The sequence below is a fragment of the Micromesistius poutassou genome, assembly GCF_964030765.1.
Source record: "Micromesistius poutassou genome assembly, chromosome: 11".
In the NCBI taxonomy this organism is placed as follows: domain Eukaryota; kingdom Metazoa; phylum Chordata; class Actinopteri; order Gadiformes; family Gadidae; genus Micromesistius; species Micromesistius poutassou.
Genome location: NC_140281.1, coordinates 14,241,300 through 14,313,388, shown reverse-complemented (window position 1 = coordinate 14,313,388; position 72,089 = coordinate 14,241,300). Strand labels below are relative to the sequence as shown.

At 45.7% G+C, this 72,089-nt stretch overlaps 3 protein-coding genes across 3 annotated transcripts in view; 2 read left to right on the top strand and 1 right to left on the bottom strand.

Moving 5' to 3' along the window:
• Positions 1-15,485, bottom strand: part of pou6f2 (POU class 6 homeobox 2) — a gene marked incomplete at both ends in the record, with an annotated part of 69,486 nt that extends 54,001 nt beyond the window's left edge. The window contains 2 exons of the mRNA XM_084475195.1: positions 13,622-13,762; positions 15,455-15,485. Coding sequence (XP_084331321.1) covers positions 13,622-13,762; positions 15,455-15,485 — 172 coding nt within the window. The remainder of the gene's footprint in view (positions 1-13,621; positions 13,763-15,454) is intronic.
• A 5,558-nt stretch (positions 15,486-21,043) lies between these two features.
• Positions 21,044-37,626, top strand: vps41 (VPS41 subunit of HOPS complex). Its single transcript, XM_084475268.1, has 28 exons — positions 21,044-21,221; positions 21,501-21,539; positions 23,445-23,552; positions 25,508-25,585; positions 26,249-26,323; positions 27,316-27,378; positions 27,633-27,698; positions 29,067-29,186; positions 29,375-29,521; positions 29,913-29,979; positions 30,128-30,225; positions 30,586-30,721; positions 31,401-31,516; positions 31,614-31,732; positions 31,933-32,014; positions 32,232-32,324; positions 32,548-32,675; positions 32,774-32,918; positions 33,135-33,176; positions 33,259-33,309; positions 33,973-34,110; positions 34,451-34,505; positions 34,611-34,751; positions 35,026-35,162; positions 35,746-35,845; positions 36,523-36,567; positions 36,652-36,731; positions 37,302-37,626. The coding sequence occupies exons 1-28, from the start codon at positions 21,201-21,203 to the stop codon at positions 37,380-37,382; spliced, it is 2,571 nt and encodes an 856-aa protein (XP_084331394.1). The 5' UTR covers positions 21,044-21,200; the 3' UTR covers positions 37,383-37,626.
• A 481-nt stretch (positions 37,627-38,107) lies between these two features.
• LOC311355389 (uncharacterized protein) lies at positions 38,108-52,655 on the top strand. Its single transcript, XM_084475160.1, has 10 exons — positions 38,108-38,140; positions 38,825-47,057; positions 47,238-47,343; positions 47,762-47,861; positions 48,160-48,268; positions 48,755-48,886; positions 49,215-49,304; positions 49,679-49,822; positions 50,081-50,265; positions 50,802-52,655. The coding sequence occupies exons 2-10, from the start codon at positions 38,826-38,828 to the stop codon at positions 50,968-50,970; spliced, it is 9,267 nt and encodes a 3,088-aa protein (XP_084331286.1). The 5' UTR covers positions 38,108-38,140; position 38,825; the 3' UTR covers positions 50,971-52,655.
• Positions 52,656-72,089: the final 19,434 nt, after the last annotated feature.

Here is a 72,089-nt window from a genome sequence, read left to right as displayed (position 1 = left end):
GAGTCTTTACTGCACTGCCCGCTCCTCTCCTCTCCCATCCTCTCTTTGCTCTCCTCTCCTCCTCTCATCTTCCCTACACTCCCCCTCCTCCGATTCTCTCCCTCCTCTTCCTCCTCTCCTCCTTTCTTCTCCCCCTTTCCAGTCCTCTCATCCATCCTCCCTCCTCTCCCCCTCCCCTCTTCTCACTACACTCTTCGCTGTCAGTGATGACCGCGGAGCAGAGCAGACGACCACATGTTAATCAGAGAGCTAATGACTAGCGCCAGCAGAAGGCCGCTGTCTGTGTGATAGCCTTTGGATAACTGAGCACTGAGCTGTCTTCAGACTCTCCTCGGTGGCTGGTTAACAGCAGACAGTGGACACCCTGCTGTCCTTATCACCGAACACACATGTAAGATAACATAGTACTTTATTGATCCCAGGCCTTTGTGAGTATATTATTGGTATATTAATAATAACAATATGAAATACTTTTAGTGTGTTGATAGATTTTAATATATGAAACATAAGTCTACAAAAAATAAGGGTTTAGTCGAGGATGCATGTAAAAACAATGACATGAAATTAAATAGAGTACAGTATGTATATCTATATATTATAAATATTGTACACATATACACAGTATAAATCGGTACATACACAGTAAAGTATTTCAATCTTATTCATCCATTCTGACTTGGAGAGTCACTTAAGTGCATTAGACGACATCCCAGAATGTTTAAACCTCCATCAGTGGATAAAGTATTGATACCACAGGTCCAGCAGTGAGCTCATCCGTTAATAAACGGAACAGGGTGACCTTTAAACCGAGTGCATTACTTTAATAAGGCAGGACCCTCCACCTCCGCCTCCTCCCTGCAGTAAACACGCAGGTTTCCCACGACAACGCGACACAACATAAAACCGGACGCGGGGACATCTCCCTCAGACAGAGCCATGCCCCCCCCTCTGCCAGATAAAATCATCTCTTCTTTACATAAAACCCAAATAATTGTTAAGTGGCCTGACCTAGCCAACGAGCCAGGAGCGGTTGATGGCTGTGCTGAGCGCGCCCCGGGAGGGGGTGGGGGGTGGGGGGCTGGTTAGGGAGCAGGTCGGCCTCCGCGTGTCTCCACAGAGGTCCTCATGCGCCCGCCCATCACCCAGCAAGCAGTACATGTTGTGACATGCCGCTCTCTTTTCATCCATTATTTCACCCATTATAGAGACCCCCGCCCCGCCCTGTTACACCACCGCCCCCACCCACCCCAGTGCATCGCCGCACACTGACCGCATCCACCCCCCCATCACATCGCATACATCATCGTTCACTAGAGCTATTCATATCTCATATCATCACTCTATTCATGTCTTTAGACATGGAGATATTTACATTACATATCTTCATTCAATGGTGATATTCATATTTGATATCATCACTCGGCTCATGTCTTTAGACATGGAGATATTTACATTATATATCTTCATTCACTAGTGCTATTCATATAGCATATATCATCACTCTGTTCATGTCTTTAGACATGGAGATATTTACATTACATATCTTCACTCAATAGCGCTATTCAGATCTCATTATTCTATTTTTTTGATATATTTATTTGTGTCTCTTTTGTTAATCTATTATGCCTACTACGTATTGTTTGCCTGCCAGGTCAATAAGAATTTCAATGTACAGAATGACCCTGCGTTTTCTGAACAAATGACAATAAAACACTTTGACACTTTGACACTCATATCATCCATCTCTGTTCATATTTTGTATTATACGTGAAGATATTTACATTATATATCATCATTCACGAGTGCTTTTAATATCATATATCATAACTCTGTTCCTATCTAGCCTTATCCATGAAGATTTTTTCCTTATATATCTTAATTCAGTAGCTCTACTCATATCCCTCCTCACATCTATGTTTATACTATACTATGCTATAATTAAAGTCACAATGTGTAAGATTGATCTCCTCCCAGTTAGAAGAGGGAGACTTTCAGAATTTAAACAAAAAAAAAACGTCCACTCCTTCCACTCTATCTGTCAGTGCAACTGTGTGACATGTGTAGCTCGGCTGGATGGGTGGTGTGACTGGGACAGGTTTGAGGTGTCGATACGATTATTTTAAACAAAGAGAGAGTTACGGCCTGGTCAGCATTATTTTTTTGTAGAATAGGTTGTGTTTTTATTGATACCATTATTGAAATCCATATCGGTCAGCATTGACTGCAGATGGGTCCAGGTTATTTTTAAATTTAGTTGAAATGCTTCACACTGTGACACATACATGTGATCAAATTCAATATAATATATCATAAAAGTAGTGCTCACATGGAACTATTCTTATTTAGTATCTATCCATTTAACTATCACAATTTTATTTAACTTAATAGTTTATAGTATTTGTGTATTTTATTTGATTAAAAGTCAATATAAATTGTCAATCATTGCTGGAATGTCTCTGAATACAGATTAAAAAAACACATTATTCCTCTACAGCACCAGTTCCTTATTGAGAATATAATTTCCCTAATAATGCTTTATAGAGTATAAGGACATCAGTGAGCACCAGCTGCCCTGCTCATAAATATCATAGAATTAGACACACGGCCTTCCCTTCCTGATGCATCTCTTCGCAATAACTTAGAAAGAGTGCAAATAACCATGGCGTTAACCACTTTATGGCCGCACAAGAATCAATAATCAATAACTACCCCTGGCCCTGTCTCTCCCTGTGGATCCCGGTAATTTACTTAAGTCATATTAAACAGCCGACCGGAGGAATATCCAACGAGTCCATCTCCATCTCTGCAAGTCCATCTTTTCACTTCATTTCTACCTCTTTTCTTCCCTATAACAGTAAACCTGTTTTGGCAGCGTGTGGAGACGACATAACGTGATCAGGGCAGCGTACACAAAAACCTGGGTCGGCCCGGCTTCTAGCGGGTGGGACTGCTAGACCGGGTGCCAGTGCAGCTGAAAGGATGAGGTCACAGATCAGGTGACACGCGGCCAGTGCTCCATTCTTTACCTTGATCTGGGAGCGCAGTGAGGGTTGAGGAAAGGCTTTCTGCAGGACAACCCCCTGGTTTAGCTCTGAATAGAGCAACGCTAACCTGAGTCTACGGGCTGCAGACAGCATTAGCCTGAATACGCACAGCTTCAGACTGCTTCTGCACTAAGGTAAACAATACAGTATAATACTACAGCAGTTTTAGCAACAAGACTACAGCAATACTATAGAAACACGACAATAAAATGACACAGAAATACAACGGTAATACACCGCGGCAATATTACCAACAACACCATTGTAACTCTGTGTTACATTACAACACTACTACAGTAATACTACAGCCATCATAAAGTAAACAGGGCAACAGAAAGACTATACTTTAACTTCAATTGAATTTCCCCCCCCCCCTCCTAAAGAAATAACAGGGCATAAGACAGGGTCTCATAATAGAACTCATAATAGAACTCAGTGTGTGATTCTGGCTGTGTCGGGGGCGCGGGAGACATCCGCCGATATCCACCGCAAAATAAATTCCCCGCCATCGATCGACAAAGTGGCCTCTGTAGAGCCGCTTTCAATGGAACAAGTCAAAGGCACTTTGTTTTGAGGTGTGGAGGTGTGGAGCGGAGAGGAGAGGAGGCGGGGGGGCATATTTATCTGACATCGTTCAGCGTGTCTTAATGCAGAGCGCCCCAAGGACTGAGCTAAACAATTAGCCTTGTTTCATCAGGGAACCAGCAGGCCACCCCGCTCTGTGGCGCTGGGGGGGGGGGGTGGAGAGAAGGCGATGGAGAGAGAGAGAGAGAGGTGGAGAGAGCAAGGTGGAGAGAGCAGGGTAGAGAGGCGTAGGGGGAAGGCGAGTTATTGGAGGCTTTGTGTTCACATTAGCCCTCGCCTCGCTCGCCTCGTCGCATTATGAATCAATTTCTCACTATGAAAGAAGCTTTAACACTTAAGCTATTTTAGTGGAAATGCATTATGTAAGTCATCGGACGCAGAAGGGGAGGGACAGAGACAGAGAAAGCTAGGAGAGAGATGGAGAGTGTGAGAGAGAGCGAGGGACCCGATAACCATTGGTTCCTTAGCACGACCACGAGTCATAATGTCTGTTAAGAAAGGGCCAGAGTGTCTGCTTCTTAGCCTGTGTCACTCCCTTCTCTGTAGTACTCCACTGAGACAAGGCTCTGAGGCTGTGTTTGCTTTATATACACAAAATACAACATTATGAAAATGAAAATTGACAATGAATGTCTAGTGTTTCCATTCATCTACCAATCCTTCCATCCATTCCTCCCTCCATCCCTCCTTCCCTTCCTCCCCTCTTCCTCCCTCTCATCTACCTCTCTCCCTCCATCTATCCATACCAATTTGGCTAAATGAGCGTTGCAGTTGTGTGAATTGTATTGTATTGTGTTGAGTGTTACTGCATTGATATTTCTATGATTTGCACACAGAGGTGGTGTGAGTAGGATAATGGAGGGGGCAGGATGAATGACAAGCCACCTCATACACAAGGTTTAATCCCATCAATACACTACCAATTGTCCCAGATTGGCTGCCATTGATCTGACTAATGCTGCTGGGAGAGGGGCTGGGACAACAGCCACACACACACACACACACCACTCAATGATAGAGAGAGAGAGAGAGAGAGAGAGAGAGAGAGAGCAGGAGAAAGAGATGGAGACAGAGAGGTAGGCTGATGGAGAACGAGAAAGAGAGAGAGAGAGAGAGAGAGAGAGAGAGAGAGAGAGAGAGAGAGATGGAGAGAGAAAGAGAGTGTGAGAGAGAGAGAGGAACAGAGAGAGAGGGAGGGAGAGAGAACAAGAGTGAGGGAGATAGAAAAAACTTTAGACGGAGAGGGAGGAAGTAAGAAAACCAGAAAGAGAGAGAACGAGAGAGAGGGAGACATCCCTAATATGTTGCCTATCTCCCAGGCTGCCCTCAGCCCAGTCACCCCGTGGGACCAGGACAGACACAGCACACAAACCCCGGCTGACTGGGCCTGGGTATCAGGGCCTTGGGTATAAGCAGGCCCCTACCCCCACCCTGGGTGGTGTTTGAGGCCGCTGAAGATGAGCCACCAGTAGTGCATGGGGCCCAGTGCCCCTGAGAGTCTGGCTGTAATGCGATTAGCTGCATAACGCGTGGGGCGGGAGTCAGCGCTGCAGCCTGAGAGCTGTCGTTTAGTTAATGAAGAGCCGCCGCGTGGGGGGACGGCTCTCTGGGGCCGCCGGCGTTAAACGCTTATTTGAGGCCATGGACCTTACAGGCATAAAATACCCTACTCATTCATTAGTCCAGTGGTAAGTAGAATTAACAGGGCAGGGAGGGAGGGAGGGAGAGAGAGCTCTGGAGCCACTAAGAGAGGAGGGCAGAGAGACAGGTCCCCCAGGTATTCCTGAGAGATCATCAAGAAAGTGTTCTCAGACAACAGGGGGAAGGAAAAGTGGTTCACTAGACTGTAGAGGATAACCTGTATGTAAATGATGTGCTCCAGGGGGGAGGACGAGGGCTTTATTGCTTGCTCTCTCTGTCTCTATCTCTCTCTCTCCCTCTCTTTCTTCGTTGCATATGGAGTGTGATTTTTATCTGCCTCTGCGCATGGAGGTGAAGAGGGGATGGAACTGAGGGAGAGAAAAGAGAGGAGAGAGGGAGAAAGAAGTAGAGAGAGAAAGAGAGGGAAGAGGAGAGCGAAGAGAAGAATAGTAGGGAGATAGAGGAGAGGAGCAGGGTGATTTGGTGAGGTGATTTCAGTGTCTGCTTCAAAGGTCAAGAAGGAGAGAGGGCATGATGGAGAGACAAGGAGAGAGAAAAAAGTTATGTGAGAGGGTGAAATAAAAAGAAAGACAAAGACAAAATAAGAAAGACAGCAAGAGCAGGAGAGCATCACAACTCTCGGCATTTAAAGCTCATCTTGGGAGCCATCCTCCTGCCCCTCTCTCCTACTCCTCCTCCCCCACCTCCTCCCCCCCTCCTGCTCCTCCTCCCCCTCCTCCCACCCCCCTCCTAATCACCCCCCCCCCCTCCTCCACCCCCTCTTTCCACTATCCTCCTCCTGCACCTACCCTCCTCCTCCTCCTCCTCCTCCTCCTCCCCCTCCTCCCCTCCCCCCCCCCCCCCCACTACCTCCTCAGACCTCCTCCTCCTCCTCCCCAGACCAATGTCAACCTGATTATGTCCTGACAGTGGGAGAGGAGGAGAATGGTCCCGAGGACTCCTCATCCTGTTAGACTTCAGAGAGCAGTAAGCCTTTTAGAGGGCTCCTCCCCTTGGATCACTTAAATCATAGTTAGCAGTAAATAGGATTCGGCCCACACTCCTGCATCCCTGTCCTGCAGGAGGACCTGAAGGAGGACCATGCTTCTACCCCCCCCAATTTTCGCCCCAGTGTGTCTTCAACGCAAGGCTGATGTGATTTGATTTCAAACAAAGGGAACGGCATCTGTACCAGCTTTAATTGTTTCAAATGAAAACAGTACCTTTTATTGTGGCATTTCATTCCAAGGGTGAAATAAAACCAGCGGGGTTAACATTGTGGAGTCCAAAGGGCTCTTCATGACAAAGAACAAGAGAAAGTCCTTTCACATTCAAAGACTTCCATGGAGAAGGACCATCAGCCTGAGACGTATCTATCCGAACAATGAGCGTAACGTGCGTGTGCGTGTGTGTCTGTCTGTGTGTGTGTGTGTTGGTCGAGGGGGGTCAGACAACCACATGTCACGGCTGACACATCAAGCTGAGCCCCCGGGGGGATCTGGCTTTAATGCTTCTCATGGCCCACTTTACACCACCATGCACCCCTACACCCCTGTCCTACCCAGCACCCTTCAGACCACCCCACCATCACCTCTACACTACCGCTACGTCCAACTCCACCACCACGACCACCACCGCTACAATACGCTTTTTCATTTATTGTTTGGACCTCAGAACCAGGGAACGGTGTTCTGCTGGTATTCAGTGTCCCAACCAGTCCTGAGCACCTGATCAGACGTATAGAGGTTATTAGGACATTGCATGTCAGCTCTTGTTCATCTATATTCATTAAGGAAATGCTGAATGTGGAAAATGTTACGATATAGGACTGAGATAAACCGTGGCAGGTTTTACGTAGCAGGTTTGGAATTCAAACACGTTGTAGTTTAATTTTTCTAAGGTATATTCTGAAGCTCATCTGCACTCATAGAGGCTTAACATACACACACACACACACACACACACACACACACACACACACACACACACACACACACACACACACACACACACACACAGCATTACTTTGAAGCCAGCGACTCCATTTCAGAGACAGAACGCATCACAGTGTTTTTCCACAACCGCCAGATATCAAGGTAGAAAAAAAAACATAATAACTTTGAGATAACATGACTCTCCAGACCCCCCCCTCGCAACCCCCCCCCACCCCCTCCACCCCCCCCCCCACACACACCAACACACACACACCCCCAGCTGGCCCAGCCCCCCCCCCCCCCCCCCGGCCGGGTCTGGGGTTTCAAAGGGAAGCGTGCGGCGGCTGAAGGACAGAAGGTGAAGCATTAGTCCTGGTCATTGCTCAAAGAGCGCTGCTGATAAATAATACAGTCTGCTGGGAGATGCAGGGGGGCCCCGTGGAGGGGGGCCCCGCGGAAGGGGGACCCCGCGGAGGGGGGGCCCGGGGTCTGCGCCACACAAGTCAAAGACAAGATTGTAATTTCAACTCCCGATAAAAAAAAAGAAGAAAAACCTACGACCCTTCCCGCGCCTTCAATTACCGCCGCGGCGAGCGTGGCGGGCATGGCGCGGCAGATGTGGCCGCCTGCTCTTTCCCTCCGTCGGTCTCTCCTCTGGCGGACATGAAAGCTGTCTTGATATTGCTCAGTGAGGCCGCGCCAGACTGCAGCAGGCTGCCGCCGCTCTCGTTCTCGTCTCTTTCTTATGAGGGGGGATGGGGGGGGGGGGGAGACGGTCCCCAAACTTAAAACAGGACCAGGTGATGGAGGCGTAATGAAAACAAGTAGAAATTGATGTTCATGTTAACTCCCTGTTCCGGTTCACGGCGTCACCCACGCCTACCGCTAGAGTCTTACAACTTCTTGATACAATCTCGATTTAATCCAAATAATACAAAACAAAATTGTTTGAATCACAATCTGTCCGTCGGTTGTGGATCGTGCTGTCTGTTTGTGATTGATACGCACCCTGACCCAACCACGTCTACTTCCTGTGTGTCTCATCATGTCTCATCACGTTGGCCACAGAGTGTTCAGAGTTCTGTATATTCTGCTTAATACCGCTGAATAGAAGCTGTCTTGGGCGAAACAGGGCGCTGTGATTGGCCGATTTAAAACAAGTCGGCTGTCTCCACGCCAGGTGCTGCGGTGGGCCGTGGGACCTGCATGGTCGCATTACTGAGTGCATTACACCTGCTTTATAGGGACACATTAAGCCCCTTTCCCAGCGGCAGGACACATGTGAAAAGCCCATAATGAGATCTGGCTCCTGGAGGGGGGCTGCTGCCACTCAGGTCCTCTTTATCTAGTCTTATTTACCCAGCATGCCCTATCCAGCGCTGCTCTGTGACTTAACCCCGTGCACAGCATTAACGACCGCTTTGCATGGCCAGGCATTCTGTTCCATCATGCAGCGTGCACGCTAAGCTCATTACACACGCATAATAACAAGACCTCCAGGGGTGTGTGCGTGTGTGTGCGTGTGTGTGTGTGTGTGTGTGTGTGTGTGTGTGTGTGTGTGTGTGTGTGTGCGTGTGTGCGTGTGTGTGTGTGTGTGTGTGTGTGTGTGTGTGTGTGTGTGTGTGCATACGTCTATTCATGGATGGGGGCTGAGAGAGAGAAAATTAAAGAAACAGAAAGAGTCACGACAACTTGGACTAACAAATGAAAGTTTAAAGGGAAGTTATTCAGAATGAGTTTGGAGACACCGAGTTTAACAGCGAGCTGATGTCAAAACGTAAGACTGAAATTAGACACAATTACTCATTCCTTATATGTCGACTACTTATAATGAGACAAAGTATTTAGTTCTTTGTAAAAAATTTCAACATGATTTGAGCGCTGAAAAGTGAAGAAAGTGTGCAGGTTTTTACCGGCAGAATGGCCCTGCTTTGCCTGTGCCCACGGTGGCGAGAATCAATCCAACATTCATTTTATTCTCTTTTTGGGGAGAAGGTCTGGGGGTGACCTTTGTGGAAAACATCTTCCACCATTTTGGCAGGAGCCGTGTAAGTGCAGACCATTTGAAGAAGACAGTAAGTGTACAAAATGAGGGCTCCCGTCTCTCCGGGAGCAGCTCCCTCTGACAGCCTGATGATAGAAGCGTCACATCCACGAGAGAGCAAATGCAAACTGACAACAGATGAGCTTTTGAATGCTGAATATAATATGGAATTGTGCAGGCGAGTGTCTTATTATCTTGTCTGTTGGCGTCTGGGAGCGGGAGATTTGTGTTCACGGTGGGAGATTGGGAGGAGGAGAAGACAGGAAAACTGTACACATCTAAAATGGCTGGACCCCTTGGTAACCGGCGCTTTTTCCACCTAATGTCCACTTCTCCTTGGAATAAATAGGAGTGGGCAGGGAGCGGTGGAGGGGCACGGCGTAGCCCCCTGTTAGCTGGAGTGGAAGACTTGTCTGCACAGGCAAGCTTTTAGTAGGACAACAAGCCCTCTCACCCCGCTGGAAACAGGAGGTGGGCAGAGAGGGGGGAGAGGGGGAGAGAGAAGGAGTGGGGGAGAGGAAGAGATAGAGAGAGAGGGAGAGAGAGGAAGAAAGTGATGTGGACTAACATTACGGTTGTTTTGTCTTGGGGACGTCTCCCTGTGGTCATGTCAATGTCCCTGCAGTGTGTGTGTGTGTGTGTGTGTGTGTGTGTGTGTGTGTGTGTGTGTGTGTGTGTGAGGGGGGGGGGGGGGGGGGGTGTTGTGGCCATGGTAATGGTGAAAGGTCTCGACATGCGCAGCTCATCGTATGTGGCGGTAAAACATTTTATGGTTAACGTTTTCCAAAAAATTGTGCGAAAAGCTTTTACATTTTACTTCCTGCTTTTTTATGTAGAACACAAGCTTTTATATGTTGTGTATTCTGCATTAAAGTAATTGGGTTTCTTTGTTTGCATTCAAAATGTCTTTAATAAAAAAATAATAACATTAAAAACATATCATTATATTTTGTTGCACGTATGCATTGCAATTGTACAGCTACGTGAGATGGCCTGCATGTCTCTTTCTGTACCTGCGTGTGTGTCTGCCACTGTCTTTTAATTGTCTTATCCGTTTAAAGAGTTAAAAAGTGATGTGAACTATGTTGATGCTTGATTGGTCCTTTACTTATATCAATTTTATTTATTTTATTTGCTTTTACACATCATTTTATTGGTTAAAAGAAAGAAAAAAGAAAGAAAAAGAAAGAAATTTTAAATGTTTTTTCGTTTCTCTGTATAGCTGATAGAACGTCGTAGAAGAACAACTTTGTTATGATCACAGCTTGTCACAAAAACATTTTCTCAAGATAAGCAAAGTGCTCCTGAACTGCTCCTGAGTCTCGCCTTCCTTTCACAATAAAAGCCCACAGGGGAGAGGTACACCATGAACACTTTATCTAATAGATGATGTTGATGTCTTTGCCTGCACTGTTCCATTGCTGTTATAACCAGTTAAACACTCATCCCAACGTTAACATTGGATCTAAAACTTGCATGTGTTTATAATGCCATGATTTTTAACACATTTCAGACCAAACACAATCTTGACTGTTCTGAGATAAACCTACATTTGGTCCAGAGAAGGAAATTCTTTTTTTTTTGTTCAATTGAACTAATACAAAAAATAAATGTGCAAAAAATAAATAAGAATGTATTGGGTCAAATAAAAACATCATGAGTGGATTGTGGACTGTACTTACTAAATAACAGAAAGGAGTCTAGATGATTGATGAGGACAATAGCCTCTTTTAAACTCCTACTTTTAATCTCCTAAACTCTTCTTCTACGCCTGTAAAATTCTCTCTTCGCTTGCTCGCTTTCTCTCCCCACCACACACACGCTGACCCCCTAGGTGACCCCCCCCCCCCCTCTCTTCGGTTCCCGCAGTGACGGAAGGGTCCTCTGGAGCGAAGCGGGCACAGCAGGGGTACACACAACTCAGACCAACCAATAAGAATGGACATTCCACAAGTAAAACACACTCAACATTTAACACAGTTTCCCTTCATGTGTTCATTGATAAGTTGTTGCTCTCCTCTACAGAAACCCTATTAAATAATAATCATTGTATTAAAATAAATTGTTGTTAACAGTTATAATATGTGTGTGTGTGTGTGTGTGTGTGGGGGGGGGGGGTCCAAAAGATGAGAAATGGGTATAGATAAAGCGAGAAAGAGAAACAGATAAAGAGAGAGACTTGATGTTAATTGACGTAAATGGGTAGAAAGGAGAAGCATAAAGCACGCCTACTTCAGAGGAGCCTGATGATGCAGAAGATACAGCATGACTCCTCCACCCCTCATTCATCCCTCCCTCAATCTCTCCTCCATCCCTCCCTCCACCCCTTCTCCATCCAACCTCCACCCCTCTCCATCCCTCCTTCACCCCTCCTCCCCTCATACAACCCTCCTCCACCCCTCCCTCTATCCCTCCTCCATCCCTCCTCCACCCCTCCCACCCCTCTCCTCCATCCCTCCCTCCACCCATTCTCCATCCATCCTCCACCCCTCTCCATCCCTCCTTCACCCCTCATCAATCCATCCTCCACCCTTCCTCCATCACTCCCTCCACCCCTTCGCCATCCCTCCCTCCACCCCTTCTCCATCCATCCTCCCCCCCTCTCCATCCCTCCTTCACCCCTCATCAATCCATCCTTCACCCCTCTCCATCCCTCCCTCCACCCTTTCTCCAACCCTCCCTCTATCGTTCCTCCATTCCTCCTCAACCCCTCCCTCCATCCCTCCTCCATCCCTTCTCCCTCCATCCCTCCTCCACCCATCCTCCACCCCTCCTCCATCACTCCCTCCATCAGTCCTCTTACTTACATCAAGGAGACAATATATGACGTGATCATGCTTTGGGCAGGGAGTTAACTTTAGCATGATTCACAGTGTCTCACACACACACACACACACACACACACACACACACACACACACACACACACATACACAGATGCACGCATGCATGCTCACATTTATTGTTATTATTACTAGAATTATTGAGTCATTGAGTGATTAACAATGTAAGGGTTTGTTTGTGATAATGTTGATTCTTATGGTAATTAAGTGATTAATAATGTTAGGGTTAGTTTGAAATAATGTTTAGTATGATGGTTATTTGGTGATTAATTATGCTATGGTTAAAGTTAACTTTCAAACATTGCTAATATATATAAGGAGGTCATCTTCCATCTACAAGAACCTAATTGATCCACACCATCCAGATCTGCTCTGCAAAATGTACTCTACAAGCAGATCAAGAGATTATTTTTCTAAAAATATTAAGATAATTTAAATTATAATGCATGTAATAAATAAATGCATCTAATAAATTACAATAAATAAATTGAATAAAGTGTATTAATTTTCCGGATTATACATGTTAACTACATTTGTTTTTCAGCAAATTGCATCTTGATCATTTTAATAAAAATGATCGAAGGAAATTATTATTTAAAGTACAATGTGATTGCATTTATGAGAAAACATCTCACCTCTCGTAGAAAACATCTTTTGAATAAAATTAAAGCACCTCTTCATTTCATCTTGAGGCTATTCAAGTGCAGTTAGAAAATGAAGTGGATGTAATTGATGCAGTGCATTATGGGATCACAGTAAGTGACTGCGAAGAGGTTGTTAATATGAGGAGGATAATGAGCCAGGTCTCGTTAAACAACACCACACATTAACAAGGTGCCAGAATGATCACACACACACACACACTCTCTCTCACACCCACACACACACACACACACACACACACACACTCTTGAAGCAGGAGAAAAACAAGAACATTTAGTAAGCACACGGGCGTACATGGATATAGTGAAGAAGAAGTCCAGGTTGGAGATGTAACTTCAATAAAGCTAAAGGGAAGAGGCTTGTTCGAGCTCTGCTTTTATCCTTAAACAATTGTTTCCGTGGATTATAACTGCTCAAAAGCACTTTGGTAGCCTCAGTATGAAATGTTCTAGTCACATTGTGAATACTATAATTTTTTAAGGTTTTGCATCGCAAAGCATCATAGAAACAACAAAAGCAACCGATTCATCTCTTGAATTGCAGAAAACATCAAATAAAAAGGAGAGGAGGAATAAAAACAAACAGCAAGGCAGCGTGACTTCCCATACTGTGTCGGCACGACCCCAACCCCACCATCTCCCCCCCTAATGCCATCAGAGAAGCAGCCCCGCTGCCTCAGCCAATCACGCACCAGCGCAACTTAGTTTGATGTGCTCTGATGACATCGTGGTGACACCAGTGACACCTGCTCCCCCCTCTTCGCTCACTTCACCCTCACAATAGAGAGAGAGAGTGAGAGAGTGAAGCTTACACTCCCCCAGGGCTAGAGACAAGAGGAGAGGGAGAGAGAGAGAGAGCTGGACTCACCGTAGAGCGCTCCGGGGCTGTGCTCCTCAAGGAGGGCTGGGGAGGAGGAGAGAAGCAGGGGCTTGTCCATCAGGTCCTGTGTGTCGGGGCTGTGGGGCTCCCCCGAGCCTCGCAGGGAGACCAGGGGCTTGCTCAGCTGCCCTGTAAGCATCAGATCCAGGAGGGGAGGCTGCTGGGAGAGAACACACACGCGACACGCAGTCCGGTCAAACCCACATCTGGATACAATTCACGCTCTCCGCCGCTCTCCCTTGCACTCTGGCTCGCTCGACCGCTGCCACTCTCTCCCTCTCCCTCTCTGTCTCTCTCCCTCGCTCTGTATCTCTCCCGCTGGGCTCCTTCATCAGAGGGCTGCTGCTGCTGCTGGAGTGAGTCTGTTACGGATCGTACAGCGCTGCCAAAGAACAGCCCTCCCCACATACACACCTCCACATGCTCCTATACCATGCCTGTTCTCCATAATAATAACATTCATAATATTAGGAACAGTCTATTGGCTATAAACGAGTCACATCTATATGCCCATAAACCATGCCACTGCACCATTAACAATAATCTATAGGCTCATGACCATGGCACTATAATACTTAATACTTAATAATAATAATAATAATTATTATTATTATTATTATTATTATTATTAAAATACATTTATGATAATAATTATAATTATTTCAATAATTATAATACATTTAAGGATCTTATGAATATGAATAATCACAATATAGGCTCTTAACCACACCAGTGTCTGTATTAACTAATTATAATAGTAAGATTATTATCATTATTATTATGAATAATAATAATAATAATAATAATAATAAATGATAAACAATAATATGCATGTGATTAAAGTACGACTTAAACTTTTTGGAATTAACATAATGAATGACGTAATAATAATGAAAATATATTGCATTGTCTTATTATTATTGATGTTGTTATTAATACTGTAATAATAATTATTGTTATAATAAATAAATAATAATTATCATGAAAGAATTTACATTTGTAAGCACAATTATCAATCAAAGTATATATTTATTTCAACAAAATGGCCACTTCCTAGATATAACACGCATCAAACAATTTCCAATAAATTACTAATATAGTTAAAAAGAAATCATGCGTAAATTGATTAGTGATTAAGAATGTTTAAAATAAGGCTAAATAAAAACTGAAAACCAAACTCAACAATATATATATATTATATTTAAAGCTGAGAAATCAGGAAGGAAACAAAATGAATAAACAAATATGCTAAATAAAATAAAACAACCAATCATCGCTCCTCTCGTTAATCTATACAACAGCTTATAGCTTTTCTTACTTTACACAAACGCTGCAAACACAATGTGCATACAAACACAAATAGAACAATCCTTAAGCTCTTAGCTTACCAACACTGCACTCCAGAAAAACCAAAGCTTGAGAGTAGTTTAGAAAATAAAAGCGTGTGTTCAGCAGGACGGAAGCTAGGGTAGTCCCAGGTACAGGAAGTAGCAGGCAGGACGAGAGGAAGCAGTGTGTTCTCCTGCCCCATGAGTCTCAGCAGCCACTGGAGGAGCCAGCTGGAGGAGGCTTCCCAAGACACTACTAGACGTCAGCTCCTCCTCCCTCCTCCTGCCCTACGCCCCCCCCCCCTCATACTCTCTCCCCCTCTCTCCCCTAATGTCGCTCTCCCTCTTGCTCCCAATGTCCCCCTCCATACTCTCTCTTCCCTAATGTCATGCTCCCTCTCCCCCTCTTTCTCCTAATGTCACTCTCCCTCTCTCTGTCTCTTTCTCTCTCTTCTGTACTCTGTCTCTCTCTCTCTTCTATATTCTCTCTCACTTTCTCGTGTCTCTTCCTCCTTGCGTCTCATGACCGGAGAGTCCCTGCGACAGCGTTGACCCCCCTCCCACACACACACACACACACACACACACACACACACACCCCATCAGTGTGTGTGTGTGTGTGTGTGTGTTTGCTGGCCAACACCCCCTCCTCCACCCCTCGGGTGAGGAGAGCAGGCCGTGGAGGACCACAGGAGGTCAGGAGGACTGTGTCATCCTTCCCCATTTCCTTATTTATGAAACAGGTGTGGCACAAATGTCGGATGCCTCCATCTCTGGGGCCAAAACACAGAGAGAAGCAGGGTGACCCCTGCATCCAGTCCTGTGTGTGCGTGTGTGTGTGTTCCTACCCTGAGGGGGCTCTTTAATGTGCTTGTCAGAGGACCTCGGCCCACTGTGATATGACACATGATAATCTATGGAAATGTTAATCAATAGAAATAGTTGAGGCTGACGTTAAGAGCTGTGGGCGGGCCGTTCGATACTCATGTCCCTGGTAACAATGCTGTCCTCCGGCCCCAGGGCGGGTGGGCGGGAGGGGGAGGTGAGGGACTTAAATATGGGACAGTGCACATCAATGCTCCTCTTCTGCAGTCAAGTAAACACCCCCAGCCACCCCCACCCCCCCCCAACAGTCTGAGCCCCGACACCGTGGGTCTGAGTGGGGCCTGCCCCCTTCTCCCCTGCCCGGCTCCTTTGAGTGGCTTGATAGGTCCACTGGAGGGCAAAATTAATACCTAATTGAATCTTGCAGTCATCAAAATAATCAATAGTTCTTTATTATTTATTCTTCACAGTCTGTTAACTGTTTGAATGGCTCAGAGGAGCCGGCAGCACGGGGCCCGCGAAGGCAGTGCGGAAATGTTCACACTTTTTATTTTTCCTGTGAATGAAATTTTCACCGGGGGCATGTGAGCATGTGCAACGCCTATAAAGATGAGAGCTTTTGTGTTTGTGTGCGTGTGTGTATGTTTTGTGTGTGGGATGGGGTTTAAAAAGACAGAAAATAGAAACCCTTGCCCTGAAATACTTAAATGAAAGAACAAAGAAAACAGTGACAGCTAAAGACAGGATCTGTCCATCCCTCTCTCTCTGCCCCTCACTCTCTCTCTCGCTCCTTCACTTCACCCTTTCTCTACTCCTCACTCTCGATCTCTCTTTTTCCTTCACTTCATTCTCTCTCACTCTCCTTCAACTCAGCCTCTCTCTACTCCCCACTCTCTCTCCTTCACCTCACCCTTTCTCTACTCCTCTCTCTCTCTCTCCTTCACCTCACCCACTCTCTCTTTCTCTCTCTCCTTCAGCTCAGCCTCTCTCTACTCCTCACTCGCTCTCCTTCACCACGCCCTTTCTGTGCCCCTCACTCTCTTTCACCTCACCCTCTCTCAACCTCACTCTCTCTCTCTCCCTCACCTTACCCACTCTCTACCCCTCACTCTCTCTCTCTCTTCCTTCACCTCACCCTCTCTAGCCCTCACTCTCTATCCTTCACCTCACCCTCTCTCAACCCCTCACTCTCTCTTTCTCCTTCACCTCACTCTCTCTTCTCCACCTCACCTTCTCTACCCCTCACCTTCTCTCACCTTCACCTCACCATCTCTGCCCCTCACTGTCTCTCCTTCACCCCTCCCTAGTTCAACCCTGCATTTTCTCCTCCTTCCCTTCAACCTCTCTTTACCCCTTACTCCCTCTCCACCGACATCCTTCCATCTCTCCTTCACCTCTGTCTCCATCTCTCTCCATCTGTGTGTCTCTCTCTCTGTGTTGAATCATAAAAGAGACGTGGGGACAGACACAGAACTCAAACTAGAACCAGACCAGGGATGAATAAGATCACAGTAGGTGTAATGTTCCTTTGGACCAGGGAGCCTTGCGACCCGTGGACCTATGGCACACCACCCCAGGCTGCGCTGCGCCATACCGCTCCAGGGACGCTATGTTAATAAGCTGTTCTAGCCGTGGCCAGCTTTAGAACCTAGAAAAACACAACATACTGTGATTGGTTGTTTAATCTCAGCTATGTGTATGTGTAGTTACAGTTAGGTTTTTTTTATTATTATTTCAACCAGCTCATTATGTTTTTATAATTCTTTTGTAAAATATTAGTTGTATGTATTTAATCCACATAAGAACATGAATTGCTACAACTACATGTTAAGGTGACTGATGCGTGTAGCGTTGTTTTTGCTGCGAGTGTGTGTGTAAGAGGGAGCTGGTGCCCAGGAGTGTCAGAGGAGAGTAGACTTTGGGTTAGCTGGCAGAAAACAGGGAAAAGCACTCGGCTCTGTCCTCCGCGGCTCCTCAGGGCCACACATGAAGGGCCGCAGGTCACCAGATGCTCAAGCACTCATTAGCCAACACGCTAGTAGCCATTAGGCTAGCAGCCATCATGCACATAGCCAACACACTACTCATATTACACTAGTAGGCAACCAAATAGTAGCCAGGCTCATAGCATCCCCGCTAGTAGCAACTCAGTTGTTCGACTTGTAGCCTTTAAGCTAGTAGCCAACATGCTGGTAGCCAACATGCTCTTCCATACAAGAAAACACTATTCATGAGGCATGATCATAAATACAAGTCCATCGATTCTGGTTCAATTAGATATAAATGTGACTTTACTGGCTGGTTTTGAATGATGATCCAAAATGGATTATATCACTAAATAGATATATTTTGGTGATCAAAAAATTATCCCAGTGGACTGCATTGATCAAGGTGATTTATCACTCAAATGTTGTTACACAAGTACATACCTCATTTCATTGTTTCATAATTAATTAATGTTTTAACTGGAAATTTGAAAATGTTGCTAATGTGAAAGATGTTATTGTTATAGACGTTACAAATATATTTAATCATCATATATGATATAGTCTATGATATTAATTAAAAATGTGAGAAAATTGACTCGTCATGAAATCTAAATATGGAAAGTGGATATTTTATTAATGTTAAAAAGTAAGTTGAAAAGTAAAAGTATTTAAAAAACGAATATAATGAACATAATATCTAATAAATTACAATTTCCTTTACATGTTTCTGATAAAAAATAATAATAATATGAAAAATCTTCAGTTTCCTTTGTTATAGGTGGATAATAAAGTGTAATGAAAGAAGAGGAGAATCAATATCCCTCCGCTGTATTTGCCTATATTCTCTCCAGACCGCGAGGATACGTGGGAACATGGGAACATGGGAATTTGTCGCCCCCTTAGGCTCATGTAACGTACTGTTTCTCTTCTGCAACGTCCCAGCTCTAGGTAAGTACCAATTGACCTTCATTATTTACAACTAAGCTTCCAAAAATCGTATTTGATAGAAATTAATTTAATTCAGTCTAATATCAATATAACAATACTAATATCACATATGATTACACATAATACCCTTCTTTTGGGGTGCATCAAAACCTTAGTAAGTTGAAATGTACTTCTGATTTCAAAGGCTCCTCTTTTTTTTGGTATTTATTGGTTATTATCTGTATTTCTGTTTTGACTCTACTCTGCAGCATGTCAGCAGGATCCACTGAGGGGTACTGAGGGGGGCAGGGGTGGTGGGGGGGGCTATCAAAGCGCCGTATTAAGAGGAACTCTTTGAAGCCTGTAAAGTATGGGGGCCCAGGTACGTCTGGTCAGGTGTGTGTGTGATGTGCATGTGTATGTGTACGGGCATCAGATTGTATGTGTATTTGAGTGTGAGGGTGTGTTTGTGCGTGTGTCTGCTTGTGCATGTGGGTGTTCGTGAGTGTGTGTTTGTGTGTTTGTGTGTGTGTGTGTGTGTGTGTGTGTGTGTGTGTGGGGGGGGGGGGGGTGGGTGTTTGTGTGTGTGTGTGTGTGTGTGTGTGTGTGTGTGTGTGTGATCCACAGGGATGACATTCAGGAGCATCAAAGCTTTCAGGAGGACGTAATGCCAGCTTGTTGATTTTATTTGATTTTTTTTATAATATTTGATTTTTTCCCCTCTGTGAAATGCTTTTTTCCTCCTCTTTTTGGGAGTGAGGGTACGAGACCAGACTGATCATCTGACTTTTAAAGGCTTTGAGGGCGAGAGAGAGAGAGAGAGAGAGAGAGAGAGAGAGAGAGAGAGAGAGAGAGAGAGAGAGAGAGAGAGAGAGAGAGAGAGAGAGAGAGAGAGAGAGGGACGGGGGGGGAGGCATCTTGAGTTGAAGGATTGACACTGTTTATATCAATAAATAATGTAAGAGGGGGGGAGAGAAGTGGGTAGCTGAGAGAGAAGGAGAGAAAGAGGGAGAGCGCGAGAGTGAGAGATGGCGAGAGAGCTAGACAGTGAGAGTGAGAGAATGAGAAGGAGAGGGAGAAGTAGAGAGAGATTGAGAGAGAGAGAGAGAGAGAGAGAGAGAGAGAGAGAGAGAGAGAGAGAGAGAGAAAGAGAGAGAGAGAGAGCAATAGAGAGAATGAGAGGGAGGGAGAGAGCATGAGAGGGGGGAGAGGGAGGAACAGAGAAAAAAAAAACATTGGCCATTAGACAGAGAAAAGCCACTGTGATTCACACAAGGCATCTTGTGGTTCTTCTCAAAGTCAGTAACCCCCCACCCCCACACACACACACCCCACCTCCTCACACCATCCCTCCCCCACCCACCTCTCCATCCCTCCCCCACCCACTCTCCCTGGGGGACTGTGCCACATACACACTCATGAAAGGTGTGAAAATCTGATTTCCCAAAAAGGATCGGCGAGGAAGGTGGAAGCTGCGATCAATAAATCATTGCTAAGCAGATTGTAAAGAACAGAAATATATTATTATTCCCCGTTGGTGCGGACGCAGTAGGATCTCGGGAGTGACGCGATCTCATTAAAGAAAAGGCAAAGCATACCTTTATTTTCAGAGGAGTTGGAGCAGGCAACCGTGTGCAGCCATCCGATTAAATCACGTGCTTCTTAATGAGTTGTGAGTCCTTTGCTTCAATGGAGACCTAAAACCAAAATCACAGATTAGTAGAATAATAATATACGATTATAGAGTTTTCCTATCTTTACTTTGTTTGCCTCACACCCGTGAGTGGATTTAATTGAATTCAAATTTAGCATTTTCCCTTCAATGTATAATTGAAAGAGTTATAAAATGTCCACGTCTTTATGTTGTTTTAATACGCCATATTCGTTTTCGAATATGCTGTTTGATTTACAATTCCTGCTAGTTTGAGATTATTTTGGCAAAAACATATAATAATAATGTCATGTTTAGTTATATTAGCTTACGTCTGTATAATATTGAACCATTTGTTATGGTCGTTTTTGATTGATTGTTAAAACATTTTAATAGATTCACGACCACGAGGGTTCAACTGGTTTACCTTTAAAAAAAACATTTGGTGTTAGATTAGCTGCAGTATAGCCTACATTCATAGCAACACCGTTGGATAACTTTTATCAACTATTTATATGTTTAATTGAACGGATAAAACGAATTAAGGAAATACCGGTAGACGAGGAAAACATGATACAAGAATCTCTCCGGCTCCACCAACTGCCAAACGTGGTCGAGGGAGAAACTTCATTACCCATAACGCACCACGATGGCTATTAGTCACATGATATTCCTCATGACCGTGCTGCTCCTGCTACCAGGACCTGTCAACAAAGAACTGCAGACAGATACTACACCTATATTTTCACAACATTTGGCATGCCATTTCTAAATACTAGTAAGATACTAATCGACCCGACTTATTGAATAAGTATTATTTTGTCTGTTGCTAAAAGAGGTGTATAACGATGGCGGAAGTGGAGGATCAGGTAAGCATGCTGCTAGCATTAGCTGACCAGTATAAACAAACATCTATCCTTAGAATAATAGTATTGATAGACAAACATAGATCATTTATGAGTACCAGTGTGTTAAATAATGAGTAAGAGTGTAATTTGTTCATATCTGACACTAGATATTCAATTCGATTTAAATATAAAAACTAATCATAGCAACTGTTAACCTGCAAACTGCTCATAACACTTGACAATGAAAACTTTAACTGAATCAACTATTTCATGTTCATTGTTGACGTATTTTTCATTCAGGAGAGGAAGTCCAGTGAAGAGTTCACAGATGATTCTGAGGTGAGAAGAATACTACTGTAATGATGCTTATCATTCTAAGAACACTTACCAATGTTCCACAGCCTTTTAGCACAGTAGCACTGGCTTATACTTCCATCATCTAGGTGTGCTTTAGCATGTAATTAAGTTGGTGTGAGTCTCTTTAGAATGAGAAAAGAGGTGGACATATTAAACTTGGAGGCATCTGCCATTCATAGTAAACTACATGTGACTGATGTCTTGTAGATTGTTTGTATGATTGTTTATATATACTGAAATACAAGTCTCCCCCAAAAAATTGGGAAAATTTTGAAATAATTATAAAGAGGTTGGACAAAGGCAACTATTCTGATTAGTGATGAATAAACAGCTGTGTGTCTATCAGGTCATATTGCAAGGCTTTGCTCCAACCTATCCTACGAGTTTTGAGCTTTGAGGTCAGAGGTCATCGTAGCCTCCTCTTCTACATGTAGAGCTTGCTGTCATGGAGAGATGGGCCAGGCTAAAAACATCATTCACATCTGGTGTTCTAAATTAAATCAGCGCCATGCACAGAATTTTGGTTTTCCCATCTTGTATTTAGAATTGTACTAATATTTAATCCCGGTAAAATACATGTTGTTTGCCATGTGATCTTTTTTAGTCATTTGTTAGTATTAGTTAGTTAGGTGCAAAGCTACTCTAAAGGCAACTCAGTGGAACAAAGAAAAGGCAACTTGGGCATGAGTTTAACAATGGCTTCTCTTTGGTGATGCTGCTTGCTGTGTTTGTTTGATGCGCCTTTGAGACCCGTGACAAATGCGCTCGCATCAGAGCTCTCACAAGCAGAATACGGGGAATAGCCAGGATATGGGGCCGTCGAGCAGAGACAGATTGTTTTTGGAAATAGCATTTTCTCCACGCTACCAACCACCCTCCACATCACCCTCCAACCCATTGGCGCCATAATGCATACAATGTGTCGTGGCGGCTTGCGTCCTCGCAGGCTCCACAGACTGTGTAGGATCGGTTTAAAACTGGGTTAGGATTCAAATTCAGGCTGTGACTGGCCGCAAATGTGGGTACGCCCTGGAAAGTCTGAACTTACAATAAGTTATACACCTTGTGTTCGATTTTACAGTAGACATATTCATGCTTATTCTCTTTGGTTAAATGTGGATATGAAAATGCACTGGGCTATGTTAACATGCTTGTCTATGGTCACTACACGGTGGTCTATGGTCACTACATGGTGGTCTATGCAGTCTCCACGTGGTCTATGCAGTCTTCACTCTATTGTCTACATGTTGGCTTATGGTCTCTACGTGGTGGTCCTATGTGGTCTCCACATGGTAGTCAATGTAGTCTCTAGGGGTGTAACGGTACTCAAAAGTCACGATTCGGTACGTACCTCTGTTTTTAAGTCAGGGTTCGGTATGTTTTTCGGTACAGCAGTTTTTTTTTTTTAAATTATCAAAATCTTTTTTTTAATTTGATTTATTAAATTGTATCAAACAAATGCCTAACACAAATGAAAAGACATCAAATACAATTGAGGATAAAAACACAAACAAGTCCAGGACTTATTTCCATTGTGGTCCTCAACACAAAACATCAGGACAAGACAAGACATTCACTATGTCTTCACATAGTTGGCTATTGTGCCACGTGGTGGTCGATGGTCTCTTCGTGGTTTTCTATGGTCACTACATGCTGGTATATGGGGTCACTACATGCTGTTCTATCGTCTCTATATGCTTGTCTATGGTCTCTACATGCTGATCTATGGACTAATTAGGATAGTCTCTACTCTCTACATAGTGTCTATGGTCCCACTTATGATAGTCTATATATATGGTGGTCTACAGTCTCTTCATGATGGTCTAATGTACATGGTAGTCTACAGTCTCTTCATGATAGTCCATATATGGTGACTGTGTCTCGCAGGAGGAAGAGAGCGAGGAGGAGCCCAAGCTGAAGTACGAGCGACTGTCCAATGGTGTGACAGAGATTCTCCAGAAGGATGCGGCCAGCTGCATGACCGTCCACGACAAGGTACAGCAGGGACGAGTCCCACTGTGGAGTCTCATTGGGTGAAATGGTATGACATTGATGTTATACTAAATGCTGATAGAGGTATAACATTGATGTTGGCCCGTATCATCATTGTTTTACTATATATTCCATCTGTGTCATATTGGGATATGGAACTTTATTTCTCTGGGTCCTTTGTTATCATTTGAATATTTCAAAAAGGTGCCTCACATGAAAACTCTAGAATGAAACGCTAAAAATTAAAAATAAATGTGTGAAGAATATAAAAATACAGGGGGAATATATATATATATATATATATATATATATACCATTTCTCTCTTGCAGGGAAGAGTTGGTGTTAAAACCTCAATAGGAACACGTGATTGAGATCAACCTAGAACATCAGCTGCCATTGTTAACATGTTGGACACCAACACCATGTTAGACTCCTCTCACCTCTTCACCTGTTCTCCTCCTCTCTTCCTGTACCCCAGACCTAGCATCTCCTCTCAACTCCTCTCCTCCTCCTGTTCTCCTCCTCTCCTCCTCTCCTCTCCCCCTGCACCCGGAACCAGTCTCTCTTCTCACCTCCTCCTTTTCTCCTATTCTCCTCATCTCCTCTCCTCCTGCACCCCAGACCTAGCCTCTCCTCCCACCTCCTCCTCTTCTCCTGTTCTACTTATCTCCTCTCCTCCTCTCCTGTCCTCCTGCAACCGGGAACCAGCCTCTCCTCTCATCTCTCCTCTTTCTTTTCTTTATTTTCTGTTGAATGTGGATATTTTCCAGAGGGTTGTGTTTTGACTAGATTTTTAAAACATGTTGCAGTGGGGGTGGCAGGCACGACATAACTCACACCTTATGTCTCAACACCTGATGTTTAAGAAGCACTGTTGATTTCCATGTCTTTTATTGTATGTTTTATCTGATCTCCTGTTGCTATGGTTTCCAATCTGACTGCCCTGACTGTGAACCGTGACCCATGCCTGTGCTGTGTTCCGACACGCGCCCACGTTTGTATCTTCCTCCATCTAACCCACACAAGCTGTCATCGCCCTTAGCAACTACCCCCTCCCCGCACCCCCACCAGCACCAAGTGCAACCAGCCCATAATAGTCTGTTTCCCCACATTTTAAGTGGCTGAATTGGAATTTCATTTGAACAATTCCGTGTGGATGAATCCCTTTAAGAGAGGCGGAGGCTGCCCTGGCTGGCCTTTTATTTATTTATTTTGGCTGATTTTATTTGGGGGGAAGGCAAGCAGTAGGCCTGTCTGACACGCTCAGCTGTGCCTGTAAATATAAGCATTTCATTATAGAACGCACTGAAGCCTGAGGGGCTCACGTGCACGTGGCCCACACGCACGCACGGCCTGGGAGCGCGGCCTGGGAGATTTGGGGGTGGGGGGGGGGGGTGAGCCGGTGAGTTTTGGTGCAAGGGCACACACTTAATCTAACACTGAAAGACCCCCATTCTATAATGTTTCTGTCCCAGTGAACCTGCATCTCTTACACACACACACACACACACACACACACACACACACACACACACACACACACACACACACACACACACACACACACACACACACACACACACACACAAACCAGTTGCTGTTTAGCGGCTGTAACGTCTGGTTAGCAGTGAGCTCAGGGCCAGCGCGAGAGGAGCCCAGATTTACATTGCATTTATTATGTTTAATCCTTTTAATATGAGGGAGGAAATACCATTTCACACTGTCTGCCTTAATAAACGGCCCCCCCTCCCTCTCTCCCTCCCTGTAATTTCACAGCCTACGCCCCCGAGCCCCCAATTCTGCCTCCCCGGCCCCCCTCCATCCTCCTTCACCTTCCCCCTGCCTTAAAAAACTATTTAGTCTTTAGTCACTTATTTATTTAACTCCTGGTATTCGTCAGCAAGGGTGTTTTCTCCTATAACATGTTGGTGATTAACATGTGAGCGGTTTGTTCCAGTTCCTGGCTCTCGGGACTCACTTCGGGAAGGTGTTCCTGTTGGACGTTCAAGGGAACGTCACGCAGAAGTTTGAAATCGTGAGTGTTTAGAAAAAGAAACACATTTTAAGTGGGGCTTTTTTTGTTGTATTTTCTTTGGCGAAAATGAAATAGTAATCAACATCCGATTTCTATCTTACTTAAAAAATCTTAAAAAATCTTAAATGTCATATACAAATTTAATATTATTTTTCATATCCTGTGGAATTGCATTATTATTTTTGTATCTTGTTTTCATTTTCTTTATAGCACCAATACACTACAATCATTTCCTTGTGTGTGAAAGCTGACACTGCAATAAAAGAATCAGGAAATGTTATTACTGATATCTAGTTACTTATCATGCATTGAAGAGCTGTCATTGAGAGTAAGTACAGTAAATCTTGCTAATGCACAAAACATGCTCCTCTATGAAGGCAAAGTTAGCAGAAGCATATTGGTTCCTTCCAACACAGTCCTGTGTTTGGAGAGGAGATCATATGTTTGCAACATACGATAAACAGGAAGCTGAAGGGAAGAGGAAGGAACCAATATGCTTCTGCTAACTTTGCATCATATATGCATCATATGATGTGGACAGAGAGAGACACTCTTGGACTATCCTCACTCATTCCCATGTACAATATTGCTATTAGTAAAGGCGAACATTGACTTGCACGTTGTAAACAAGGAGTAAAGTTTGGCTCTCTTGTGTGTCGGCAGAGCTCCGTGAAGATCAACCAGGTCAGTCTGGACGAGAGCGGGGAGAATGTGGGCATCTGCTCTGAAGACGGCAAGGTGAGCTCCCGGAGTTAGACATCCCGGCCTGTGGGGGTGACCATAAGGGGTACCCCCATCTCTCTCCAGTCATTTACAGGCTATTGTTCAACCCCAATGTCAGGCACACTATCTGTAGGCATCACTGAGAAAGAACCCTACCTGCTCATTTATGACTAAACAGTAAACAATATATGAAGGCTAATCATTTGAGCTTTGGTTCAGAAGATTTCCCCCCGTATTTCAAAGTTATGAAGTTAAAGGAGGAGAGAGGAGGGCGTGGTTCCGTGAGGCTGTCAGCCAATCATCAGCAGTCTGTGGAACTTCTCTTCCTGTTCTCCATGTGGTTCCCATCTCCTCCCTCGTTATCATGAACATGATCCAGCTCCATGCATTTCTCTGGGCCAGAGTGGCTGTCTGGTAGCACCCTGCTCTCTCCAGCTCTCCAGGGGCCCACCCGACAACATGTTGTCACAGGGGGGAAGAGTGGAGCAGACAATTAAAATGGATGCTGCAAGCGGTGGTCTGTCCTCAACCGAGTCAGTTGGCAGTTAATCCTTAAGAATCAAACGTAATCCTTAATCACCGATGCAGTCCCAAGTGGAGGGCTCAACAGGCCGTGACATGCCTCTTCCCTTTAAAAAGTTATTCGCTGCTGTTATTTTCTGCTTGTTGATGTGTTCTCTGAGCGGGGGTTGAGGGGACCATGCCCTGCCTTAAGGAGGAAAGAAACAAAGAGAGGTGCCCGAGTTGGAGCCTTACAGTTTGATGCTACCGTCTGAGCTAGCAGTTAAGTCAAAGATTAGGATCCGCCGTCCGCTCCCCCATAAGACCCGGCAGAATCATCCTGGCCACTAATTGGCTGCCCGGAGGAGAACAGGGGCCCAATCAAAGTGTTTTCCTGAGAGCTGGGCTCCCTGCAGGCGGGCGGCTGCAGACACAGCAATTAAAGAAGGAGAAAAAAGCAGGAGCATTCACTGTGTGACCTTCCCTGTCCCCACTCTGCTCCGCAGGTCCAGGTGTTCGGCCTGTATACCAGGGAGGGCTTCCACGAGAACTTCGACTGTCCCATCAAGGTGGGCCTCTGCTTCGCTTCCGGCTGGGTGCAGCATTGCAATGCTTTGCAGTGCTCTTACATCTGTCATTTAGCCATCAAAAACTATAAAATCATTATAAAAAATGTAATGCAATGTGTTACCTGGCTACATAGCCTGTGGGCTTCTTTGCCTCTCAGGTACCTAGCATGACTACTAGCTGGCCCGTGCCCTACCTAGCCTGTCTGTAACCTAGCTTTGTCATCTGACTCTTGTGTTGTCACCATGTTTGTTAGGTGGTGGCGCTGCATCCACAGTTCAGCAAATCCAACTACAAACAGTTTGTCACTGGGGGGAGCAAGGTAGGAGCTTATTGTTATTCTACATATTATCTCTATTGTGTTTCTGTTTGTAGTTTTGAAAAGGTTGTATGCTGTTACCCAAAAATGGCCTGCTTTGTTTTTCGTGCTATGTTTTCTGGTTCATTATCGACTAGTTAAGGTGATTCACATACATTTATTTGGATGACATATCATCTTGGCATTATAAAGATCCCCAGATGATGTCGCTGAATAAGTGACCTTTGACATACTTCCTCAGTATCACAGACACAGAACCAGAATTGTGAGTGTTGGCGTAGAGTGGACCTACAGGGGCAATTTTGCAGGAAGCAGAATTTGGCCTCCTTTATTGTGTGTCAGGGTTTGAAGAGTTGTCGGGTCTAACAGTGGTCCACTCATACCTAAGTATGTGCAAGTCTGAGCCGCTCTGGCCCAGCCCGAGGAGGTCAAGATCAGAATGGTTCCTGATGTCAGAACATCCGGACGCGGTATCATCATCATCCCGCTCCTCTCTGTCAGAGGCAGATAGTACTACGGTCCGAACACAAGGGGAGCGTGGCACGCTACATATCAGAGATGTCGCTCAACTCGTTTGGCTGACAAGCTGATCATACAGGAGAAACAGAGCAGGATGTGTTTTGACAGGGTAGGGAAGGCAGCGTTTCCCGCCATGACGAGCCCCGCGTTGTTACCTTCACCACTTTCTATCAATCAAGCTGATTTTCCCCCTGTTTCCTCGGAGCGGCAGAGGCCTCCGCCAATGGGGATGAAATCAATAGAAGTCAACTGATCCCATGGAGCCGGTTTAAACCGGTTTCCCCGCTTATCAGGATTAATATATCCTCACCACTGCTTGAGAGAGCATGGCTAGGGTGCTGCTTGTGTCCTCTGCTCCCTGACCTAAGGCTGAGAGTTATGTCAGCCATACATTAGCTGTGGTAAATTGGTGATTGGTTAATTTGTGGTGTGTTTGACATATATTTGTGGTATATTATCGCTGTAATAGCAGTATTAGTGATAATTTGTGATATATAATGTTTATTAGTGATGTTGTATGACACATATAAGCATCCTTGGACATATATCTGTATTTAATACAGTTTATAACTGATTGAACCGTTTTATTATTGAAATGATATGTGCTCATTTCTTTTCAGAAATTATCCAAAAAATCTTAATTCTTTACTAAAATACTATAATAATCTGTAATGCTTGTCATCTATATGTATCAAATGGACATCTAGCATAACACGCTGTATTATTGGTTTGCAACGGTCCTTTACTGCCCCCTATTGGCCAAGCTGCACTGCTGCACTCACAGCTATAGGTATTATACAATAGAATGAGGTGAGTTCGATTGACAGGTGTGTGTGTGTGTGTGTGTGTTAGCTGCTGCTGTACGAGAGGAACTGGCTGAACCGCTGGAAGACGTCTGTTCTCCACGAGGGGGAGGGAACCATCTCCAACATCCAGTGGAGAACTAACCTTATCGCCTGGGCTAACAATGTGGTGAGACCCCCGGGACGCACACACAGTTACTCATTCACTCCCACACACGCACACACAAAGTCACTCACTCTCAAACACTGAAGCATAAACACACACACACACACACATAATTAATCAATGATGGACTACACACAGACCCCCACCATGAACACATCCTCATCCTTTGTGCTCCTTCTTCTCTTCCTCAGGGGGTGAAGATCTATGACATCAGCACCAAGCAGCGCATCACCAACGTGCTGCGGGACGACGTGAGCCTCAGACCGGACATGTACCCCTGCAGCCTCTGCTGGAAGGACAACCAGACACTCATCGTGGGCTGGGGGAAGTCTATCAAGGTGGGACCTGTGGGGACGGGGGACTGGGTGGACATGGATTTGGCGTCCACACGAGTTCTAACACGAAAACACAGGGGGTCGTTTTTCTCTTTTTCACCCTGGGTGAAAAAAAGTGTGTTTGCAGGCACCGAAAACGCCGAATCCGTCTGGGCGGTCGGCCCAAACGTACAAGACTGTGTTTTTACACAAAAATTGTTTCCGTGTGGACGGGGCCTTAAACTAACCCTCAAAGACTATGCCAGCTGTAACACTTGTGAGGAACCTGTGTTGTAGAGGTAGAGCTGTTGAGGAGATCAGACGTTGAGTGCTGGTGGCTCTTTAAGGGTAGGTGAGTTGTATTGAGGGAGTGGGTTTACTATGGGCTGCTCTTCATGTTGGTTCTGATCACCAGATGTGTGCCGTGAAGGAGAGAAACCCGACCGAGCTGCGAGACCTTCCCAGTCGCTACGTGGAAATAGGTGAGCTCCATACATCATTTTAATAACTATACCACTAAATCGTTATACAATTTAAAAAAAATAAATGCTAATTTCAAGTAACAGAAGTTACATCATGGTAGGTTTTTCTACGATAACGGTGGCTTTTGTTGTGTCTTTCGGAAAACAGTGTCGGCATTTGAGACAGAGTTCTTCATCAGTGGTCTGGCACCTCTGGCTGACCAGCTGGTCACACTGTACTTCGTCAAGGAAAATGCAAAACAACTGGTGAGAAACACATGTTAAATAGAGCTGCATAACTCTCAACAACTAGTGAGAAACACATTTTAATAGAGCTGCATAACTCTCAACAACTAGTGAGAAACACATGTTAATAGAGCTGCATAACTCTTAATAACTGGTGAGACCACACATGTTAAATAGAGCTGCATAACAACAACTGGTAGGAAAACATGTTAATAGATAATCCTCATCTGTAATGTTTACAAACAATTTCTTTAATTGAATAAGCGTTGCTTATATGTGTATACACATATAATGTGTATACACACCTTTCTCTGTATATTATTTTGTGATTTGTTTTACAATTGTTCAATTAATTTCATTGATGTGTGTGTGTGTGTGCAGGAAGAGGAGGAGGAGTTCCGTGCGCGGCCTCGCCTGGACATCATCCAGCCGCTGGCGGAGAGCTGTGAGGAGATCTCCTCAGACGCCCTGTCGGTACGCAACTTCACGGACAACGAGTGTCGTGACTACCGCCTGGGTGAGGCCTCCCTCGCACGCACACACCCAGTACCGCTGGGTCCAGGTTCAGACCACCTCATGGACACACACACAAACACACACAAGCATACTCTGCACACGGCTGTATTCATAGACAAGAGTAATGGCCTTCAACCTGTGGGTCATGACAATTAAGAGGGGGACAGGGTGGCTCACAGGAAGGATTGTTAGTTGTGTTTTAATGGTTCATGATGAATGGGCACAATCCAAATAACAAGATGTCCACAGTCTACCTTTAGGCATCCCAGAGCACGATGCCCCCTAACCCCTACCTGCTCCTTAATGAACTTTCTATGTACTGTCTAAAGGGCTCTTTATGGTCCCACGTTCACAGAACGCAAGGGGGTTACGGACCCCTTACGTCCTTGCGGACCCTCCTTGAGTCCACCGCAAGGGCCTGACGTGCACCTCCCAAAAATTGTAACCTTCCGTCGAGGCGACGCAGCCGCAAGGGCTGTGATTGGTCCACTCACTAAAACCCGACGCAGGACCATAAACATTCACAACTACATTGAAGCGTCTGTGTGGTCTTTGCGTTGCCTGAACGTGGGACCATAAAGAGCCCTTAACCCCTAACCCCTAACAGCAGCAGAATTGCTCTAAGACTCTGTGGATGAAAGCGTTTGCTACATGACTAACTAGTAACTCTTGGTCCTCAGAGCACTCTGAGGGAGAGTCTCTGTTCTACATCATCAGTCCTAAAGACATCGTGGTGGCCAAGGAGAGAGACCAGGACGACCACATCGACTGGCTGCTGGACAAGAAGAAGTATGAGGTCCGGGCTCCAGTATCACCCCTTTTGTCATCTGTTTATGATGTAGTATGAGGTGACCAAATGAGTGAATATTGTGGTGGTGTGTTCCTCCTCCCAGGAGGCCCTGATGGCAGCAGAGATCAGCTTTAAGAACATCAAGAGACACGACGTGCAGAAGATCGGCATGGCCTACATCAACCACCTGGTGGAGAAGGGGGACTATGACTCTGCTGCCAGGTACTGTCAAACTTATACTATGTGTCTGAGTTTTACAAGTCTAATCATGTAATGTTATAATCATAGTATGAAGGGCTTGGATTTAAATTTGAAATATCTGTATGTTCAGATCGTTAAAACTGCCTGAATCCTATAGAATCCCATTTTCTATGATTCTTATGAAGAGACATATAGAATAATAAACATGTTTCTCTCATCAGAAAATGTCAAAAGGTTCTGGGTAAAAACATGGAGCTGTGGGAGAATGAGGTGTACCGGTTCAAGACCATCGGCCAACTGAAGGTGGGTCAAAGTCGGTCCTGGCTCACCCTGGGGGTTCTTCCATACTATGACATGTTCTGCTGTCTCCACCCTCCTTACTGTAACATGTTCTGCTGCTGTCTCCACCCTCCTTACTGTAACATGTTCTGCTGCTGTCTCCACCCTCCATTCGGTGACATGTTCTGCTGCTGTCTCCACCCTCCATACCGTAACATGTTCTGCTGTCTCTGCCCCCCAGGCCATCAGCCAGTACCTGCCCAGGGGCGATCTACGCCTCCGACCCGCCATCTATGAGATGATCCTCCATGAATTCCTCAAGACCGACTATGAGGTAGCAGGAGGGAGTGGGAGAGAGGGAGGGAGGGCGATGAAGAGAGGGAAGGATATACAAAGATGGGGGGAGGGATGTATGGTTGGATAGATGGACAGATTCTTGTTTGATACCTTGGGGAAAAGTCTTGGAGTGGAATAAATAATAATAGTATGTTCATAATGAATCAGCATATATCCTGGATGGATGGATGGAGGGCTGATGGAGGCGTCTCCACCCGCAGGGCTTCGCCACGCTGATCCGGGAGTGGCCGGGGGAGCTGTACAACAACATGGCCGTGGTCCAGGCGGTGGGAGACCAGCTGAAGAAGGACCCCACCCACCGCACGCTGCTCACCACTCTGGCTGAACTGTGAGGAGCCCTCGATCTCCTGAGCACCACTCCCACCATTGCCCTGACCCGCTCTACAGGACATTGTGGTTATATGTGTTGTGTTCACGCTATGACAGGTACACGTACGACCAGCGCTACGACCGGGCGCTGGAGATCTACCTGCGCCTGAGGCACAAAGACGTGTATCAGCTGATCCACAAACACAACCTCTTCACCTCCATAGAGGACAAGATCGTTCTGCTCATGGACTTCGATAAAGAGGTAGCAGGACTGAACACACACACAAATACACTCACTCACTCAGTCACCCACACTCTCTGTCTCTCTCTCAGGTTATTTCTCCTTAGTGCATACAGCAGTGTTCTAGAACCATGTTGAATTCTAGAATACCAGTGTATGGCAGTGTTCTAGTAGGTGTTCTTCTTGAATCCCTGCGTAACAAGGACCATGTGTGTGTGTGTGCATTGCTGTTTCCAGAAAGCCGTCGACATGCTTTTGGATAACGAAGACAAGATATCGGTATGTACCTCTCACATGACTTGCTGTTGCTAAGTTTAACGTTTAACTACTGTGGACTGATGAGCTCTCCCTTCCTGTGTAGACGGACAGAGTCGTGGAGGAACTCAGGGACCGACCAGAGCTGCTCCATGTGGTAAAACCTCTCAAACATACTACCGTCCTCTGATTGGAACGTTTTAAATTAGAGTAATTTAGTAGATGCTGGTATCCACAGTAAATCATCTTGAATCTTCCCACTTTGAGAGGTTGGGTTGGTTGAAAGTACAGATACAGCTGTGTATGATACATAGGATTGTTTATGGGGATGTGCCCAAATAGTTTAGAAATTATTTTAATCGTGTAAGTGTTAAAAGTGTAAGTTCACAGGCATTCCATTAGGGGTAGCTCAACAGGTTTTGTACCCCCCAGTTAAAACTAATTTGGGCAAAGATTATTTTCTGTATGCTGGGACTACACTTTGGAACAGGTTACCTGGTACACTCAAGTCAGTCAGAAACATAGGCAGTTTTAAGGCTTTGAAACAATGGCTTAGATGCCAATCTTAGGCATGTCTTAATTATTATCATTGTTATGTGTGACTTATATGTAGTTGTGTACATTTTTTTTATGATTGATGTGTGATTTGCTGCTACCTGTCCTCTTCTCCTGCCACACAGGGACCACAATGGAAATAAGTCTTCAGGCTTTATTGTGTCATCCCTGACCATTTATGTATTTTAATGTATGACACAGAGCGCTGTTCATATTTTATATCAAAAATGGTAAAATAAAATCAATCAATCAACTTCCCCTGCAGTACCTCCATAAGCTGTTCAAGCGTGACCACCACAAGGGCCAGCGGTACCATGAGCAACAGATTGGCCTCTACGCCGAGTACGATCGGCCCAACCTGCTGCCCTTCCTCCGGGACAGCACCCACTGTCCTCTGGAGAAGGTACGCTAACGTCACAGCACCCTTTTTCTTCAGCTAATCACAGTATTTTCTGTTACTCAAGCTAAACACATCACAGTAAGTTGTGTTACTCATTCTAAACCTATCACAGTAAGTTGGTTTAATCAAGGTTAGGGTTAGGGTTAGGGTTAAGACGGAATCTCTGTTATTTACACGTTTATTTCTGGGTAACACATTACGTTGTTACTCAAGCTCAACGGACACTCCTAGCTCACTTCCTCTTTCTGTCTCTCCATCTCTCCTCCTGTCTCTCCATCTCTCCTCCTGTCTCTCCATCTCTCCTCCTGTCTCTCCATCTCTCTTCATGTCTCTCCATCCCCAGGCACTGGAGATTTGTCAGGAAAGGAATTTTGTAGAGGAGACTGTCTTCCTTCTCAGTAAGTACAGGCCACCGGGCTCCAGTTTGTCCTCACAGTTAGAGCTTTACAATGACGGTCACTGGGACTGATGTGACACGGCTGACCGCTGACCCCGACCCCCAGGCCGTATGGGGAACTGCAGGCGGGCACTGCAGATGATCATGGAGGAGCTGGGCGACGTGGACAAGGCCATAGACTTCGCTAAGGAGCAGGACGACTCTGAGCTGTGGGAGGACCTCATCTCATACTCCATAGACAAACCACGTACGTTTCCTCCGTCTTTGTTCAGCTCATTGGATTGGTCAGCAGCAGATGAGTTCAGCCAAAGTCGAGGCTGTGCAAACAGTTTCACATATGCACTTACGTTCACGTAAGTGCTATTCAATTTTCCATTATATAGCACCTTTTTAAAATAAAAACTGTTTTTGAAGTGCTTTAGAAGAGTGCTCATTCACAAGTTGCTGTGGATACATACGCCCGCTCAACGTCTAGCAGTGAACAGTGATTCCTAGTGTGTGAATCACTGTCTATTCTGCAGCATTCATCACGGGTCTGCTGAATAACATCGGGACCCACGTGGACCCCATACTGCTGATCCACCGCATCAAGGAGGGCATGGAGATCCCCAACCTCCGAGATTCCCTGGTCAAGATCCTGCAGGACTACAACCTCCAGGTTAGAGGAGTCAGCCACCAAAGACCTTCTCCACCTAATGGCCATATTGGTTTGTTGGGTAGGGAAACCTACAATCTTCGTAAAGCAGGACGACTCAAGCCATTATTTTAGATTCTGTATTACCCCACCCAAGTAGCCTATAGAATGCATTCTCATTAAGTTGACATGTTTCCCCAAACATTCAAGAAGGTTTCCACAACCATCTAACCAATGTGGCTGCTAGGTGAATATCATTCTGTTATGCTTTACGATTCGGCACCTATTTTACTCCTAACTTTCCCCATATCTTCCCTCTGAGTTTGGGGTGTTTCCCCTTGTCCTTTAGAGGGTTTATTGTTGAGAGTTGTCTTATAATGTGGGCCAGTGAAGCCTGTTCAGAGTAATGATGATTAAGGGCTTGACTAATTGAACCTAATTGAACGAGGTCGAAGGCATCTGACTTCTGGTCCGACTACCCACCATGAACAAAACTCACACCATTTCAGAAAACGAATCGTTGTGATCAATGATCGTGTTTGATTAATGATTTGAGGAGGTTCCCACCACCTCTTCCTAACCACAGCTGTCATTTTCCTGGGTGTAGATCCTGCTGAGAGAGGGCTGTAAGAAGATCCTGGTGGCTGATTCCCTGTCCCTGCTTCAGAAGATGCACCGCACCCAGATGAGGGGGGTCCGCGTCGACGGTGAGTGCAGAGCTCATACTGGGACCTTTTTATTTTTTCACCATATGTGGCACCAAAGACAACGAAACAGATCTTCAAGATTGCCACTTATACTAAAATAACTAACATAAACGATCATATTTATCATACCATAAATAACCTATACAGACATAACATAATTCATGGATTGTATTTGTTTTATTTAACCAGGCAAGGCACTTAATACATTTAGTCATTAAAGGTTCCATGTGTAGGAATTAGTGGCATCTAGTGGTGAGGCTTCTCCAACAATGTTGGCTGGCCTGTAAGGTGCAAGTAGGTACCTTTGACGTCATCCTCTATGACAGCATCGAGTAGCCAATTGTCAAGACTATGGGTAATAGTTGACAAGTTAAACATAACATCAGGGCTTCTGTAAAAACATGGCAGCATAGTGGGCTTTGTGGATGAGGATCCACTCTATGTAGGTATAAAGGGCTCATTCTCAGGTAACAAAAACACAATGAATCTTATTTTATTGTTTTATTTTTAATTTTTATTATAAACTAATTAGAACCGACTTATGAATATTATATATATATATTATCTTTATATTATATAAAGTCTGTTGTTCTAGATGCCACAGAATTGTAAAAACGCCTTTTAATGAACATAACTATCATAACCAAAATAACCATTATCTTCCTGATTCTTACCAGATGAGAACATCTGTGAGTCGTGCCATGGGACCATTTTACCATCAGGTGGGTTACGTGTACCTACTCTATACTTTATTATTCATTACCCATTGGGTGGTCCTGTGTTCATGCTGTGTCTCTGTGTTGTAGACATGGCCCAACCCTTCAGCATGGTGGTCTTCAACTGTAGACACATGTTCCACAAGGAGTGTTTACCTTCTTCAGGAACCGTGAGTACCACAGGGCGACGCCCTCCCTAACGGCCAATGGACCAATAGGCTGCCTCCGTCAAGCTAGGGAAGGACGAGGTCTCCTTCTCTGTGTCCTTCCCTATTGCCTTTGCTTCCCCTTTTCGTATCTATTTTCCTACCTCCTTGACTATCTCCTTTCCTGAATCCTTTGCTATCTCATTTCCTATCACACTACACTAGCCTCCTCATGATCCAGTGGGCAGTAGCTAAACACTCACCAATCACACTGGTTTACAATCACATAGTCTGGTTGGCTGAAATTGATTGGTCACTTTGGTGCAAGGTGATGTCTATAGCCACACGTGACATCCCTTTGCACCACCTTGGTAGCCACCCCCTAACAGGAGCCAGCATAAATTTTGCTGTGGCACCCCAATTTACCTTCTGGGATCAATAAAGTAATATCTTACATTATTGCAGATTTTCAATGAATGCCTAGTATTCCTTGAGTTGTTTTTATACTTTAATTCATAACGTTTATTATTATTATTATTATTCTGAGCCATTGGTTGAAAGGATGCTGTAACCATGGCAACCGTGTGTTAACAGATTCCTGCGGTCCAGTTCTGCAACATCTGCAGTGCCAAGAAGAGAGGTCCTGGGAGTGGAATACTCGACATGAAGAAGTGACAAGCTTTGCTCTAGCTAATGCTAATGCTACTGCTAAGGCTAATGCTAAGTCGACCCCTACCAACATTATTTATATTGTTAATATTATTACTTTTACCTCCACACATTGCATCCTTTCATGAATAAAGACCATGATAAATCTGCTGTAGACTTTTGCAGATAATTGCAGATAATAAGATACTATTGCAGATAATTTTTATGAGGGTTTATTATTACTTAACCGTTGCACTATGTGATGCTTGTTCTCTCTGCTTGCCTTAACTTATGTATGTATGCAATGACTGCAAGTTGCAGAATAAAAATTACAACAAATGCAAAAAAGAATTGGTGGCTCTTCAGGCAACATCGTTAAGCTGTGATTTTGTTTGTGTTACCTGCATGTGTGTTTGTGTGTTTTAAGCTTTACATTTGAATAACTTGGTGGTGTAACCATGATGACCATCACTCATTGATTATTACATAGATTATTATCCATGTGTTAATGTAATGGAAGGGGGAGGACCATTTGTACACTACTTGACCTAGTTATTCAACAGTGACCATAATGAAAAATATTTATTTGATAAATATTGCTATTATGCTCATTGTTTATCTGAATGGAGAAACTAGTTTCCAAACTGAAGTGAAATACCTTTTTTCTCCCATTTCAGTATCTCAGGGAAAGCACGTCACCTCCGCCGTTCGCAACCGGAAGTAGGGTTAATTTTTATTCACAGGAAAAAAAACACTCAGCTGTTGTTGGAAAAGAAAACATCCAAGTGAGTTTTATTCAAGCACGCCGTTGTTTCTTCCACCGATGTTTCTATTGCGATGAGAAATAGCCAGATCCATTGCTTGAGACGCCTATTGTGCTCGTATTCACTTGAATCTAATTTTGATTGTTTTGTTGCGGGCTAGCCGGGGCTAGCGTTAGCTTCCCATCACTGTTGACTTCCATGCTAGCACATTAGCCACAGTTAGCTCGCTTAGTAACTAGCTATCACTGCTGCTGCATCTGTAGTTTTTGTGATAACTCTTATACGCTCCCCAAAAACAATTTAACATATATTCAAAATACAGCCAATGTTTTATGATTGTATAATCCACAGTGTGCGCATCATTTATGTTAACATCACATCGTAGTAACGCAGCCTGCTAGTCCTTAAATACGATGTATGTGTTATGACGTCAAATGTTGCTGGTTGTGTGAAAACAAAGTTTATATATGTCGTCGGTGGGATTATTTAAGAAAGTATTATCTATCATTGCTTGCAGGCCATTGTTTTAGTCTGTGAAAATGGTTGTAATTTGTCCTTAACAGTTCAGGTGTTTTATTTCAAGGATAGGTAATCCATCACTATTCATTTTCATATTGAAGATTGATAAAAAAACAAAATGATTTCATGAACCATAGGGATAGACATACTTGATGAATGATCTTATCTTTACTAATATTTCCATAGAATGCCAGCTTCCAAAAGGAGCTCAGAGTCCCACAGCCCCCAGGCTAAGATGATGAAGCTGGAGGCGGATGACGAGGCTACTCCAGGTGAAAATAACAGCTCACATAAAGCAGAAGATGCCCATGAGAGGACAGTACCTCCATGGACCAAGAAGAAAGATCCTCCAACAGCAAAGCAGGAAGACGAGGAGGTTGCATCTTTCCTCCAAGAATCCAAACCAAGCCCTCGTCAGAACGACTCAGACCCCCCTCTTAAAAAAGCCAAGCTCTTTATCGCCACAAGTGCCTCCTCTGGAACGGCGTCTCCACAGAGCACTGAGTCCATGTCCTCTCAGAAGAGACCGGCCAGCACAGAACTTTCCAGAACCGTGTCCTCCGACTCGGACGGTGAGACGAGCCTCTTGACGCAGACAGATGCTGGTGACTTGTCCCGGTGTGTCACAAAACACCACAATCGAGCCAAACGCGCCGCCACCGAATTGCTGGTTGATCAAACGGCCGCTAGCCAGACGCTAGATGACAGCAGGCCTCCTTACCCAACAGAAATGGACCACAACTACGGCAGGTCCTCAGAGGGTTCCAGTGACAGCAGTGTTCTGGACGAGAGCGACAACACTGAGACTGAAGTTAACGTGAGCTCCGTCACTGGTGCAGAGACCACACAGTGTATCAATATCGCATCACTACCATTGCTACAGGCAATGCCGTACTCTGTTATACAAAGTACACACCCAGCAGCAGAAGCCAAGAGACATAAAGGTGAGGAATCTACAAGGTCCACTGCTAAAGCAGGCAGCAGAACAGAACATGTAAATAGCAGGCTAAGTGCAAAGCATGAAGACCATAAAACAGAGGTTTCCTCGGAGAGAACCAGCAGAGAACCAGACAGCCAGAACCACATTGATGGGAAAATAGTAGAACCAACGCCACCAGCAGAAACATCAGACCCCAGCTCCAGTGACAGGAGCCTAAATGTTACAGCTGAAGTAAATATGCCTGCCAGTCAATTGGAAGAAAGCAGTGGAGGTTTAGTAGAGCTAGAGGCTATTGCGTATCCAGGTGCAGAACCAGAAGCAGAGGAGACCCAGGACCCTGCCCCAGAGGATCTGAAGCCAGACATAACGCATAAAAGGGAGGCAGAAGAACATAAGCAACAGGATGTTACTGAGCGATCTGCCGTCACAGAGGCAGCAAAAAAGACAGGGATAGAATTTGATCCAGCATTCAATCAAAATGACCAGGAACAGGCGATGGCAGGTCCCAGTGAAGGGAATTTGACACCAGCCAAAACCCTGGGCCCACAAGAAAGGGAAGATGAAGCCCAGGTTCAAACAGAAAAGACACCAACAGCTGAGCCGGTACTGCACGACCCGACAGAACTGGGCAGGGAAGAGACATTAGCTAACTGTTGTGGAGTTCACCAAGTGGCCGAGAATCTCAGGAGCCCGCCTGGCATCCAGGCTGACCTAGGTGAAGAGATCAGGGTTGTACCAGTGGCTGAGGAATCCATCGCTGCTCCAGAGAGTGCTGCTGAGTTACAGTTGGTCCATGGCGTCCAGGAACCCGATGACAGCACGGTGTCCAGCTCCTCTGAGGTTGTAGTGTCAAACAGTGAAGAAATTGTGGGAAGAACGGTGTATGAATGTGTTACTGTACAAGAGCCAGAAATCACCTCCAACCTTGGTTCTGCAACTTCATCACAGGGAATGTGTGACGTGGCCCCTGCTGAGGATTCACAACCTGAGGTTATGCAGAGCGTCCACACCTCCACAAGTACAGTTTCAGCACAGTTAACTCTTACGAATCCTCACAGTAGACAAATGGAATTTGAGTGTGTATCTGAATGCATCGCTGTACAAGAAACTCCAAACCTGGTTTCTACGACAACTGACACACTTCCCACTGAGAAATCGGAACCGGATGGGACCCAGCACCTTGATGTCACACCAGGTACTTCTAGTGGCGGTCCAGAACTTCTACCTGATACTTATAGTGGGGTTATAGCTGACTGTGTGGCTGGTGGAGACGTTCAGCCACAGGTAACCCTGAGTTCTTCCACAGAAATCCTAGGGGAGAAGCCAAACAAGGTTATCCGAGAGGCTACAATGGAGGAGGAGGTGAGCCTGAATGTTCACGATGACAGTGCAGTCCCAGGACTATCTTCTCATAGTCAGGACCATATGGTGGTTAGACCATTGAACAGTGAGGAACAAGATAATGCAAATGTGGAATCTACAGCAACATTGGTGATAACCAGCACTATGCCAACACATGGTATGCTACATTTTGAGGAGGCCAGTACAGATTTATCCATTTCAACACCTGTACCATCTTCAAATGAAAACAATGAAGTTGTCTTTGAATGTTTAGCTGAAACATCTTTTAATATGGATTCTACAGCAACTGATGACCAGATACCAGGACATGCACAGGTTATAATGGAAGGTGGTCTACACAGGGAAACCCATTCAGCTGATAACGGCAGTGTAGATGTAGATCCTAGAGCTTCACAACATGTAAGGATAAATGCTGTTAGTAAGGAAGGAGAAGTTGTAATCTCTGAATATGTACATGAACAAAAGACTGAGATGAACATAACGTCAGAAAATATTTCTCTCACTGCACCTTCTGACAAGTTAGAGGACAAGAAGATTCAGAGGTTTAACTATGACTACACCGGTATGTCTAGTGAGGCTCCAAAACATCTGACACTTTCAACTTCTGATTGTGCTCCATACATGGAGATGACTGAAACCAAGCCACAACTTTTCAACTCAGCCCGGGAAAACGAAAATCCAGAGCAGGAGGAACAAAGTATGGGCACGTCGAAAGACGGAGCTAGCCAGCTGATCAAATATGAAATGGTTACTCAAAGTATTCCTGTCCAAAGCCTTCAGATAGCAGCAATGAGCATGCCGTCACAACAAGCTGCTACTCCAGTACCCAACAAGGAGATGAAAACCCAGAAAGAAGTCATGGCTATGGACAAACACGTATTGATTGCAAATTCTCAATCAAATCTAAATCAAGACAAAAGTTATGAATGTCATGCTGTGCAAGGTGTTCAAGTTGACGTAACAGCTGAGAGCTTCACAACGTCAGAGGTGATGGATGAAGAAAAAGCTAACAGTACCAATCTATCGTATGAGATTTCAACACATCCTTTGATTATCACATCAGAAAGCGCAGTGAATGAGGATGTGATTACCCCTGAATGCACGGCTGCCCCAGAGGCTGAGTCATACAAAGACATGCACACTACCAGCACATCAGAGGAAATGCATGACCAGGGAAAAAAAGGACATGGAGTTCAAGGAAACAATAGTGGTATTGAACACGCCCCCACTCACAACAAGGAAAAAGAAGTGGATATGTATGATAAGATGGCAGCAGATTTGCATAGTGCAACCACAGATGGTGTGCCTAATTTCATAACTGCAGCAGATCAGCAATTCCAGGTGATTCATGAAGCACCAATCGCTGATTATGTTGAAGAAGGATATTTGATCTCCAATGCTGAACTTATGGATAAGGAAACCACCATGGAAGCAGTAGCCTACGTGACAGGTGACAAGAAGGAAATAACATTAGTGGAGGAGAAATCACATTCTGTCCTTGAAGATTTACAAGAAGGGGCTGGACGTGTCATTGATGAGGTTGAGGTTAATGCATCACTGAGTTCCACGATAGGTCAAGGTCAGGCACAGGTCAACAGTGACATAATTGTTTTTGTCTGTGGTCAACAAGAGGGGCTTGTAGTTGTTGAGTCTTCCACTGTAAATAAGCCTGATGGTGAGGATGTCACTGAGCAGATGGACACAGTCGTTCAGTCAGAAGGGGAGCCAAAAGGTTTCCAGGTTGTATATGAAGCCATTAGCAGCCCAGAGAGCACCATAGACGAGGAGCTCAGTGTTGTGCCAGGAAGCATTCGGTTACCCAATGCGCCGAAGAATGATACCCAAGTGGTGGAAGTTGATTCAGCAGCCATCTCTGCTACAAGCGAGGTAAACGTACGGATAATTCCCACACAAGTGGCAGATGAGCAAATCTATGGAAAACCTCCAGCCTGTCCCCCAGACAGTCAATCAGACATGGATAATATTGAAACGATGACGTGTGAGGAAACTGCAGAGAGTTCTTATACATTGCCCATTGAGCACACCAACGGTGCAGTAGACATGGGAGATGTTCTTATGAACGCCACCAGCGATGAAGTCCCAGAGCCTAACATCCAAAAAACAGAGGTGATGGCAGATGTTTTGGAAGAGACCACCAGCGACAACATCCCAGAGCCTAACATCCAAAAAACAGAGGTGATGGCAGATGTTTTGGAAGAGACCACCAGCAACAACGTCCCAGAGCCTAACATCCAAATAACAGAGGCGATGGCAGATGTTTTGGAAGAGACCACCAGCAACAACGTCCCAGAGCCTAACATCCAAAAAACAGAGGCGATGGCAAATGTTTTGGAAGAGACCACCAGCGACAACGTCCCAGAGCCTAACATCCAAAAAACAGAGGCGATGGCAGATGTTTTGGAGATCACCAGCGACAACGTCCTAGAGCCTAACATCCAACAAAAAGAGGCGATGGCAAATGTTTTGGAAGAGACCACTAGCGACGACATCAAAGAGCAGAACATCCTAAACAGAGAACAGAGGCTAGAGGGACTAATGGTGAACACCAGCAATGAAGCCCAAAAGCAGAACCTCCAAACCACAGAGGAGAGGAGAGAGGTTCCAGTGGTGACCACAAGTGACGGAGTCGCAGGGCCAAGGTTCCAGAAGTTCAAAGAGATGGGAGAGGTGCTGGTTGTTGCCACCATTGACCACATCCCAGAGATAAACATCCAAAACACTGAAGAGATGGGAGAGGTTCCCATTGTGACTACAAGCGACAAAGTCCCAGAGCAGAACAGCCAACACACAGAAGATATTGTAGATGTTTTGGTGGAGACCTCTAGCAATCACATCCCAGAGCAGAGCTTCCACAAGACAGTAAAGATGGCAGAGGCTCTAGTGGTTGCCGCTAGTGAGAAAATACCAGAGCGTAACATCCAAAACACTGAAAGGATGGGAGATGTTTTGGTGGTGGCCACCTGTGACAATATGCCAGAGCAGACCATGCAACAGACCGAAGGAATGGGAGATGTTTTGGGGGTTACCACCTGTGACAATATGCCAGAGCCGACCATACAACAGATGGAAGGAATTAGAGATCAAAGAGAAGAATCGATCCAAGAAGCCAACGGAGTACCAGAGTCCGTAGAAATGCTGAAGGACAACGGACTACAAGAACTGTCCCAGGTGACACCGATAGCCACAGCGATGGCCCCAAGTGAAACGCCTGACAGTTTGTCTCAGGACGACATCATGGAGTCCCTCACTGTCCCAGAGAGTGCTGATCACACAGACATCATCACCCAGGCAGCAGCAGCCTCTGGCCTCACCACTTCTCTGTCGGAACACTTGAACTCAGACGGGCAGAAGGTAGAAGCTGACCAGGTGTTGAATCTAAACGGAACCTCTCAGAGCTTGTATTCTGCCATAGGCGTCCATCAGTATCAAGGCATGGAGCAGAGCACCGTGACAAGCTCAAATGAAGAAGCAAGAGAAGATATGGAGGTCAAGTCTGCAACAAATACAGTGCCAGTGGCACTGCTGGAGAACTATATTCCATCAGTTTCAAATCCTGATCAGCAAGAGGAGCAATTTGCAGAGAAAAACCTAGATGCCACTGAGCGTGAAATGGAACACTCTGCTGTCTGTGAACCACAAATGCGTGCCTATGAGAACGCAAGTGTTGACATGACTAAATGTGTAGAGGCGAGCATGGACAATGCAGAGTCAGATATGCAGATTTTGGTTGACATAGAGCTCGGCCACCAGGTTGAGGTACAGGATGAGAGCGAAATGGAAGACCCAGATCTTGTCATAATAGAAAAGTCACATTCAGCAGTGGAAATGCCTTCGGTGGAAGTAGAAAATGGTGGCGAGAAAAGCCCCATCAATAACGCAGACAGCGCCACAAGTATCGCAGACGTCGCCATAAGTATCGCAGACGTCACCAAAAGTATCGCAGACGTCACCAAAAGTAACGCAGACGTCACCAAAAGTAACGCAGACAACAGCGTTCAGAAGGCAGAGGAGACCAACAAAACCAGCACGCCGAGCGTCACTCCCGATCCAAAGGCAGAAGTGACTGTTGAAAAGCCCAAGAAGCAACAGATGAACACACAGGCCAGAACCAAAGCCCGCCTGGCTGCACTCGCTGAGCAGAAGGCCGCTGCCTCAAAGAGGGCAGCCCAGCGGCAGCAGCTCAACCTCCTGGCACTGTGTGAGGAGATTGCAGAAGACATCGCCACGGACAGCATGCTGTTGAAGAGGATCGAGGAGGAAAAAATTGCTGCCGCCGCCAAGATGGAAGCCATGAAGACGGAAAGCCGATCTGTTGAAATGCAGGAAGTCACTGTTGTTCCTCCTACTCCTGTTGGATCCCAAGCGTCTTCTCCACCTGTCAACACCACCGACAAGGCTGCAGCCGCAAAGCCCACTACTGCCACCACCACCAACCCCACAGCAGAGCCAGCTACGGCCAAACCGGTAGCTCCAGAACCACCCAAAAGAAGGTTTTTCGTCAGCCAGATCGTCGTTCCCCTTAAAGCCCACGAGAAGAAGAAGCTGACAAGGTACCAGCGGCTACGACAGGTAGAACTTCAGCGAGAAAAGATGTCCTGGACTCGTGTGAAGAAGCTCAAAACTGACCAAGCCCATCAGATGTTGTTTTCGGATATTGATTTTGATTCTTCTAATCCGTTTCTAATGCCTCCTGTGGCGACACCTTTGACTCCCGTAGCTAATAAGCCCAGCGCAGCTGACACAAGTACAGCCTCAACCAGCGCATCAACAATCAGTGCTCTGCCTGCTATGCCTCAGGTCCCTGATGCTGCCGTTGCCAAACCAGATCAATCCAAGACACCAGAGCAATCTAAGGCAGTGACTACACCAGACCTGCCTCAGGTGGTTATGACACCAGACCCATCTAAGGTGGTGGCAACACCAGAACCGTCTAAGGCAGACCAAAAGGTGACGGCCACCAAAACAGACCAAAAGGTGACATCAACTCCGGCAAGGCCAGGGAGACCGCGGCGGGAGGCAGCATCACCAAAAGTTGATCCTGCCAAGGTTGTAAGTTCCAAAGTGGAGCCACAGAAGACTGAACCACCCAAAGTAACTTTGGCTAAGGGGCCAACCCTTAAAGTAACCCGATCATCCACCAGAAAGACCCTTCCAGCCAAACCTCCTCCCATGCCCAACGGTATGAATTCTCAGAAGGCAAAATCTGAGGTGGAGTATAAACCGTACAGACCCCGACCCAAGTACACTTTTGAGGACTTTGAGCTGGATGATGACCCACCTCCAGTAGTCCAGAGAAGACCCATGCCTCAACAAAGGCCTGGACAGCAACCAGGCCCAAGCCAGCAGTCCACTTCCAACACTCAAGTTAGGCCCACGTCTCAGTCCACAAACCCCACAGCTCAATCTAGAACGACACCTCCATCAAAACCCATGTTCTTTTCACAGACTAAACTACAGGTCACACCTGTTAGGCAAGTCTCAAGCCAGTCAAAGCCTGCAACCTCAACTCCAGTTATGTTAAAGCCGGTGACTTCAACTCCATTTCAGTCAAGTCCTGCAATATCATCTACAGTTCAGTCAAAGCCTCTTACCACAACAGCTTCCCAGTCAAAGCCCACAACTTCAGCTACTGGTCAGCTGAAGCCCGCCACTTCAAACGCATCCCAATCCAAGCCGATGACTCCTCCAGTTCAGTCAAGGCCTGTCACATATAAGGCTCCACAACCAAAACCTTTCACTGCAAGCGTTTCTCAGTCCAAACCGTCCATTGCAGCTGCCCCACAGTCAAAGACTATGATTGCTGCAGCAACTCAGCCCATTTCTGCTGTTCCACTTAAACCGACCCAGAAGAACCAGGTATCGGATAGCGTTGGTTTGGTACCAGGCAAGGCCATTCCTATTGGACCCCCTGCGCCCCAAACACCACAACCCAAGGCCGACCAGGCACCCAAGCCTCAGCCTGGCTCTCTTAAAGAGCTGGAAGTGAAACCTGACGTGGAGACCCCAGTGTTGATACCTGCCGTTCCACAGCCTGTTGTTTGCATGGAGACACTGAGCTTCCAACCCCCTGCTACACCACACAACGTCAAATGCCAGGTAACTGCTCAGATTAAGATTCCTAAACATTTATCAATCCACATTAAAGACAATGAAATTAAAACAATCAGCCATATTGACTTAACTTAACATATTGAATGTCTTTGCAGTGTCTTTGGTTTGATGCAGTGTCTTTTGGCCTCTGATTGATCGTTACTCCTCTTTTTCTCCTTCCCCCAGCACTCCAATGATGAGGTGTCTCCTCCCCCTACATCATTTTTACTTCCGCCGGAGGAGCAGCAGACATCTTCAAACATGATGGAGCCGAAGGAAGAGAAGCCTGAAGGTTTATTTTTAACACCTTCACCCAGCCACATACACCCAATTCGTCACAGCTTTTATTTGTTTGTCATGACTTTGCTCAAGGGTAGATGTGTCTTCCTAAATGGATTTATTTTTTGTAATGTTCCACTCTTGGCTAATCACTGCAGGAAATAGTGATTCAGCACTGCTACAAATAGAGTATCCAAAGGCAGGCAAAGGCCTAGAATAGCTCAACAGTTGATAATAGCTTATAAGTCTTGCTATCGAATGTCAGAGAAATAAAACAGCTGGACTAACCGCCAAGGCAAGCTTTTGTAAAAATGGATCTGTGTTTGTGTTTATTGCAGTGCATTATAGTACAGCCTAATGTGATATAACAATAATCGGAAATTAAATGTACTCCAAATAAGATAAAGCCTATATATTTTCGATATTTTCAGTCAAATCTCCACCTCCTTCACCCATGAAAGCCTCCCCTCCCGATGAGCAGGCGGAGGCTTCCAAGCCTGCAGAGAAGACCCCGGCCCAGCCTTCTGAACAGTGAGCCCTGAATCCCCTCCCAACTTCTAAACTATCAGTACTTTGTTACATCCATATGTTGCAGCTGAACTACCAGCTCCTCTTTCTTAAATCCATATGTTTCAGCTAAACTACCATCCACTATGATTTATCCATGTGTTGCATCTAAACTACCAGCCCCTCTCTGTTATATCAATGTATTGCAGCTAAACTACCATCCACTCTCTTATCCATGTGCTGCATCTAAACTACCAGCCCCTCTGTTAAATCCATAGGTTGCATCTAAATTACCTGTGTTAACGGCTGTTTCCCCCCACAGCAGGGTGGCCAAGGCAGAGAGCAACACCACTCCTCTCTCAGAGGCGGCTCTGCAGAAGGAGGTGAAGAAGCTGAAGGACACAGACAAAGATGGCAGCCAAACCATCATCGTGAGTCCCTTGCTGCATTAAATTCCAACCCTATGTTTATTTTCCTAATTAACTAGGAGCTAAGGATGAGCTATCCCACAATATACCCCTGCCAGCCAACAACCGACCATCCATAGCCCCCACACCATTGTTAAGCACAAGCTACAAGCGGTTCACAAAACCAGTTCCCAATGAGAGGCCCAGCAACACAGAACCGCAAGATGACTGGAAACAAAGCGTGCATTCTAGCTAGTTTATACAAAGCTCTGTTGTGTGGTGTCTTCATCCCGCCTTGGTGAACATGCTGGAGTGTGTTCGTTTCGTATGTATGGTGTCTCCGTTAAGCCTTGGTGAACATTGGGGTGTGTTTGTTTTGTATGTATGTTGTCTCCATTAAGCCTTGGTGCACCTGTGAACATGGGGTGCGTTTGTTTTATGGCGTCTCCATTAAGCCTTGTTGAACCTGTGAACGTGGGGCAATGCAGTTTGTTTTGTTTTGCAATGCAGGACGCGGGGCAGAAGCACTTTGGGGCGGTGGCCTGCAGTGTGTGTGGGATGCTGTACTCTGCCTCCAACCCTGAGGATGAAACCCAGCACATCCTCTTCCACAACCAGTTCATCAGCGCCGTCAAATACGTGGTGAGAGCGGGAGGGTGAATCTTTCGGCATCTCACGACTCGATTTGGATTTGTGGGATCAGGATTAGATTCAAAACGTTACCGTATTCAGTAAATAGCCAAATAATGTAAACCCACAAAAAAAAAACGAAGGAAACCTGTAAATTGTGATTTGATTCGGAAGCATAGAAGATTAGAACCACTATTTTTGCGGGAATCTTTTTCTTTTATTCAACCCCTAGGTTAGACCAGGACTCCCACACAGTCCACTCTCTGAACCCTTGATCTATAAGAGCAGTATGTTTGATATGCTATTCCTAATGACATGTTGTGTGGGTTTGATCATGTAGGGTTGGAAGAAGGAAAGGATCCTGGGAGAGTATCCGGACGGGAAGATCATCCTGGTCCTCCCAGATGATCCCAAGTACGCCCTGAAGAAGGTAAGTCTGGCTCACCCCTTTCCCCTGGCTAAACGCTAACCCTGCTAATCACTAACCTGGCTAGCCTAGCTAACCCTGCTAAGCGCTAGTCGGGTTGTACTCTTCGATATTTATCAAACCACGGTTGACCAGGCTAGTACCTAGGGTGTTTGACTCCCAGCCAGAAGCCAGGTTGAGCCTCAATGTCCACAGATTAAACATCTTGGAGCAAGATGAACCACTAACCAAACACCTCTCCCTTAGTGACATGCATCTGGACCTTAGATACTCTAGTCTAGATACGCTAGAAAAGAAAAGTTACTATAATATACAAGTTAAGATATATGCAGTCATTGATATAATGGCATTGACTTCATGCTGTGTGTCTGCTTCAGGTGGAGGAAATCAGGGAGATGGTGGACAACGACCTGGGCTTCCAGCAGGTGGAGACAAAGTGTCCGTCCCAGACCAAGACCTTCCTGTTCATCTCCAACGACAAGAAGGTGGCCGGCTGCCTCATCGCAGAGCACATCCAGGAGGTACCACTTTTTATGGGTTTGCTCAGCATTATTCAAGGCAACCGCTTAATATATACAAATATATCGACAATATGATTGAAGATCGTTAATAATCTACAAACGGGAGTATAGTAAATCAAATGTAAAAATACTCGCTGTAGTTATCCGAGAGTTATAAGAAGTTCAGGGGGAGATGGTGTGCCGCCATTTTGGATCCACCACAAAGTGTCTATCCCTTTACCACTCGAGTGATACTGTGTGTGTGTGTGTGTGTGTCAGGGCTACCGGGTGATCGAGGACCCGCCTCCAGAGGGCTCGGAGAAGGAGCAGGTGATGTTCGAGCGCCAGAGGGCGTGGTGCTGCTCGTCTACGTCGGAGCCAGCCATCTGCGGCGTCAGTCGTATTTGGGTGTTCAGTATGATGAGAAGGCAGGGCATCGCCTCGCGCATGATAGAGTGTCTCAGGTTAGTGTCTATATTTTACAGGTGTTTATAGAGGTCTGTCTATATTACACTGACAGGTCTTGACCTAGGTAATGAGATGTTTCTGTGGGACCATGTGGATGAGGGCTGGTTTAAGCAGACTCACCTGGCAAAGTTTGATTGGACTCTGGAGCTGGGTGAGGCTGCACACCTGTTGCACATTGAGTAATAAGTGTGCACAGATTAAACCAGTCATCTCCACACAAACTCAGGGAGATGTTCATTAACACAACTTTCACATAACCCGGATTTAATTGGCGTGTGGTGTGCTACACTGGCCAGTGTAGCAAAGTCCATTGCTACAACAGAGTCCAATCAGACTCCGCCAGGTGAGGCTGCAAATAAGTGACCTTGTTTGATGGTTATATAATAAACAGTGCCTGATTCATAGGTTAATGTTTGTATCAAGTTTCAACGCTGTGTTCACAGAATGTATTTTGTGACTCACTTTCAAAGACTGTGGGGGGAACTATGTGGTTGGAACTAACTCTAACACCACCCTCTGTGTTGTGCATCAGGAACAACTTCATCTACGGCTCATGTCTGGGCAAAGACGAGCTGGCCTTCTCGGACCCAACGCCGGATGGCAAGCTGTTCGCCACGCGGTACTTCGGCACCTCGCGCTTCCTGGTGTACAACTTTGTTAGCGGCACAAGTTCCTCAGAGCCCAAGACTGCCGCCGTGTGACCAGATCCAAGGTAACGGTAACCATAGCGATCTGGGACAGCGGGATCTCCGACCGTGGGACTCGAAAAGGACCTGCCCCCATCTCACCGTTCACACCGTGACGAGTTAGCTCGTTAACCACAGAACCAATCACAAATGACTGGACACTGCTCCTATTGGGTTTCAATCTCAGGTTGAAAAGCAACAAGCTGTTGTTAAATAAAATTCACAATTTAGTTTTAGCCCTTTTGCCCCCACACTATATTTTCTTAAAATTTTTAAGTTGACATTACTTTCATTGAAAATATACGTTTTACACGCATGACTCGACAGCAATAGAACACAAAGAACATCTCTCTTGTTTGGTATCCACTTTAACATTCACTTTTAATTTGAAATCCCCATTGTCAAACTGGGGAATACGGCAGCAGACTGCATCCAATGTAGGGGTTATTCAGAACAATTAAGTCTCACACATTTGAGAACCTTCTGGGCCTTCAAGGTGTTTGTCAGATCCTCCCTACAGTGAAGTCCCAGTGGTTGTCACCTTATTGGTAAGGGATGTTGGTGTACATGGTTCACGATTGGTCAGTTGGATTTTGGGGGCGTTGTCGCAGCAGTTGCTTTTGGTTATTGCAGCAGTTTGAATTCCAACTGCCCCTTCAGACGTGTTTATTAGCTGAAAGCTAGAGTACCACATATATCAACCTGGAATACTGTGCACGTTGTTACTTGTTGGGAGGTGTAAGACCAGATGGATGATCTCAACTTAGCACACGCCGTTGCTTTCGTGAAACGGAAACGCTGCACTATGCAAACAAGCAGCCACCGCGCTAGCAACTTAGCACAAGGCTACACATCACTCTTGCTGTTCTGAAGGAAGGCGTTTCTCTGCTGAATGGAACCAAAGCTATCCGCTAAACCAGCAACCTGCCCACCGGGAAACAGCCAGCTGCCATGTCCCATAATATCAACAGGTGGTTTTAAAGTCCAACCATAGGGAAACGGCGCTTCTGAAGTAGCTCAAAATACATGGTGAACGTGGACATAATCATACATTTGGGAGTTTTTCTGCCCCTTTTCAGTTGGGATATTGGAGACGTATTCCAGGAGAAGCTTGGCTCAGAACAGACATTCGGGCATTATATGTTCGTGTTTGATGTTTCTTTACTTTTCATGTGGCCTGACACATTTCCTGAGCTGAGCCAGATTACCGTGCAGTAACTCAGCAAAACTTGGTTGCCTAGTAACCAAACGGTTGTTTTTTTATATTTGAAATAAGTATGTTACTTTGTTTTGTGCCTGGACTGAGACCTGAGTCAAACTCGACACCTGTTCATGTTTTCCACACCTGTATTTTTCCACACGCTCTTATTTTGTAGCTGACATTGTTGAGCTCTATTAGTTGGCGTTTTAGCGCTGCGTAACATCCATATGGTATAAATGTATATGACTTTTATCAAGTGAAATTCTAAATGCTATATCCTACGTTTTTATGATCATGGGAGAAGATGCTCAGGTGTGAGCAGTGTATATTGTTGTCCATACGTCGAACAGGAAACAGGAAGTCAACGTCGATGATCATCGTTTAGCGACCCCACCAGTGTCATCGCTCTGCTTCGCCCCTTCCTGTTTGAAATGTTGCTTTTAGAACGATGTCTTGTGTATGAAAACATTTGATTTATACGAAGCTGTTGATGTAAATATTTATTTAAGTAATAAACGATTTTTAAAAATGTTACATCCGTTCCTGTTTTTTAAAGAGTGGCAGGGTCATGCCAGATGGTTTGGGACACAGACCCATCCGGGAAGGCCTCCTGGAATTGTTTTGAAAGGTCAGGCATGTCCAAAAAATACTTGTCAGGTTATTGGATGAACAATCGTTCCATCTATTCTACGTCAATCACATAGTTCCTCATAGGATGCTGATTGGGCTGTTTTGAATACAGGTCATTAAGGAGCAGGTAGGGGTTGGGGCCTCTTGCCTACAGGTTAGATATTGAGGTTTGAATCCAGAACCTTTTTCTCTGGGGCACCAATAGACTATCCTGCCACTAGCTGCCAATCCTCTGCTGCTCTTTGTGATGTTATGGCCTCACAAACCTAAAAAGTCCCACACCATGATTTTTTTCACTGGGTCTCTAGTTCTGTGGTCCTTCGTGTTGCTGTCTCCGCCTAGTGGCCAATGTGAGAATCAAGCAGCACTCAGCATGTCAGCAAGTCACAAGTCTGATTCATTAATAGTCCATGCATATTCCCCTTAGGAAGAGATGGCTTCTATTTACCTGTGATGACAGTAGTGGTCTTGTCTAGCTCAGCTGGTGGAGCAAGACATAAACACTGCCACAGTTAAGATAGATACACACTCAAAAGTATTGTAAGACACATTGGATAAAAGGGCCCAGCATTGGCATAGTTATTTTACTTTAGTTACTTTTATTTTAGTTGTATTTCCATGTTATGAATGATGAATGAATGAATGCCTTTTATTGTTACTATACATAGTACAAGTAGTAGTATTAAAAGGATGTTATGGGATTGTTGTAGTATATTATTTGACGGTAGGGTAGTGTATACATGTTGTGTGTTGTGTTTACATGTCGGGTGATAGCAGTGTTTTTTTTGTGTTTTCACACGGATAAGAGGTCCCCTTGTCCAGCATTCCTGTCTTTTCCTGTCACAACACTAACCAGCCTGGTAGCAAGAGCAGCAAAACAAGAGCAGGGCACACTTAGAACAACATGGAGACTTCCTCACGCCCAGCAGTGTGAAAGCACCTCTGCTTTCAGACCAATCACCCAAAGAAAGCAAATGATTGGGTATTTTAAGCCCGGTGTTAATTTAGCCTTGTTTACATGAAGGACGTTTCGGGCTCTCTTGGGATTAGAATGTTTTTAGGGAAATGGGACTTTTAGAATCTTCCCTTGGGTGATTCTGATTGGACCAGCAAGTTTATGTAACATTTTCCAATTTTTGTATTGCTGTAGAAAATGCACTTAAAATTAGACCTGGGCAATAAAACAATAAATTATCGTATCGTGATAGACTTTTGATCAATAACAATATAAAACATGTTTAATATATATCGATAAGAGACTGGACCACTGAATCTAGCAGCTGGGTTTGTTACACATTTTTCATTGTTGTATCGACATTGGAGTATTTATCAATGAAGAACAGTGGAAGGTCATATTAAGTGTTAAACAGAAGTGTTTAAATCCAGCATGGTAATTCCTAGTCTTTTTAGGTCATTCAATTTATCAATAGCTATCGATATTGATTATTATGATCAAGTTATATTGTGATATGTCTTTCAGCCATATCGCCCAGGCCTACTTAAAATAAATGATAGACAATACAAACTAACCCTTACTTTAACTCAAAGCTGTTGTTAATGTTTGTGGTTGAATTTGGAATTGTACACAAACAACCAAATTGCTTAAATTCTGTGTGCATGTAAATGAGAAATATACCTGTGTATTTATTAGGATATAATTTAATTGATCCAAGATGCCACAAGTATGGAAGATTTACTTAAAGCAACACAAGCAATCATAAATAAACTTTTATTTTTCAAAATCAAAATGAAATCAAGACAAAATAGTCACAGCTGCCAGATGATCAATAAAACATGAACTATATAAAAGTATATGTTATATATTATGTTATATGTATTTAAACAACCCAAATACACGTGTCAAGAGGCTGATCACTACGATCTATGACCCATTATTTTGTCATTGTTGGACATCTAGACCACAGCTGTCAAGTCCTACAGCTGGCTATCTGAGGGTGTGATTAAGGTTTCGATCTGCCTAAGGTGTTTAGAACAGGATTACAGTAATGCTTGGAATAGTTGCTCTGTGAACAGGCCACATTGAAGATCCAGCTGCTTTGGTGTGTTTATAGGGACAAAAACACAGTTATATTAATGCTGTACACAAACAAGTATATTCAAAATATTTACAGTTTTAAACAGTTTGTTTGTATAATGGTTAATACGTTTCTTAGAAAATGGTGGGGAGCAGGTACCATTTAGTTTGGTTAGTAAGCTGGTTGAAAGTCCAAACTATGGCAACAGTAAAATGTAGGCACCAGAAAATGTATTAAACCATCTCGTCACAATGTTCAGTGGCTAGAAACAGGTAATGAAAATAGCTCATCATAGGATGGGACAGTGCTGTCCACAAAACGTGTACAACGCATCCAGAGCGTCGAGCTCCACAGGTCTCTGAACAACCCTTTGCTCTCTAACAGGCTGCACCACCACAACCTGACCACCAGGGGCACCTTGGGTCATCGGGTGCACCTTGTTATCATGCAACCTTAAGCCAGGCAGTGGGCCGTGGTCTGCCACCAAGCCTTTGGCCTCCTCTTGGTCCTCTTTTATATCAAGAATGCTTTCAGCGTTCATGCTTATGGCCCCCGGGTCTTCAGGACTGGGCTCTGAGTCACTGGTGCAGGGCAGCGAGAAGTAGGTGCACTTTGTCAGTGCCAACTTATCAACTGGTTCGGGGTTTTTGCTGATAGGGGAAACGGGGGCCGTCTGTTTGGTGTCCTCTGGCAGATCTCTATCAGGGAGCGGTGTTTCTGCCGCCTTATTGATCTCAACCTGGTCCGAGTAGGACTTGCGGTGTAACGATCTGTCCTGGCCCATCGGCAGGCTGTTGTCAGGCCCCACCTGTGTATTGAAAGCCATGCAGCGCGTCACTCCGCTCAATGTGTCGAGCGTGTTGGTAGAATTAAAATAAGGCATGTCGGACCGTTGCTTGGACCGGGCCGAGGGGAGAGACGAGAAGATGCTAAAGCTTTCTATCTTCTGTTTGGGCGACGTGGGTCTTTTGCTTGGAGTGTCGGCAGCAGTGGGATCCTTCCTGCCGTACAGCCTCTCAATTGTCCTCCTCACAAATCCCTTGGCGATGGACGCGGCCTCCAACATCTCATCTGGATCTTGAGATTGGCTGGCTGGACTGGCCTCGGAGCTTAATGGTTCATGTACATCTGCGTCCTCACGCTGAACATCTGGAAGACTTTTTGCCATGAACATATCCTTTATGGACCGCACAGTGGCACCCTCAGGCTGCCGGTTTATAACGCCGCTAGATTCGTAGCTGAAGGACAACGACGAGTGACGTGCTGACCTGAAGCCAGGTAACGGCTGGGTCATCTTCGTATCAGGTGTGGAGGGATCAACCTTTAAGTGGGCTTCGTCTGCCGGAATTCGAATGCTGGCACCCCCTGCTGTTTTGCTCTTCCACTGTGTTTCAGCCACCTGTTTCTTCAAAAGACCTATTCTTTCTGCCACAGATTGAGTTATGATTTCTGCTGGTTGAGCATTCTTTTGTGGAGGAGCTCTTTGACAAGTAGTATCTTCTGCAGACAGTTTTCCATGGACACGCTGCTCCTGATTTACAGCTCTACATACAGGCTTAGTCATAGCCTCTGTGCAGCTCAACTGTTCCTGGTGCTCATGTTTCTGGACTTGTTGGTCTTTTTCTAGGTTACTCAGCTCCTCTGAATCTGGAGTAGACACATTTTCTTCACTCCTTTCGCTCAAACTCTCAATTTTGGTCAGTTTTCGCCGGATTTGTTTATCTACGTGGTGAAAGATGTGGACAGACCTGGTGTTGGTCCTGCCCAGCTGTTGAACGTCGACATGTTGGTCGTCTTCTGAGCTTGTCCGATCCTCAACATCCTGGCGAGATGTTTCGTGTGTGCTGCTGATGTTGACGCCCAGGCGTTTAAACCTGTTGGTGCGTTGCAGCTTCTGCTCCTCTTCCTCCGAGCTGGAGAGACTCTTGTAGTCGGACATGTTGTTGTTTCTCACTTGTTTCAGCTGCCTCAGTTCAATGTCTCGTTGCTCCTGAGGTGAAGGTAGCTTCTGCTGTATTTTGGGATTACATATGTGTTTATGGTGACCTTCTGTACTTAGTATGTGCTTCTGTTCCTCATCGGAGCTGGACACCTCCTCAGGGCTGAACATCTCCTCAGGGCTGAACATGCTGTCTTCACTGTTCCTATCAATTTCCTTAAATTCTCTGTCCAGATGTTCGCTCTCTGAGCTGCACCTGCTCTCCTCATTTCTCTCCTCTGTGGTTTCCTCTAAATCCACATATGGTACATCTGATTTAATTGATTGGTTTTCATTGAGGCTGCCCTGCTCCAATTCTTCTTCCTCCACTTTTTGATTTTTGCCATTATTCCTTGAATCCTCCTCCTGGTTGTCTTCAATGAAAACCTGGGGGGCCGAAGTGGGATTCAGCTCCTCTTGTAACAACGCTGTGTCTTTGAAATCAGTTGTTGAATCTTCTCCATTGCGAGTCATCTGCTGAGTATGAACCACCTTTTGATCATCAGATAAATTTGGCTGTTTAAGATTAGCAGGCTTTTCATTGGATGCTTGAGGTTTTCCAGGGTCTGTGAATCGTTTAACGATTGCTTTCACGTCCACAAAGGCTTCTTCATCACCATTTGCTTCGGCGGTTTGGACACAATCGCTGCCATTCACAGTATCCCCTTCTGAGATAGTTGTAACATTGTCGTTAGATGGATTTTCAGTTGTGTTTGCCTCAACGCTGACACCTCTCGCTGTTGGTGTACATGCAGGAAAAGCAGCAAGTTCTTCTTTCAGTGTTTTTGGTATGTCAAGTTCTTCCATCAGTTCATCGATAGCCCCGTCCTCAGCCCCACTGTAGTCCACAAACCTTCTGCCAGACCTCAACTCTTCCTCAGACTCTTTTGGCGATCTGCGACACTTGCTGAGCTCCTGGAAGCCCTTCCAGCTTTGGAGGAGTTCTGTTGAAGCAGACATTCGTAGCTCTGACAGGCTATTTTTCAACTGGTCAGAGTCTTCAATGTTGGCTATTTCCCTGAGAGAATCGATGAGCTTTAACGCCTCAGTACAACTTGGGTTGAGTTCATCCAGCTCACACTTGGGTTGTTGAGCCAGGACTTCCTTTAATGTCATGACAGCTAGGAATGCTAGCAGAGCTTTGGACGACGAGCCAAAAGTTGTTGTCACATGACCTGAGAAGTCAGGCAGGCTATTGGAATTCTCTAGACAATATGGCCTCTTCTTTTGTGTTCTTTGTCTAATGGATTTAATGGAGAAGCAAATCTTCTCCAGCACAGGTTCAAGATTTGGTTGGTTTGTCAGTTCTAGTGTTTCTCTATCGCTTTCATTCATACCAGCGTTTAAAATGGAGGCAGAAATCCCTGTTTCCACATTTCTCTGAGGTATCTCTGGTTCTTCTGGTGCCGGGTTGGTCGGCTCTGATATCTTATCTGGGGAGACATTTTTATCAACCACATTCTTTTTGGTCCTTTGTTTTACAGGTGATGACACCACATCCAGTGACTGAGAATAAGGAGACGTATTCTTCTGCGAGTATGTTTTATGTAGCGATGAACGTCTTTCACTGGAGGGGCTTCTGTGCAGAGTTTTAGCTTTTGACGAATCTAAAGAAGGTTTATGTGGAGATGCTGTTTTTAAAGATGGGTTTCTGGTTAGCTGGGTTCTTTTAAGTGATGGACTGTTGGCTACGGGCATCTCTTTTACTGGAGGCTCATTTGAGATAATAGAAACCTCACACTGTGCTTTCCTGATAGAGGGTTTCTTCTCCAGAGGGAGGTCGCTGTCCTTCACCATAGTTGAATCATCCTCGTTAGAAGGAAGTATAGCTACGTAGGATGCATCACTGGATGCAAGGCTGGAAAAGGAAACTCTCTTGTCAGAAGATGGACTAACCGGTGACACAGATGTACAGTATGATGATCGGCTAGCCATTGAGGTTTGATCTGAGATGCAGTCTGTGTGTGGTGGCCTTTCCAATAGAATTGCAGTTGGTTCTTTTTTCTTCATTGGCATGAGACTGTTTGATTCTAGTGTGTCACCGTCTGCCATTTGGATGGGAATAGAGTTGTTGGTTGTTTGCTTGGTTAAGGCAGATTTCTCCACAGAAGCCTTCCTCTGAGACATTTTCCTTTCAAAGGAGAGATTACTGACCAGCCGTGCTCTCTTAACGGATGAGTTTCTAGATAATGGTTCTTCACGCCCAGCAGAGGGACTTGAGATTGATGTAGTTTTGGGGTGATCAGTAGGTAAAGGTTCTTGGTCAGCTGTATGACTAACGGTTAGTTTTCTGTCTGCCACGGTTCGGCTGCTTGTGGATGACAGCGTGTTAAGCACTGCATTACTGGGTACAGATGTGTTCTTAGGTGTCTGTTTGGCGTGTAATTTCTCTGTCTTGTCTTCTGAGCAGATGCTCAAACAATTACCCTCTGACTCCTCAGGAATCACACCATCTAGTCCCACCTGGTTTATCATTTTTACCACCTGAGTTCGGTCCCCGGGGCAGAGTGCATGCTGGGAAGGAGAGTTCTCCAGCCAGTGCTTAACATACTCATTGTTAACTGAGCTGGAGGAGTTGAACACAGGAAGGGGCATTGTTCTGTTAACCTCACTGGATGCCTTATGGGTCTGTCTCTCCTCGTGAATGGATCGCTGATGTGTCAGTGTTGCCCGTGTTTTGGATGATAGCTCCAACATGTTACTTTCAAATGGCATGGTCTCCTGCATCTTATCTCCTGACGATAGTGCGTATGGATCTTTGATGGTACATTTCATGGTAACATCTGGAGGATCTGAGCTCTCTGTTGCTGGCCTCACCTTTTCCTTCTCTGTTGCATTCTTTTTACTCCTCCTCGTGGTCTTCACTTGTCGACCACCATAGATTTTCTTAAGAAACCCGGTGCTGGAAAATGTTTTGACTTTTGTACGTTTCTTAGAGGCTTCTGTGAGGCTTTGCTTTCTTCTGTTGCCAGGCGACTTAATCCACCGGACATGTTTCTTGACTGCTTTGGTATTGGATGATTTTTTATTATTAGCTTCATCAGCCACATTTTGATGGTGTTTGCCTTTCCCTGACTCTCTTGATAACTGAGAAGAATCTTTGATTGTAGTGAACTCTTTTTTGGGGGTGTTTAGCACCAGGCTTTTACAGGGATTGCTAACTGCAGCTCTCATGCTAGGGATGGACTCTGAGGCTGTGGATGGTCTACCAAACTGGGGTTCGACATTAGCATTCATGCTCCATGTTGTGTCAGAGGTTGAGGGTCTACCATAGTTACCGTACACAGAGACACCTTGAGCACGGTAGTGAGTGTTGGCGTTGAAGTTGTCCTGGCAGATTTGCTGCTCGTACATGTGTAACATGGTCTCTGTGATCTCCTCTCCATTGTTTTCAATCTGCAGGACCTCGGACATCCCCACTGAGTTGAACTGAGCCTGATCGTACCCATAGTTGACATCCATAGAGGCCAGCCTTCGGGGTTTGGGCACTGGCCTTGTGCTGCTCTGCTGGACCATGCGATACTGCTCGGTCTCTGCTCTGTAGGAGTAGGACCGGACGGTGCCTTCCTGAACCGGCATGGCCCTGTTTGCACTCACGCTCTCCGTCAAGGTCTTGGCCTTCCTGACACCTGGTGTGGGAGCCCTCCAGGTTGACTTCACATTACTGGTGTTCCCCGTCACCTCGTCCTCCATGTTCCCCTCCTCTCTGGAGATGCCACTCTCATGTGGCGGCGGTTGGTCATTGTCATCGTTGTCCCCCCTGGGTGTGTGGCTGCTAGTGGTTTCTAAGGGAAACGCCGGGCATGATGGTTCCGGTCGGTCGTGTTCGGGGGAACCGCTCTCCTGTTCCGGCTCTGGATCTGGAAAACAGTCTGGAAGGGGCTCATTGGCCACACTGGAACGGGTCAGAGTGGTGGTCCAATGAATGGTCTCCTCTTCCTTGAGGGTCAGGCGCACCTTCATCTCCACCGTCATGCTGCCGTCGTCATTCACCCGGAACGACTTCTCGATGTCGTCTTCCGTCGGCAGGCAGCTGCCTTGCTCATGGGTTCCATGGTCAGAGCAGGGCTCTGCGTCCACTTCGACCACAGACTCTAGCATGTGACTGTTCCCCAGCTCTATGGAGTCTGTTGGGTTACTATCAAACACACTCTCTGAGAGGGATTTGTGGATCTGATTGAGGAAGTATCTCTGGGAGGACTCTGAGTAGTTCCTTGACCTCCTTTTGCCTTTTGTTTCAGTTGAGGATGTTCAGTAACATTTTGATTGAACAAGGTTGATCAATCAGACGTGTACAATTCCATTGGATTGTGTTCCACAGATAATCCACAGAGCAGGGAACAAGAAAAAAAGGGAATACAGTTAGAAAAGAGGAACGGATAACAGCAAATGAAAAGATGGACAGTGTATATTAGATGAAAAAAAAAAGAATAATAGTAGACTGCAGGAGGCTTTGTAGGTCTTTTCTGGTATCAGGGTTCAGGCAGGTTGACTGAACCTCTAGTCTATTGCATTGATGGTCATCTGACGTATTGGAGCTAATGTTGAATGTATGTATGATTGACAAAGTAGTTGTAAAAAATGAAAAAAATAATAATAATAACCATATCACAGGATATATCCACAACAAGAGTTTGTATAAGACAAACAAACTTAAAGGCAATGTAATGGGGGGATCGGTATGTGGTCAGAATGGATAGTTATGGCGAGAAAATAATTGCAGCCCGTCTAAAGGGCATAGCCTAGACTACTACAAGCATTTTTGACAAACTTTAGCTTTAAAAAAGTGGATGAAACGTGTCCCCAGTGTGAATGATAGCCATGCTATTTTTTATGAATATTGATAATAAACATAGCAAATATGTATACATCATATTTTTACTATAACATTTTGAAACTCACTCGGCCTGATTTTCCTTGGCCCCAGTCTGCTGGCGGGCGGCCGTTTTGGAGCGGGGGATCTCTGCACATCATAGTTCCCTGGCTTGAAGGGCTCCTTGCCTGCAGCTACGACCGTCCCGGAGCACAGGATGAGGGCTTGGAGGCCGTCCACCTGCCGCAAACAAACCGCACACAGCCTTTAAACACCTGGAACATGCTAACAATACACACAATACACACATACCAACTAGACAATGATAGTCAGTTATGAAATGAATCATAGTATAAATAACATGTCAACCCTTAATAAAGTGTATATTTTTTACTCTAGCAAAGGAACCACAATATGATATAACCCTATATTAATAAAAAGTATATATACAAGTGCCTTCCTAAACTGAGCAGCTCTTTGTATCAAACAATGGTACCAGTGCCAAAGGATCTGAATGGACCCAGTGTTATTGATCTCTGATGGGGAGAACCAGGGGGAGGGGGCTGCCCCTCTTCTCTGTCCCCAGGAGAGGCACCCTCTGTTGAGTGATCCCTTTCCGGAGCTTCACGTCTCTCTCTGGTTCTCTCTTTTAAGTCCATCTCTCTCCTGCTCCACACCGTATCCCAGAATCCCTTGCCTGGTATTAGGACGAGTTAAAGCAGCTTATCTCTCTCCCTCTCTCTCTCCCAGTTGTGGATATTTACAGGCCAAGGGCTAAATCAGGTTGTGCTAGGTCGAGATGATACTAAACCCAACCCAAAGAAACTGGGACTAAAATCTTAAAATAGATGTTCTGAAATATATCTTAACGTTTTATTACTTTTCAACGTTGTCGGGTGACACATTTTTCATCATTGATGAGTCTAAGGCAACAGTTGTCAGCAAAGTTTTCTAAATACATCTGGCACTGTCTATATAAAGTATCGAACAACATAACATAACGGCCTGTAAATCGAGGCTCATCCCAATGGATTGGTCTGAACCGATCCAGATATGAAGGTGTCTGGCCAGTAAGCACTCACCCGCCGCCCGTCCGTGGAATGCAGTTTGACCACGGGGAACTGCATCAGCTCCGAGAGGGACTGCAGCACCACCTCGAAGCTCTGGGTGCTCCTCTTCTTCAGCATCACCGTCTGGCTCACGGCGGGCTCCCCGTTACGGAACACCGTTAGCCTCCGCGGCGTGTGCACCAACACCGGCCCCACCGCCAACCACTGCTGTTTCCCCGCGCCGGGGTGCATCCTGCCCACCTGTACCGCCCTGCGCCGCCCGGTTCCGGGCCGGGCGTTGTACCACGGCGGTAGCTTCTTCCTAGCCAGGGCCAGGTTGATGGGCTTCACCTTGCGGCTGTCGGAGCAGATGTAGGACTTGCCGTCCTCCAGCTGGTCCAGTGTCCGCACGGCGTGGAGCCCCCGCGGGGTCGTGATGTTCCTCACGCCGAAGGGCAGCGGGACCTTGGTGGACAGGCCGTCCAAGAGCGCCTCGAAGCTCTTGAAGGTGCGCCGGTTGATGACCATGCGGAGCCCCCCGAACTGGGGGTCTCCACTCTTGTAGAAGCAGATCCTCTTGGAGGGGAGGGGGTCCAGAGCGTGGCCGGGGTGGCGGGAAGGGGTCAGGGTGTGGCTGCTCCCCCCAGAGCCGGACTGGTCTGGGAAGAGGGCCCTGCGAGGCCCCGGGGCCCCCGACGTCATCGCTGGTCTGCCGGAGGAACAGCAATGGAGAGATTAGTTTTGTAAGTTATTCAACTGCTTCTCACCAAACTACATGTTAACGTTTCCATGTACAAGCAAACAAAAATGGTTGAATGAGACATCAGAAAATCATGGTGTCTTTGTTTGAGTATTGGATGGTAGTTGGTAAACAAATATTAAGAAGCATATGTTGTTTACTGTGGAAGCCTCGGTCTAACAGGTCAAATAAGCAGGGAGCTCACCAGCTTGTCATGTGGTGCCTTCAAGCTACCTGATTGGCTCAGTTCCAGCCACGCAACAGGAGAGCGGCTCCCATTGGCCGAGAGAAAAGCCTTTGTTCTTTAATGATAACCAATTCTTATATCTTTAATATAAATTCAATGAAATAAAAAGTCCACCGTCTAACTTTCAGTCCGATCAGATGTGAAAATAGGTAATTGATAGCTCTAATTACATTAAACAATAAAATATAAGGGTACCTTTAAAACATTAAAGGTATTACAAAATTTGTTTTATTGACAGTTGGATTTCAATTTCATGTAGCATTCATTATAAAGGGATTTATCATTCATAAACTCTGTATTCCATCAAATGCATTATCCTCACACCAAACTATCTTATTTTAAAGGGAAACAAGAACAACATTCAATTTTCACATTCAGATGAATAATTCATTACATTTTTAACCACCATTTAAACAGTATCTCTATTTGTCATTTGCCCTCCCACTTACGCACCACCAGCTCAGATGACTTAACCAGAATTAACCGGACAGTTGGAAAACCAGACGACGACAACGACACAGAATACAGAAAATTCCTTGATTACAATATACAAATAAAACAGAACTCACCTATGTGAATGTTGTTGGCTCCCAGTACTTTCTGGAGGAATCCATGAGGTGTTTTCTGTGCTGTGCATTTCAGAGGCGGTGGATCCGAGCACACAGCAACAGGTTATTCCTGGGACTAGCGGCTAATTTGCTTAATCTTTTAGTCAGAGCTAATCTTCATTAATACTCTGTGGATGCGTGCTGGTCATCTTAGGAAAGGTGTGCCATTCAAAGTGTGGTCTTGTTTCAGCCCGTTCAAATGAGCGCTTCCCACCTCAGATTTAAGTGGAATAAATGTAGACTGGTTTTATGTATGTAAATGGACTGCAAATATTAAAAAGCGCTTTTATTCAAAGTGCTTTACAATATTGCCTGACATTCATCCATTCATGCACACACCGAAGTCAACAGCCAGCTCGTCGGGAGCAGTTAGGGTTAGGTGCCTTGCTCAGGGCCACCTCGACACTCACCTAGGAGGAGCCGGGGATCAAACTAGCAACCTTGCGGTTATCACCCAACCTGCGCTACCTCCTGAGCTACTGCCGCCCCTTTATGTCACCAGAGCGACAATATTGGCAGGGTAATGTAGTGGTTAGGGTCTTCAACTGCCAGCCAGAAGGTTGTTGGTTTAATTCCCACTGTCACATATCTCAGTTGGAGGGGGCAGAAGAGACATAGTGGTTATTCGGTTTGACTCCTCGCCAAAGGTTCTGGGTTCGATACCAAATTTTCCGTCTTCCTGTAGATATCCTTGAGCGGGATGACCCCTGACCCTACCTGCTCGTTAATGGCATGTATCTGTACTGTCTAACCCCTACCTCCTCCTTATTTACATGTATCTGTACTGTCTCACCACTACCTTCTCCTTATTTACATGTATCTGTACTGTCTCACCACTACCTTCTCCTTATTTACATGTATCTGTACTGTCTCACCACTACCTTCTCCTTATTTACATGTATCTGTACTGTCTAACCCCGACCTGCTCCTTAGGGGCATTTATCTGTACTATCTAACCCCTACCTGCTCCTTATTTACATGTATCTGAAATCACTTTGAATCAAAGCACAGCATTTTCAAATAGTACAATTGTAATATGTCAACAGTTTTCTTTTTTGTTTAGTGTGGTGTGGTTTGATTAGGTTTAGTTGAGTTAGATTTGGCTGGTTTAGCTGCATCAGCCAATAGGTTGCGTGTAGAACGTGAGGGCTCCTCAGTGCCATGTAATCCCATTGAGAAGGTCTTTGGATTAGGGAGGATTAGTGGCCTGTTATCCACTGGACCCTGAGCAGCACTGCGACCGCTGGACGAAGATGTCATCCCTCACTCTCTCCCAGTACAGCCCATCTCTCCTGGTCTACCGCTTCATATCACCATGGTTACCACTCCCTGCCCTTGGGCAAAAGCTTGATTTGACCAAAATGTATCCAGGCCTTGATTAGAAGTGTAACAGAACATGACATGAACACTTGGTTTGATGTTTAAGCATGTTTTCCACTGATATTATGCAGCATTACAACATTAACAAATCCATGAACACAGCTTTCTGGACTCAACATTGAGATATGCTGCATGGTCTTACATCATATGAAACATTTCAACCACTAGGAGCACAGTTGGAGCCATTGATTCTTTGATAGTAGTGTCACTAGACAGAGATGGAACCAGAAATAGGTTTATTCTTTGTAGCGCGATCTGCCCCAACCCCATGTGTTGCTTGTTTTCACTGCGTGTTGTCGGTGAAACCCCCGGCACCTGTGTGGATAACTGGTATTCTTTGGACCTGTTATTCACGTTCCCCAGTAGTTTCGGCCCCTTGCGGTCTTCCCTTGTGTGTGAATCTTCCTCCTGTTTTCTATGTTGCTTTCCAGCTTCTAGTAAACAGGCTTTGGGTTGTGAAATCTAATCCCTAACCTTGCCAAGACCTGTGACACGTGCACCACAGCTGCGTCCAAACATCTTCCTAAAACAACATCCTGTTAGATAAAGAAACGGTTAACAGGTTCATTTACTGAGCCTGTGTTAGAGGTAAGATAATTGGGTTTAGGGGGGATACGGAGCGGATTAGTTTCTCTGTATTCCTCGTGTGTGCGCAGGTCCAGCTTCTACATAACCGGGTGGTATCGCTGGTAACGTCACGCTACCTAAAACGGTGGCCGGTGCTATTTCTGTGGAGAGATTAACAAGGTGAACCCCTGCTGAAGCCGGCTCGGTTGAGATTCAGTTCAACAGCAGTGTCGGATTCACTGACATCAAACCCCTACTGTTGTTATAGGTCATCATTATTCATCTACTATTATTACTGAGAGACATGGAGGGAGCAGGAGGGAGCAAACTAGGGGGAGAGTGACCGAGCAGAGGGAGTAAGCTTGGGATTGAGAGAGTGTGTGGGTTAGGGGGGGAGGGAGAGACCAGTGGTCCAGAGGGATCAGAGTGAGTAGGGAATAGAGAGACTAAGGAAAGAGTGCGGGAGGAAGCAGGGGTTCGAGAGAGAGAGAGTGGGTGTGGGAGTGGGTGATGCTTGACGTTGCGCAAGAGCGCTTGTCATCCTGGAAACTATTCAGTGAGCAGACAGTGGAGGATATGTGAGGAATGGTTCCCGTGTGCCTGCTGGTCAACCTTCCCGAACAAACACCAGCTCAAAAATGCCAACAATCCGTGAAAAGGAAGCGGGGTGAACAATGAAGGAAACTGTCAGGGTAAACAGGCTGGCCCATTGCCACTTCCTCACCCCTCACTGCCACCCCCTCACCCCTCACTGCCACCTCCTCACCCCTCACTGCCACCTCCTCACCCCTCACTGCCACCCCCTCACCCCTCACGGCTACATCCTCACCCCTCACTGCTACCTCCTCACCCCTCACTACCAGCTCCACACCCTCACTGCCACCTCCTCACCCCTCACTGCCACCTCCTCACCCCTCACTGCTACCTCCTCACCCCTCACTACCAGCTCCACACCCTCACTGCCACCTCCTCACCCCTCACTGCCACATCCTCACCCCTCACCCCTCACTGTCACATCCTCACCCCTCACTGCCACATCCTCACCCCTCACTGCCACCCCCTCACCCCTCACTGCCACCTCCTCACCCCTCACTACCTGCTCCTCACCCCTCACTACCTGCTCCTCACCCCTCACTACCTGCTCCTCACCCCTCACTACCTGCTCCTCACCCCTCACTACCTGGTCCTCCCCCCTCACTGCCACATCCTCACCCCTCTCTGCCACCTCTTCTCTCCTCACCCCTCACTGCCACCTCCTCACCCCTCACTACCGCCTCTTTGACCCTTCCCTCTCGTCACTCCTCCCTACCTCCCTTCCCTACCCCCCCCCCCCCCCCCCTCTTCTCTCCTCACCCAGGAGGACCAGGCTTCCACCACCTCCATAACTCCCTCAAACTGAACCTGGAGGAGAGGGCCCGGGTATCTTGGTGGCCCGGTCTCCAAAGCCACCCCCCCCCCCCCCCCCCCCTTGTCTGCCCAGAGTGTAATTGGCGCCACAACAGATTCAAAGCCATGGCGGTAATGGGAAAAAATGTGTGTTATGTTTTGGCTCGTGTCTCCCGTTCTATATCGGGCCATGGTGGTCCAAGCAGCTGTCCCGGGCGATCCACCGGGCCTCCGCTGTCACCAGAACACCTCTCCTGCCCTGTCTCTCCGAGCATGGAGGTACAGCACCGCCAGAGGAGGAATACCAATACCGTTAGCGGGTCGGATATCTGGTTTGAATCGGAGAACATTAGTTTGGCTGCGCCATGCTGTGGAAAAGAACAAACTATATATAAATATGTAATGCTGTGTGTGGTTTAAATAAGTGGTTAAGATTCCTGTCCTGGCAGCTGACAGGAATTCAATTATGAGCATTGCAGCTGCACTGCAACACATTCACTTCAATTAAAAGTAAACGTATTGAGTTCTGTTCCGAGCCGATCCTCTCTTTCCGCTCCACATTCAGCAGCTCGGATGAATTCAGAGAGCAGATGTAGAGCTGACGGAGAACGGGCATCACATTGTTCCTCGGCACAGTAAATACCGAGTTATCCTGTCCTCTCTGGGCAGCTCCTGTCCTTCACACAACCCTTCACACTCCGTCATGAAATCTATAAAAATTGTAAAAAGTAAATTCCACTGGTCTTTGGGGGACGGATGAATGTGGAGGATGGGGGGTGTATGCTGACCAACCTAAAATGCTTGCTATTCCGAAATTCCTTTTCACTTACACTGCATGCCCTCCCTCCCTCCTTCCCTCCCTCCCTCCTCCTCCCTTCACTTCCAGTGAAATTCTCAGTTTTTGTATGAGCTTCTGCCAAACACAACGATAAGGTCACACACCGCCATCCCTCATTGCCGAGTGTCATTGTGTGTGTGTGTGTGTGTGTGTGTGTGTGTGTGTGTGTGTGTGTGTGTGTGTGTGTGTGTGTGTGTGTGTGCGCGCGCGCGCGTTCGCGCGTTCACGCGTTAGCGAGGTCCCCACCCCGTCCATTTTGCGCGCCATGCGTCCACCGTGCCAAGCGCTTAATCTGTCCGCTGACATCCCCACGTTTCCTGCGGGGCGCGGGGCCGCGGAGCGCGAGATAAGCACGCTTCTCCCGCCGCTTAATCACTCCGCGCTCCCGCTTGTTCTGCTGCCGCCGGCGCTTCATTCAATTAAACGGCTCTGCCCATTCTCCTCCGTTACCACGATACATTGTACATGTTTTCACTAAAGTCACACACACGGCTAACTTTAGCCGTGTGTGTGTGTGTGTGTGTGTGTGTGTGTGTGTGTGTGTGTGTGTGTGTGTGTGTGTGTGTGTGCGCGCGCGGTTGTGTGCGGGTGTGTCTGCTATAATGAATGTTTGTGGATTGTTAAAATAGAGTGATTTCCTCGCCACTCAACAATAATCATTTCATCTCAAGAACAATGAGGAGTGTTACAGTTTGACAAAGAACCACGAAGCAGCAGTAGGAACCAGTTGATAGGTCAAATGTGTAATTATAAACCAATTTATGGGTTACTTTATTTAAATCACCTTTTGTTCAAAGTAAAGGAGGTAACATTCTTAATGGGTCTTCTTGAAAGCAAGACGTATGATAAGGTGCTATGATCTTTTATACATTTGCACCCCTCTCTCTGATGCGATATGTGCAGAATGTGAGCTACCAAACGGGGGTCTGATCAAAGGGCCCGGGCCTCAGCCAGGCTGTTAGCTGTGTAGGACTCCCAGGGGCCGGAGGTGAGGACTGATCCATCCTCCAGGAGGGGCCCGGGGTCGGCCCCAGGGTCTGGCCCTCAGCCAGGGGCCTCCAGGAGCCAGACTGACCAGACTCTAACATCCTGACCCACCGCTGACAGACTCCACACACACACACACACACACACACACACACACACACATATAGACATTCATATATACACACACACACACACACACACACCATAAACACGTTTACATAGCGACAAACGTATGTAAACAAAGACACACACAAACGTATATAGACACACACACACACACACACACACACACACACACACACACACACACATATCCATATAGACACACATAATAAACACGTTTACATAGCGACAAACACATGTATACATAAAGACACACAAACATATAGTCTCACACACACACACACACACACACACACATTCAAAGTCATGCATTGCACACGTAGCGTCATACAACATGAACTCTATACTGATGGTCAACAGGATATTGTGGAATTTACACGTTCAGACACACACACACAAAGACACCCACACACATAACTTGACACAATTATTATGAACGCAATCATACATTTGAATCGCGGTTTAGTTAAACGCTTGTGACAACCAGGAAGACTTGAGCGACAGATTACCGGAGACTCAGCGGGATCCCTGCGGTGCGAGGTCACGTGACCATGCTACTTCAGCCTACTTCAGTCACTGCTCGTGACTGCAGCAGAGGAGTGACAAGCGGCCCTCATGACGTCAACATTTAGAAGTTGGGCAAATTAAACCAGTAATATGGTAGCTAATATACCTGATTTTATTCCTCAATACAATAGGCCTGCCTTCATTAATAAAGATGAAAAATAAATAATCAAGTTTGTAAGTGTGTATGTTTACTTAAAGTCTCTCGTGAAGTTTGGTCAAATTGATTTGAGACACCCCGGACACAAGCGCCATCATGTGGACACATAACACTTCAAATGAACTGCAGAAAGTCGTCAAATAAAATAAAAGTATAAAAAGGTCGCGGCGTCGCCTTCCTCAGTTTCTAACAAATCCTCTGATAGTAGGATATGATTATTATTCCTATCATAGAGTCCAGACAGGCTGCAGAGCAGACAGACTGGGAGGAGAGACGAAAGGAGAGGAACAGGGAAGTGAACTCTTTGCTATTTCAGTAGAACCGTGTTTGATATTAAGTGTTTGAACTCCAGCAGTAGACAAAGCACACAGAGATGGTTCCTGAATCCTGTCTAACGCACGGAGGCACACAAAGCTTGGATATATTGTCACCTTTCAAAAACTTTGCATCCATTTTATTTTGCTTTACCAAACATAATAACATAATATTTGTATATGTAATAGCCTATGTATAATAAATAATTTATTGGACGTTAGAAAATCGGTAGTTATAGTTAAATAATAATATAATACAATTAAAATAAATATAAAATATTAATCGTGTTGTGAAATAAGGGCCGAAAATAAAACGAATAACAAACATTGAAATATGCAATAGGCCTAATACCAAAATAATGAAAATAACTTAGGCCTACGAACATGCACATCCCCTAGAACAACATGAAGCATCGTGACACGGTTATCTCTTTGATGTTTTCCCGCAACCCGCTTCACCTTTCCTAACATTATTTCTGTCGGACTTCCGGTATCAGGATGGACGTGCGTGTGCGTGTGTGCGTGTGCGTGTGTGTGTGTGTGTGCGTGCGTGCGTGCGTGCGTGCGTGTGTGTGTGTGTGTGTGTGTGTGTGTGTGTATTGTGTGTGAGAATCTCCAGGTTTCCTCTGTCATGCCGGAAGTTCCCAGACCATCCCTCATGGATGCGGCTCTCGGCAGGAAGAGGCTGCAGGTGCTGTTGTCATAGAGACGCGGGGAGATCAAGAGGGGAAAACCCAGACAATGGTGTCCATATAATATTCTCTGTAAAAAAAAGTATTTCGCTGAATTCGGGATTTGCATTTGCCAATCAATCATTTCGATTTTAGTGCAAAAAAGGTAGGCTACGTAATCTATGTATTCATCAACACAGCATTTCTCGCTAATGCTTTTAAAATGTGACTTATTTTTAAGATCTATATAAATCGACTTAGAGGCCTACAAATAGGCTAACGTTTAGGATAAATACACCCACCATTATTTGTAGCCTACAGGGCTATACCTCGGCTAAAATATCAGGCTGATTGTAGCCTACTCTGTACTAAAGGCTGTTAAATCCTTCTCAACAGATGTTATATTTAACCCAAACTCGTCCCTCAACTATGGTTCCGTTTTTCGTGTGAGACCTGACCTGACACGGCTGAGAGAGAGACCGTGACGGCGCTTCACGGTCCGCTTTAACCTCCCCATCCCCAGAGAAAAATAGCCCAGGCAGAGGACCTCGCTGGGGACGGTGTCCCGTCTGATCTCCGCTCGGGTCGAGGAGGCACGAGGGGCCGAAACTCGTCCGGAATGTCAGCGGAGGATTCCGCGCGCGGGGCGCAGACACGCGCGGCTCGAGCGGCGCCGGAATCCTCCGGCGCCGCGCGTGTCTGCGCTCTGCGCGCGGAATCCTCCGTACGCTTTAGTAGCCTACTCCTGAACAATGCACCGAGTCAGTACTGTTTAACCATCATATGGGAGTGTTAAAATAATTCATATTTAATTAATAAAATATTTGTACACTATTGTAGCTG

Coding starts and splice junctions, on each gene's coding strand:
- vps41 (XM_084475268.1), top strand. CDS start 21,201: ATGGCGGAAGTGGAGGATCAG. Junction 29,522..29,912: donor GCTGGGGGAAGTCTATCAAG/GTGGGACCTGTG, acceptor TCTGATCACCAG/ATGTGTGCCGTGAAGGAGAG. Junction 34,752..35,025: donor ATACTCCATAGACAAACCAC/GTACGTTTCCTC, acceptor TCTATTCTGCAG/CATTCATCACGGGTCTGCTG.
- LOC311355389 (XM_084475160.1), top strand. CDS start 38,826: ATGCCAGCTTCCAAAAGGAGCTCAGAGTCCCACAGCCCCCAGGCTAAG. Junction 48,269..48,754: donor ATGGCAGCCAAACCATCATC/GTGAGTCCCTTG, acceptor TTTGCAATGCAG/GACGCGGGGCAGAAGCACTT. Junction 48,887..49,214: donor TCAGCGCCGTCAAATACGTG/GTGAGAGCGGGA, acceptor TTGATCATGTAG/GGTTGGAAGAAGGAAAGGAT.